Source organism: Caretta caretta, chromosome 6 (assembly GCF_965140235.1).
Source record: "Caretta caretta isolate rCarCar2 chromosome 6, rCarCar1.hap1, whole genome shotgun sequence".
Taxonomy (NCBI): domain Eukaryota; kingdom Metazoa; phylum Chordata; order Testudines; family Cheloniidae; genus Caretta; species Caretta caretta.
The window spans coordinates 47,272,867-47,344,955 of record NC_134211.1 but is presented as its reverse complement, the minus strand read 5'-3'; the positions used below and the strand labels follow the sequence as shown (position 1 = coordinate 47,344,955).

At 41.9% G+C, this 72,089-nt stretch overlaps 1 long non-coding RNA gene across 1 annotated transcript; it reads right to left on the bottom strand.

Moving 5' to 3' along the window:
* Positions 1-18,999: 18,999 nt before the first annotated feature.
* Positions 19,000-33,181, bottom strand: LOC142072339 (uncharacterized). Its single transcript, XR_012668733.1, has 3 exons — positions 33,110-33,181; positions 22,394-22,482; positions 19,000-19,940 (listed from the first exon to the last, which is right to left on the bottom strand). It is a non-coding gene; the product is annotated as an uncharacterized LOC142072339 (long non-coding RNA).
* Positions 33,182-72,089: the final 38,908 nt, after the last annotated feature.

Below are 72,089 nucleotides of genomic sequence, written 5' to 3'. Positions count from 1 at the left end.
AACAATAGCAATTTCTTCTGAATGAAACTTTCCTCAAAGCCAAAGAGTAAACACACAGTGTATGACCTGAGAGTTTGCTTTTAACTGCACAAGCAGCTAATTACATCACTAACCAAAATACATTGGAAAGGAATTCCTAAGAGAAGGCTGAAAATGAGATGGTGACTGATAAGCAGTTAAACGTGAGAGAGAGAGAGAGTGTGTGTGTGTGTGAAAGAGAGAGATTGCACTATGAAATTTGGGGACGTGTCATTGTTCTGGACAGCTATATGCAACATACAGGGAAATCTGTGTATCCTACCTGAGAATTTATTGCAGCTTTGACAGAGGGATCTTGATAAGTCACAGCCTCTACACCAAAAGCGATGTGGGGTGTGTGTGTGTGCTAATCATGTGATGTGCTAATCATGGAATGTGATTACAACATGCCCTAGATGTACTTCTCAACATCAAACAGTGAAATAGCTTGGGAGAGGAGAGGGTAGAAGCTTTTGTGGAATTTAAATTCTCCCTTGAAATTAATGGCAAAAATCTCCTTATTACCTGGGAAGCATTAAAGATCCAGACATTTGAATCAGGAAAAAATCTTGTATTTTACAGGGAAATGACATGTATTGAGGTATCAACTAGCTGTACATTTACACCAGCCTTGAGGCCTAAGTGCAAATTACTACTGGAAATTTGTTCAAAAGATGTAGAGTAACTTTTGAACTGATTTTTAAAGACCACTTATGATGAGAGTGGGGTTAGACTTTAAAAACCACATATTGATATCTATCCAGGTAGTCATACTGGGCTCAGAAAGGAAGGAAAACGTTTGAGTACAGACATCTGAATTCATTTACCAACCTACATTTGCATGTAGGTGTACCACAAAAACTTGTTTCAGAGTAACAGCCGTGTTAGTCTGTATTCGCAAAAAGAAAAGGAGTACTTGTGGCACCTTAGAGACTAACCAATTTATTTGAGCATGAGCTTTCGTGAGCTCATGCTCAAATAAATTGGTTAGTCTCTAAGGTGCCATAAGTACTCCTTTTCTTTTCACAAAAACTTGCAAAATTTGTTTAAATTTGTGAAAAAAATATATTTAGATGGATGTTTATAAGCCTCAATACTCATCTTTGTGCAAATTTGTGCAAATTGCACTCATAATTGTGGTAAATTCATTAAAAATGTAGCTGTGAAATGAAGTTGTGCAAGCAACTTACCTATGTGATGAATTCTCCATCCACTGAAGTCTTTAAATCAAGACTGGATGTCCTTCTACAAGATATGCTTTTGCTGAAACAGAAGTTATGAGCTTGATACAGAAATTATTAGGTGAAATTCTTTGCTGTGTGTTATACAGGAGGTCAGACTAGATGATCATAATAGGTCTTTCTGACTTATGTATCAAGTTATTCAAGAAAAATTCTGGAGGAAATTATGCCCATTAATTTGATCCAAGAAACCATCTGCTTACACACCATAGGTTTGAAGTAGACTAACATTTAGCTAAACCCACCTACTTTAAGTCAAACCACATCCTCTGGAGATGTGGCACTTTTGAAAGGTGACAAGTAGACCACCAAACACTTAAGTGTAGAGGCTGCTACAGCAACCCTTGTAACACAAAAGATATATGTAGGCCTGATTGCAAATTGAAAATAGCAATTTAAACAAATAACATTTCAATAAAAAGAGTAAAAATATTGTGAATATTTCATGCAAATCTGGCCAGCTATGATTCTCTGATCAAAAAATTTCTTTTGTTTAAATTTTAATGAAAAAAGCGGGCATTTCCATTAAAATTATTGAAAAATTTATCCCATTTTTGACCAGCTCTAGATTTTGCTGTACTTTAGAGATAAGCAATAGAGATTCAAAGGGTAGAATCAAGTCCTAAATTAAATAAATCCTTATCCAGGTATCAATGTGACTTTTTGTCTTTAGAAAAAATGATCACATGTTTTAATGCGTAATTAATGTAAAATAATGTATAAATCATGCCTCCACCAGATCAGTTTCCCTCTGTCTCAGCAAATATCTGATCATGTCGTTTTGCCAGAAAACTTACATGGCAGGTTTGTGAAAACTAAAGAAGGAAAACCTGGCGATGTACACTATAATTATGAAGAGAAATTTTCTAGTGCCCTCCAACATTATGTGCCAAAGTCAGTATTCTTAATGAACTTGATTTTCCCCTGTGCTTTTATATGAGGACAACATATGATTTTCCAAATATAAATCTCTTAGAATTGTCCTCCAAGTCAGCTGTGACAAAGTTTTTATTATATCTGCTATATATGTAAATCTCTGAACTCTAGGTTAATTGACACACAGGCCACATTCTCTGACATTATTTTGATTTTGGTATTGGCACTAATATCTCCTGCTAATAAAAATACCCATTTGGGAAATACATTTTTGCCAGGACAATTTCTGTATCAAAAATTGCAAAAGATTAGACTTTTTAAAGATCTTGGGATGCTTGTGGCACCTCCAAAAGGTTCTTCTTGAAGCTTGCTATGTACATTTGCAGTGATCAGTTTCCTGCTGTGTTTATGGCTTGGAATGGAAAGAATTCAAAGGTTGCTCCCAGTAATGCATACTCTTCCAGTGCTCACGTAGAAACTCCCTGCCTGCTTAGTAGAGATAGTTTTTCTCTTGTGAATAACGCACACTAAGGTCTAACCAAGTCTAAAAAGGTTGACTGACCAGCAAGCAGAGAAGACCCTGGGTGAAATTCTCGAAAGACTCCCACTGACGTCAATGGGGCCAGGATTTCATCATATTACTTTAGTTCCTAGTATGACACTCATTTAAGCCAACTAGCCATTTATTTTTAAGTGGGAGGAAGAGTTCAGAATATTTAGCTTAAAAGTAGGGCTGTCAATTAATCGCAGTTAACTCACATGATTAACTCAAAAAAATTAAATGCAATTAATAGCACGGTTAAATAATAGAATACCAATTGAAATTTATTAAATATTTTTGGATGTTTTTCTACATTTTCCAATATAGAGATTTCTATTACAACACAGAATACAAAGTATACAGTGCTCACTTTATAGTATTATTTTTATTACAAATATTTGCACTGTAAAAATGATAAACAAAAGAAACAGTATTTTTCAGTTAACCTCATATAAGTACTGTAGTGCAATCTCTTTATCCTGAAAGTGTAACTTACAAATGCAGATTTTTTTTGTTCCATAACTGCTCTCAAAAACAAAGAAACATGAAACTTTAGCACCTACAAGTCCACTCCGTCCTACTTCTTATTCAGCCAATCGCTAAGAAAAACAAGTTTGTTTACAGTTACAGGAGATGATGCTGCCTGCTTCTTATTTATGTCACCTAAAAGTGAGAATAGACGTTAGCATGGCACTTTTGTAGCCAGCGTTGCAAGGTATTTACATGCCAGATATGCTAATCATTTGTATGCCCCTTCATGCTTTGGCCACCATTCCAGAGAACATGCTTCCATACTGATGATGCTCATTAAAAAATAATGTGTTAATTAAATTTGTGACTGAACTCCTTGGGGGAGAACTGTATGTCTTTGGCTCTGTTTTACCCGCATGCTGCCATATATTTCATGCTATAGCAGTCTCGGATGATGACCCAGCACATGTTCATTTTAAGAACACTTTCTCAGCAGATTTGACAAAATGCAAAGAAGGTACCAATGTGAGATTTCTAAAAATAACTACAGCACACGACCCAAGGTTTAAGAATCTGAAGTTCCTTCCAAAATCTGAGAGGGGCGAGGTGGGGAGCATGCTTTCAGAAGTCTTAAAAGAGCAACACTCAGATGCAGAAACTATAGAACCCGAACCACCAAAAAAGGAAATCAACCTTCTGCTGGTGGCATCTGACTCAGTTGATAAAAATGAACATGCATCAGTCCACTCTGCTTTGGATCGTTATCGAGCAGAAACCATCATCAGCATGGGTCCTATGGAATGGTGGTTGAAGATGAAGGGAAATATGTACATAAATGGCACGTAAATATCTTGCAACACCGGCTACAACAGTGCCATGCGAACGCCTGTTCTCACTTTTAGGTGACATTGTAAACAAGAAGTGGGCAGCATTATCTCCCATAAACTGTAACTAAATTTGGTTGTCTGAGCGATTGGCTGAAGTAGGACCGAGTGGACTGGTAGGCTCTAAAGTTTTAAATTGTTTTATTTTTTAATGCAGTTATATTTTGTACATAATTCTACATTTGTAAGTTCAACTTTCATGATTGCACTACATACTTATATGAGGTGAATTGAAAAATACTATTTCTTTTGGTTTTTGCAGTGCAAATATTTGTAATAAAAATAAATATAAAGTGAGCACTATACACTTTGTATTCTGTATTGTAATTGAAATCAATATATTTGAAAATGTAGAAAACATCCAAAAATATTTAAATAAATGGTATTCCATTATTATTTAACAACGCGATTAATCGCAATTGATTTTTTTAATTGCTTGACAGCCCTACTTAAAAGGCTTGCTTCGTCAATTGATATTGTATTACATTGTGATAATAGTCTTCATGCATGTCTTCACTTTGGGAAATATATCCTCACAAGGATATGGGAGCTGGAAAAAATGAAGATGGGAATAGAGGAAAATTACAAGAATATAATGTCTGAAATGATGCATTTTATATATCTTCTTCTCACTAAGTAACCAGCCTTGTATTCTTTGCCATAACCCAATACCATTTTTGAATTATCTTCTTCCCTTAACTGATCTTAAGGGAGAGACTATATGATTAAAAGTGTCTGATTCAATTTCCCACTCAAACCCCTAAATATAGTGACCTGAGAGACACAGGCAATATCAAAATCTATGTTGTCCTTCCTCTCTTTTGAAAAGAGGAACATTGACTAACATGTATGTTATGTAGTAATGGGCCAAAGTAAATAGCAACCTTTTTAGTACTTCATTTCTTACTGACAAGTTATTTCAGCACCAGTGATTCCTTAGCATTAATTCTGCTGAAGCTGGAAAGGGAAGAAGAACCTAGAGGAGATTATAACCCCTTTTTCAACTCATGGAAGTGGAGAATCTGACTTGATAGAAGGAATGTATCAGTTGCTTTCTTCAACTTGATGTAGACTTAACATGGCAGCTGCCACTTGACAGTTGATTGTCCTTAGGTGACAGCCAGCCCAGCTCTGACAAATTTCAATATTTTTAGCCTAGCCATAACCATTCCACAGGAAAAGAGTAATTCTTCTGTTGAAAAGCCTTTGAAGAGTATCCAGGGGTTCACTTCAGGAAGATGCTGCAATGAAGTGGGATTGAGGAAATTCTGATTGTCTCTCTCCCCCCACCAACCCAGAAGTTTATTGTAGGCAAAGCTATTAGCAATGGCTTAAATTTGCCCAAAACTTTCTATCATGAGACCCTGCTGTCAGTTGCTTATAATTTTGCTAGTTTTTAAGCACTTGGGCTGAAATTTCCTATGCCAGAGTTCTGCCTCAAATGGAATTTTTGTGGAAATTTTCAGCTAAAATGGTGCAGAGGTAATCTTAAATGCGGAATTTCCTAACTTCTGAGTGCTTGATTTTTCAGCCTTAATATTTCTTTAACATAGGGTTTTTAATGTAATTTATGAAGCGTTCAATACATACTGCATGCTCTTCAATTCAGTTATGCATTTGCAGTTCAAAATTCTGACACATGCTGGGGAAATGTGGGTGTGGTGTAAAATTAAAGTTAATTTAAAATCAACATAAATAGCACCATGGAGGCTATGATAGCGATATTTATTTATTTGCATATTCACTCCACTTTCCTGGGTACCGGGATGCTTGGTGAAATTTCCTATTTGCAATATTGGCAGGGGCGTGGCAGCAGATTTTAGATCTAGGCTGAGATTTTCAAAGGAGCCTAAAGTTGGATAACTAACTTCCTTAGGCACCTCCAAAACCCCAGACCTAATGTACAAGTCCTAAGTCTTTGCTCAGATGTGAGGTAATTGTGTCCTTCACTGTATATAGGAATACATTATCTTTTGCTGAAAAAGTGTCCAAACATTTCATTCGGCATACACAGCATGCATCATAACATAGCCTTCCACTAATGCAAACCTTAAGAGACATCTTAACGTTGACTATGTATGAATAACGTACTTATTTCATTTTTCTTCAAATTTAATTTTTCATTATACTACATTTCATTCATCAAGTGCTACCCGACCAGAATTGTCCTTGTGCACTCACACAAACATTCTTAGGAAACTCCGTTTTTATGTCTAGTTCAAACCATATTCTGCCCATCTTTGTGAGATACAGATCTAGGTCCTGGACTCTTATGCCTGCATATACCAGACTGGCCTACTTAGAACTGCAGAGGGAAATTACAGAGATAATTGGGACAGGTTTGAGAACTCACCCTTATAATATGTGCCACAGGTTCTTTAATGATCACAGCTGCTCAGCACCTTGGTTTTACATATCACCCAAAAGACAGGCACTCTAGTGGCAGAGCAAACCCTAATTCCAGAATGGAACATCAGTACTAACTTGGAGGCAAAAGTGGCAACTGCTGAGTCATCACCATTACTTCCTGCAGTACCCACACGTTCGATGGAGATCACCTGCCCTACTAAACCAGATCAAAACACTAGGGGTACGGTTGCAGGTATAAAATATTTCCAAGATGTTACATGCCAATTATTGATTCATAAATAGTACCTTTGTCCTGGGGCCCCTGTAATTTATGTTCCAGTTTTTCATGTTTTTTCAAGGTTATTTGTAAAGAATGCTCATTTCTTCTGTGATTCCAGCAGTTCTGCCCTTGTGCCTTTAGATTCCTCTAGTTTCAGAGATGACTAAATAAAGGGCACTCTCTTTGCTGAGAGAGAGAGGGCCTGGATGAATAATGCTGTTGCTATCTTTACACATAAAGCATTCCATGCATTTTGCTAAAAATGTATATAGTTATTTCAATATACTGTTGTGATATGACTTTCTCTAATGAGCAGTGCATTATGAATGGAAGTAAAATGTAAAACCCATACAGAAGCCTTTATAACGCCAAGGCTAACAGGAAATGGTACACATAAATTCTTTTCTGAGACCGAATAGTTTTAGAGAAATCCCAGGATCCTAATTATATGTCATAGCAGACATCAAATTCTTCATGCCTAACAATGTATCTGATATGACAGTAATATCACAAGTAGGTCACTGTTACCTGTAATCAATAAACACTTCCACTTTGCTTTAATTCCAATAGTTTTTTTTAAAGCATAAGAAAAGGTATTGGACCTTACGTTAGTATTATAAACACTTTTCATCAGGTTTCCCACTGGCCAGCAGTGGCTATTTCACTGTATTTTGATTTTATCCTGGACACACAGGAAAATAGCTTATAATGGATAATATTGCACTGACAGTGGGTTTGGACCAGATGACCCTTTAGGTCTTTTCCATCTCTAATTTCCATGAATCTTCTTGTCTAACCATCAGCAACAAAAATATTTACCCAATATTTTTGAGAATTCTCTTTGGATTATTATTAAATGGCTGCAAATTTATTTTACAGAACAAAGAAGAGACACATAAAACCTTATTAGTATAGTCCAGGCAGGCACTGGGGGCAAAAGTAATTATCACAGGCCTGGAAGCCAGGAAAAAAGCAAGTATCTTATCACTGTATGGCATTGATCCACAGTCTGTGTCATTTAAGCTTTCTGCCTTAATTTCCCAATCTGTACAATGGGCAGAATAATATTGTTGAGAGACTGAGTAGTTACTGTTTGAAAGGTAAATAGTGTAAATGTAAATATAAATAAATGTAAATAAGTATAAAAAGTGTGCAATACTTGTGATAGGGATATTGAAGTACCTAGAGAGAGTAAGAGCTTTATTATTTCTTTACTTTTGTTGCAGAAGCACCCAAATTCTTCAATCAGACTAAAGCACCCCATTCTGTTCAGCACTGCACAGACAAGGTATTGTATCCCTAAGGTCTTACAATCTAAGACAAAAGCTTGCAAATCTTGAGCTCATTTTTCCGATCAACATATATTATTTTATATTTAATCATGCCTTGCTTAAAATTAATATAAAGGGAAAATTATACTGCGTAATATTTTAAAAATCAACCCTCTTCTACTAATAGCTTAGTGCCATGGAATTAGAGCCTTTTATAATGGGTATATCGCCCATCTACCGACAACCTCCACTGAACATTGCCCAGTTTGCCAGTTCCCAGGCCAATGGGAAGTCATTAATGGCTCTTTAGTGGCCTGTCAAACAAATCAATGGTCTCATTCCAGTTACTAATGGACAAGAGGCAATATTTTTTAAAAATCCATAGGAGGTATTAATTAGGATCCTAGTTGTCAGTTTTAGCAGTAAAAACCAATGATAGACTTAGTATTGAGTCTAAACCCCACTCTCACCCTCTGGATGTGGTGCACTCTAGGAAACAATTAGGGAATGTTGGCCAGGCAGTATGGGAGAAATTCTGAATTTCTTACTTGGGTCTTGTGCTGTCTCTGCTCAAGTCAATTAGATTTTTTTCCTGAGCAAGGGTTTCATGATTTGGCTCATCTATTTTACTGCCGAATCATTCTTCGAGTTACAGTCTAATCGGACAGGCAAAGCTTTCCTTCTGAAAAATCCTGTTCTTGCAAAAGGAAGTTGTGTGCCACAGTGCTTAGTTCAGTTAAAGTTGCAACAAAAATAGACGTTTATATAGTGGTGGTGGCCAAACTGTGGCTTGTAAGCCACGTGTGGCTCTTTTACAGTTAAAGTGTGGCTCGTGCAGTCCCCACACTCCCCTCCCCCATTCTACACCTCTCAGATTGGGGAAAGGGATCTCAGGACCTCTGCTTTGCAGCGGGGTGGTGCGGTAAGGGCTTCTGCCCAGCAGGAAGGAGGGTATCGGGGTTTCAGCCCCATGGGGTGTGCCAGCCGGCAGGCTTCAACAGGAGCAAGGCTGAAACCCTGAGCCCTAGCAGGTGTGCCCAGGCTCTCAAACTTCTGAAGATTGTCATATACAGCTTGGCAGGTCAGTAAATTTGGCCACCCCTGTTATATAGGCATGGACTTGCTTTAGGAACTAAACATTTACTATTAACTAAGGTGCATAATATAAATATCATAAAGTCAGAAGATCCATAGGAAACACAAGCGGAACAATTATCTTGACAAAGACAAGAAACTTTGTCTTCACTTAGTTAGATCTTAATCCTGATATGTCCAAGAAGTTCCTTTATGAACCAGGTAAAACTCCCAATCAAATATCCTGTGGGTTGTACATCTTTGTGGCTGGCACAATACTCTGTTTGCTTAAAGGCACTAGGTGTATCTGTGCACTGGTAAAGTTCACATTAAATATTTGTGCATGACTGGGTTTTAAACTGATATCTCAAGCTACATGAACATTAACCATCCATTCATAAGACTTTATTATTTGAAAAGGCAGGAGTGTGATTGGTAGATAATTCCAAGAAATAGAATGTTAATTCTAGTTTTATGAATTAAATGCCATGTCGTTTGATATTGCTGCCCAGGTGTTCAGGGTGTTAACCACAACAAACTTATTGTAGTCATTCCAAAGCTATAAAAGAAAGCAAACATGTGCAGTTTTAGTGGAGGAATGTAACCAAGAGCTACTGCTGGGTGACCTGAACCAAAAATAAAAATATGGATGACTCAAATCACTTGCCAAACAACTTTTAAAACTGGTTTTAAAGTCAAACAAAACACTGCAGAAGCTTTGAACTAGAGGAAGCAGATGCCTTTACTGCTGTGACATGCATTTCCACCCAGCAGGTAGAGGGGCTGAAATCCGGCCTGATCAGGTCACTAATGAGGATTCAGTGCTAACAGCAGATTGGAAGAAGCCAGTAATAACAACATTTTTACATATGATTTCCTGATACATGGAAGTTAGATATTTCCACTATTTCATCTTTTATTTTTCTTTAAACGAACTGCTGAAAGTTAAATTGCTAATGGAATGCATGCAAATACACCATCAGTTCTGATATGCAGCATTTAATAAACTGTACTACACAGGAAAAATTCTGCCCTCAGATACTCACATGTTATTTCCACTGAGTTAAATGGGTGTTATACATATGGATGGAAGGGCAGAATTTTACCTCATGTTTTCATTTGATATGACTTTTGCCTCCTTGGTTTTATTAAAATCTAAGTCTCTTCATTGTCCATTGAAAAATATCATTGTACTCAACTTAGTGTAGGTGCTTGATTTAATATTGCTATCCTGTATATTTTAAGAGGGCCAAACCTTTAGGGCCTTACCCAGTGTTTACTCAGTCCATATACACTGGATTTTGCTTGAGTAAGGCCTGAGTAATCTCTCTGAAAAGACCTGAATGTTTAGCCCATATAAATGAAATTGAACATTTCGTTCTAGGTCATCTATAATAAAGGCATTTGAGTTCTAGAAAGGAATGATATTTACTAGGAAACCTCTGCTTGGAGGGGGGGAAACACTCCATACTTTCTGTTATTTGTTTCTCCAAGAAACTGCTGATGCCACTCTCCATTTCCATTTCTCAGATTTTCCCCCAAAGGTCCCTGATGTCAACTGCAGGCTGGTCCTAGTCTGTTTCCCAAGGGAAAACTCTGTGTGGCATTGATGGCTGGAAAGGCATAGATTGGAAATAGTGTGAAAATATATTGAATACAGAGCTGTAGTGACAACAGAGGCATATTTAAAATTTACACAGTTCCCTAGGGTATTGCATCAGCATCTCAGCTGAGACACACTAAATGAACAAAAGCACTCTCTCATTATGGTAACTACTCATTATAAAACACTTTTTTTAAAAAAAGAAGACCTCTCATCAGCTAAGCAGTAAAACTGGCCATTCCAAGGAGTTTAATGGCGCATGATGCCTGTGTTCATAGGTTTCAGAATGGTCAGCTAGTCAAGAAATCAGGCTTACCTTTGCAAAGGGCTTTCTTATAGAAGAAATATAATAAGTAGTTCAAATGCTTCCTTCCCCAGAGTAGTGGGAACACAATCCTCTGACTATCCCTAACACTTCTGGCTATTATTTTTTATTTGCATGTAAACTGAATCCACAAAATATACAGGTTTCAGAGTAGCAGCAGTGTTAGTCTGTATTCGCAAAAAGAAAAGGAGGACTTGTGGCACCTTAGAGACTAACCAATTTATTTGAGCATAAGCTTTCGTGAGCTACAGCTCACTTCATTGGATACATTCAGTGAAGTGACTGAATGCATCCGATGAAGTGAGCTGTCGCCCACGAAACCTTATGCTCAAATAAATTTGTTCGTCTCTAAGGTTCCACAAGTCCTTTTCTTTTTACAAAATATACAGATACACATGTAATGACCAACCCATGTATGCATTTGGCCACCATGAATGGGTAGTTGAATAGAAATGTACAGATACCTGTTTTCACATGTAATTACACATTTGGGTTGGGCACAATGTCCTCTGGAGAAGTTCAGATCTGGAACAGAACTTTGTGGCTAGCATCCATCTCTAAAACCAACACACACCTAAGCAGTTAACGGCTGCTTATTTTTGCTCTTGCTCTTCTATTTGCCTCTTAGCTGCACATGCATCTCTTTCACTAGAGGCTCAACCACATTTGAACATATTGATTCACCGTGGATCTATGGGTCACTTTTCCTGCACACGGATAAGGCCTGATTCTCATAGGCAGTGAACACCCAGCTGAAGTCAATGGGACCTGCTCATTACTTCTAAAAAAATCAGAGCCTTATTGTTCTTCACAGAAATATTTTAGAAGTTAGGGAAATCCTCTTTTGGCTCCCAGATTCTAACAGTGACATAATCTCCTCTACTTTTAACGTCCTTACTTAGCTAATTAAGGGCCTGCAATTTTAAATCCAAAACTGGGTTTTGCTCTTTGTAAAATTCAACAACAAACTGTGGTCCTGCATTAATAAAATATTAAAGAGGAAATGAAAGATATATCCAATCAAGTTCAGCTTTCATTAATGCACACATATAAAACAGGGAGAATATACATACCACACATCGCTAGCCCTTATGATTTACTTTGCACATAAACAATGAGTTCATGAACAAGGACCACAGTAAGGGAAATTCACTACAGATCATTTTTATTTTTCTTCAGAATTGGCTGAATAAAGCTAGGAGACAAGATGTAATTAAGAATTGATAAAAGGCCTTAAATCTGAAGCAATAATAAACTGACCTGCCTGGATATAATCTCCCTAGAATTAATCTGCCTCAATCCAAACATCTTCAGCACTGGTCTTTATTTACCTTTTACAATACATCAGTGCTACTCAGATCACTTAAGTCTTAATTAATGAATAAGAAACCAAGTGTACTCCATGCTTTTGCTATGGGTCTATCACACAGGCAGGATGAAAGTAACTTGATCAGAAGTTAACAGACTGTCAAGTCACGATGGTACAGGGTCAAGGTTTAGGCCAATACAACGATGACCACAAAAATTCAAGTAATATGTTCTCATCGCAATTCATGGGAAGTTACATTTATTGCATCTCCACACAACATTCCTTACAGATCCCAAATGTGTCATTAAAGAAGCAATATGAATCACAGGCTTTGTGGGTACCAAGAATTTCTTACCCCCAGCAAAGATGGCTGGGACTTGGAAACCAAAGAAACAGCAGTTGCACCACAATGTAGAGCAGAGCACAGTCCACACTGCAATGCTGCACAGCTACTGCCCGGTACAATGATGTTTTCCAGTCTGACCTTTTAGAAGCACTTTGGGAGCATATATGTACTTGCACAATATATTTGGGGGAGGTGTGGCAATCTTCAGTGGATGTCCACTCATGATGCCTTTAATACTAAGAGCAGACAGATGCAGGCATTGGTGGGGAAAGCAGGCCTTTCGGTATGCAATTCACATACTGCTTTACCTCCACCAGAAAAACTTTCAGTGGATATTAAAAGCACCCGTGCTCCAAAGTGTAAAAAATTGAAAGTGTTTGATCTTACACAGCATTTGCTATGAAATTTTTGACAGCCAATTGAAACACATCAATGCAAAAAACAGCAGAAAAATGCCAGAAGATGCCATCATGTCCAGAACCATAAGCATTTCCTCGTGTTCAGTATCCCCATAGCTAGACAGGGAGATTCCTCCTCCCAGTGTGGCTGCAACTTCCCTTACAGAAATACCACGCACAAAGTAAAACAGCTGATACTGAATGTGGTTTGTAATGCTGATGATTCAGTTTAGAAATGATACAAATAGCTAGGTTCGTTGGTGCTTCAGTTTGCATTTGTAAGTAGCAGCCAGAAATTCAGGGAACTCCTTGCAATTGTTAAATGAATGGAATGATCCTCATTCATAAACTCCAGTCTTGAGCCATTACTCACATTTTTGCCTTCTCCCTCAAAGAGAGTCCCACTCAGATTCTGCAGATTCAGTTTGCAGCTCAATATGTGATTGTTTTGGCTACAGTGCACCCAGAATGTCAGTATTCTGGACCCCGACCCAGCTAGCTCATTCTTTCCATACTTGCATTCGACTACCACATTTTGGTTGATATTGAGTCCATTCTAGAAGCATGAACAAAATAAATATGTATAAACCCAGCCCTCTGAGGAAGTGTTTGACCAATGAGGACCAGATGGAGGGTTGGCATTCCTAGGGAAACTGCCCTGGGATCCATTGGCCCATGGAGATATGCAGGATTTTGCTAATTTCAAAGGGGTAAACTTTACTCTTCCCTACCAATGGGAACATTTGGAAGCACATCCCCACAGGGACCCTTCTGGAGTTTTCTTTTGTAGTGGCTGTTCCAGCCCAACCTTTCTGCAGTGAACGAAACACTAATAACAATGAGAAGCATGCTTTGATGAATCCCTGTAAATTTGGATGAAAAGTTTGGGGGGTTTCCTGTCCATGCCCATTTTACTAACTGAACAAAACTAATTGCCATGTGGCCCAAGTATTCTAAATACTTGAATGATCAAGGTTCACATTCCCATAGTTCACTGCAGTTGATACCTTTCATTGGCTTATCAATAATCAATGTGTTTTGTTTGCTTATTTCCCTTTGGTAACTTTGCGGTTTGAGTGGCTGTTTGTACAGCATTAGTAACTTAACAACACACACACATGCCACTAGGTTGTCATTGTGGACAATTATTTCATATTCCTGCACTTTTATTATCACAGTTTTACAGCCTGCTTGTCAGTTTTTAGGTGGGGAAACTTACTATGATTGAACTTGGCATAGCAAGGCTCTGATATTGTGAAATAGCTCTGAGAGGCTCAATGGCTCAGAATAGTTTATAGTGGCAGGTGTAGGAGATAAAAGAGGAGTGTCATATTTACTAGGATACGAGATACTAGGATATGCCATAAAATCTGAACCAGTGCAGGAGAACAGAAAGTAAATTATTATTTTATGATGACCTTTTTTTTAACTTGGTATGGAAAGCATTTCAATAGTTTGAAGTAAAAGGGCAGCGCAGAACTGAATGCTTTAAGTTCTCCTTGATATGGTCATAAAATTCTTTCCTTTGCAAATAAAAACAAAAGAAAATACTGTTTACCTGGGTAAAAAGGGCTACAAAAGTTTGGAGGGTATCTGTAAAACTTTTCAGTATTAACAATGAAAGAAGGGCTGGTAAAGCAATGTTTGGATCCAGATACAGCTCTAGATCAGACTTAGAGTGGAGTTTGGATTCAATGCTGGCTGAGGGTGAACCTTTGGGTTCAGATTGAGAATTAGGTGGTACTGCTGCCATCTTCTGAGTCAATCCTACAAGAGTGGTGGAAACCTCATGAGATCAGAGAAATCCTGTGTATCCAAATTCAAGCCAAAATGTGAAAGCCCCTACTTGGTTTAGACTGAAGCTAGAGCCAATACCGTAGTGGTGGGTTCTGTTTCCAAGTTTTGAATTAAATCCCCTTCCCAAGATTCAAAAGAGTTCATAATAGAGGGTCAGGGTTTGTTCCGTCTCCATTAAGAATAGTCTGTAGCAAGAGCCACTGTCATAGGATTTTTACTACTATCGGAAGTAGTTTGTCAGGCACATTTTAATTACCCTGGCACCTGGAGTTGTAAATGTTACAGCTGCTCAACATTTTTCAATGAAAAGTGGATTGTTTAAATTGAAAAATGGTATTTTTCTAAAAATTAAAACGTTGACTTTTTAAATCAAAATTTTTCTTAAATTGTTATAACAACTGTTACTGAAAAGGTTCGTTTGACAAACACCCATTTTTATAGACACAATCAGTGTCTTAATTTAGTGACTTTTAGACCCTTGTCTGTATGAGATGGAATAAATCTGAAATGTCTAGTCTGGTTGTTATTTCCTTGTCACACCAGGACCACACTGGCTCAAACCGGCCACTAAGTTTAAAAGGACATATAATAATCCGTTTAAACCATAATGCATTTATCACTTTGCTCAGATCAAAGGCATGCAGCTTCAAAGGCTGTAGTTACATTGGGATGACATAGTGGGCTGACTTTATCTATTGGTTAATGTAGAGTTTGAAATCTGTCTGTAAAAAAAAATTGAGTTCAAAATTATGAAACTCCTTTTAAGATATTTCTACCCTCATAGCTGGTAATTGTGCTACTGTAAATCCAAGTGTCCAAAGTTTCCCAGTGGATCCTTTCCCATGTGTCTAGATGGTACCATTCAAGACATAAATATTCATACTTTGTACTTAGTGCAACTTTTATTTCTCTTTTTTCTGTCCTCCTTGTCTTCTTCCCCATCTCCCTCTTTGACCTTTTACTTTCATGATAGCTAGCAGTGAATGCAGGAGTAGAGAATAGAAAGATGTGAGAGGGTATAGATGAGGACCTTTCAAGTGAGGCTTAAAACAGATTATGGGCTACATCAGTGAAAAGGGTCAAGATATAGGACAAGATAGGAAAGCCAGAAGGTGATGGAGGTTGAAGGCATGAAATATAGTGGAAAAGTCTATGTGCAAAATAGTGACTTAGTGCAACCCCACTGGCTTCAGAGGAATTGCATCCTCTTAGGGCATTTTTGAAAAAAAAATTAAATGGACAAATTTCTTGCAGCTATGTGTAGTGCAAACTCACATGCTAGAAATGATCTTGCACCACTCAATGGGAAATTCTAGAGAATGAGGTAAAGTATGGCACTATGACCATCCAGCTATTCATGTGGTGCCAGAGTGTTAGAACACAGAATGCCTACGTGCCAATGAAGGGATTTCCAGAAAATAAGAGTCAGCCCATATATTCTGGAGGCCAACAGGAACCTTAGCTGATAATAGATGAAATCTTATGTTTTCCATGGTCAGCAGCCTAGAAACCCTGGAAAGGACATCACCATTGTGGAACTCCCAGTTGCTGTAAGTAAATGGACCCATAATTTTTCTAAAAGTTTCAATATCTCTGAGTGTTTGCTGATTTCCAAAACAGGCAATGAGGCATCTGTCTCCCAAGTGTAAAAGGATGGGCTACTTGTCCTCATTATTTTTTTCCTGAAGGATGGGTAGGACCAAATATTGCACATTTTCTAGACCAATTAATCGCCATTTGCTTTACATTTTCAGGTACTTAGCTGAGCTTTGTATGGAAAAACTTAAGGCCCACTCCTGCAAACATACATAATCAACTACTCAAATGAGTAGTGTCATTGAACTCAGTGTGTCTGCAAGATTAGGAGTACAGATTAGCTGTTATTAATTACAGGATGTCCTATGTTTTGGCTAATAATAAAACAGTGAGTTTTTGAGATTCTTTAGGCAAAAATTCTGTATTATTTAGAAATCTGGAAAGCTGCTCCTATATGTATCATCACTTGCTATTTCAGAATTGTGAGAGGGAGCAGACTTATTTAAATCTTTCCCCCGAACATGTTTAAATTTGGTGTAAAAGCGAATAAGTGAGCCAGTTGCCTGCACAGAATTTTTTGCAGTCATTTCAGGTAATGTAGCTAAGGCTTCTCCAGTAATAAAGCTGCTGAATCAGTACATTTAAAAACTCACCAAATGTTTCTTATTTCTATACGGTTAACTGATAAGACCCTATTCAAGGGTTACACCCTTCCGTATTTACAATGTTAATGCAAATATAGTTACAAGAAGCAATTACTGTTAACATTTATGGAGTATATAATAGGATATCAGAGTTTTCTTTTAGCATGTTTAATTTAATTAAAGTTAATTTTGTGTGTGTGCATATCTAGTGCTTTTGAAAGGTGACAGCCCTGGAAACTGAAGATTGAAGTCCTCAATGTAGGTACAGGATAGCCAGCAGCAGTGCAAGCTTCCCCGTCAGAACTCCCTCTCCACCCTTGTATCTCTTCTTTCACCTGAACCTTGACTGCTTTCGGGAGTGAGAGAGTAATTCAGTCTCCATTTTCCACAAAGTTGCCATTTATAATGCTTCTTATGGTGGAGATATGAAATCACTTAGCCAGTACCACTTGGATATTTTCCATCTTTTGCTGTCTTGGACTCAAAAAAGAAAAGGCAGGGTGTGGCTTTCTTTATGGGAATTCATCATATTCTGATGACGTTATGGTGATGAGTGCTTTAAAATATACAAGCATGGAAAAGTCCTAGAGCAATAATAGGGATGAGCATCAATAAAATACCATAGAAATAACTGCACAAATCTCTGGAACTGAATGATCGATTTTATTTCTAGAATGTTTTAAACCTCCTGTAGAATGTAATACAGAGCTATAGCTCTGCTGTAGAACTCTATATGTTGGTTTAAAAATTCTATAGAAAGGTGACCATTCATTGGGCTTTTCTGGAATAAAATGATGAGCCAAACACTCAGTGGCATATAAAAGCATTTAAATTTTTATTTTGGAACATGTCTGAGATGAAATAATAAACGACATCTGATTTTGGTGTTTAGTTGTAAACAGTCATAGTACCAGTCCCCCATTTTGTCTCTTTTTCTTCTAGTCTCATAGATTGTTTTAAGCCAAAGCCAGAATAACTTCTTAACACCACTGTTTCCATGCTCCCTCTGCCTTGTATGTTCTCCTTTCAGCTTCTAAAGTAAGCTCTTCTTTACCTGTTTGATAACTTACATTTGAACATTTTTATTGCATGTCTTCTGAAAACCGTGCATAACTCAGCAGTGAGTAAATTTCTACTAATAGTAATTTGGACACATATTACAGCTCTTTGATCAGCAATAACAAAACTGAACATTCTGTGTTAATCAGCTCAGCATGGTCATTATTTAACCTGCAGACAATATGTGGCAGCAAAGTTTAAATTTTCAACCTTGAAAAGACAACTAGCTTTGCTAACCAACCCCACCGAAAGCAGGCAGAGATCATAGAATCACAGAATATCAGGGTTGGAAGAGACATCAGGAGGTCATCTAGTCCAACCCCCTGCTCAAAGCAGGACCAATTCCCAACTAAATCATCCCAGCCAGGGCTTTGTCAAGCCTGACCTTAAAAACCTCTAAGGAAGGAGATTCCACCACCTCCCTAGGTAACGCATTCCAGTGCTTCACCACCCTCCTAGTGAAAAAGTTTTTCCTAATATCCAACCTAAACCTCCCCCACTGCAATTTGTGACCATTACTCCTTGATCTGTCATCTGCTACCACTGAAAATAGTCTAGATCCATCCTCTTTGGAACCCCCTTTCAGGTAGTTGAAAGCAGCTATCAAATCCCCCCTCATTCTTCTCTTCTGCAGACTAAACAATCCCAGTTCCCTCAGCCTCTTCTCATAAGTCATGTGTTCCAGGCCCCTAATCATTTTTGTTGCCCTCTGCTGGATGCTTTCCAATTTTTCCACATCCTTCTTGTAGTGTGGGGCCCAAAACTGGACACAGTACTCCAGATTAGGTCTCACCAGTGTCAAATAGAGGGGAACGATCAAGTCCCTTGATCTGGTGGCAATGCTTCTACTTATACAGCCCAAAATGCCCTTAGCCTTCTTGGCAACAAGGGCACACTGTTGACTCATATCCAGCTTCTCGTCCACTGTAACCCCTAGGTCCTTTTCCACAGAACTGCTGCCGAGCCATTCGGTCCCTAGTCTGTAGCGGTGCATGGGATTCTTCCGTCCTAAGTGCAGAACTCTGCACTTGTCCTTGTTGAACCTCATCAGATTTCTTTTGGCCCAATCCTCTAATTTGTCTAGGGCCCTCTGTATCCTATCCCTACCCTCCAGCGTATCTACCACTCCTCCCAGTTTAGTGTCATTGGCAGACTTGCTGAGGGTGCAGTCCACGCCATCCTCCAGATCATTAATGAAGATATTGAACAAAACCGGCCCCAGGCCCAACCCTTGGGGCACTCCCCTTGATACTGGCTGCCAACTAAACATGGAGCCATTGATCACTACCCATTGAGACCGACAATCTAGCCAGCTTTCTTATCCACCTTATAGTCCATTCATCCAGCCCATACTACTTTAACTTGCTGGCAAGAATACTGTGGGAGACTGTATCAAAAGCTTTGCTAAAGTCAAGGAATAACATGTCCACTGCTTTCCCCTCATCCACAGAGCCAGTTATCTCATCATAAAAGGCAATTAGATTAGTCAGGCATGACTTGCCCTTGGTGAATCCATGCTGACTGTTCCTGATCACTTTCCTCTCCTCTCCTCTAAGTGTTTCAGAATTGATTCCTTGAGGACCTGCTCCATGATTTTTCCAGGGACTGAGGAGAGGCTGACTGGCCTGTAGTTCCCTGGATCCTCCTTCTTCCCTTTTTTAAAGATGGGCACTATGTTAGCCTTTTTCCAGTCGTCTGGGATCTCCCCCAATCGCCATGAGTTTTCAAAGATAATGGCCAACGGCTCTGCAATCACATCCACCAACTCCTTTAGCACTCTCGGATGCAGTGCATCCGGCCCCATGGACTTGTGCTCTTCCAGCTTTTCTAAATAGTCCTGAACCACTTCTTTCTCCACAGAGGGCTGGTCACCTCCTCCCCATGCTGTGCTGGCCAGTGCAATAATCTGGGAGCTGACCTTGTTCATGAAGACAGAGGCAAAAAAATCATTGAGTACATTAGCTTTTTCTACATCCTCTGTCACTAGGTTGCCTCCCTCATTCAGTAAGGGGCCCACACTTTCCTTGATTTTCTTCTTGTTGCTCACATACCTGAAGAAACCCTTCTTGTTACTCTTAACATCTCTTGCTAGCTGCAACTCCAAGTGTGATTTGACCTTCCTGATTTCACTCCTGCATGCCTGAGCAATATTTTTATACTCCTTCCTGGTCATTTGTCCAATCTTCCACTTCTTGTAAGCTTCTTTTTTGTGTTTAAGATCAGCAAGGATTTCACTGTTAAGCCAAGCTGGTCACCTGCCATATTTACTATTCTTTCTACACATCGGGATGGTTTGTTCCTGTAACCTCAATAAGGATTCTTTAAAATACAGCCAGCTCTCCTGAACTCTTTTCCAAGCTGTAGCTCACGAGAGCTTATGCGCTAATAAATTTGTTAGTCTCTAAGGTGCCACAAGTACTCCTTTTCTTTTCCCCCCTCATGTTATTCTCCCAGGGGATCCTGCCCATCAGTTTCCTGAGGGAGTCAAAGTCTGCTTTTCTGAAGTCCAGGGTCCGTATTCTGCTGCTCTCCTTTCTTTCTTGTGTCAGGATCCTGAACTGACCATCTCATGGTCACTGCCTCCCAGGTTCCTCTCCACTTTTGCTTCCCCTACTAATTCTTCCCAGTTTGTGAGCAGCAGGTCACAAAGAGCTCCGCCCCTAGTTGGTTCCTCCAGCACTTGCACCAGGAAATTGTCCACTACACTTTCCAAAAACTTCTTGGATTGTCTGTCCAATCCAAGAGGCTCTTTGAAGACTGGAAACAACCGACAAAGTTAATCTTTTAACAGGAAAAAATTCAATAAATCTGACCTTATTGTTGAAGCCACAAATAAGGAAAAAATCCAGGCTGCATCTTAAGTTATGGACAAGGACTGCGTAGTGTAAATCAGGAGGGAGGTTGCAAAGAAGGCTTTAAAATACCTTTAAACGCCCCCAGTAGTGGTCACCTGTGTGCCAGGCTGGAGACCAGTTGAGATAAAACAGGAGACTGACAGGGCAATAGAGCTCCAGCTATGCCTTTCTACACTCCAAGCTAGCTCGGGTACCAGAGCAGTGAAGCCACAGCATCATGCGCTTCAGCATGGGCTAGCCCTGTGGATAATTACCTGGGGTTAGAGAGGAAGTTCAGAGAAGGCTCTCTCTAAAGCACACAGTGCCGCAGTTTCACTGCTTCAGTACACAAGGTAGCTAGATTAAAGGTAGCTTCAATATGTCTACTAGCCATTCCTTTACACAGTATGGAGTATAGCAATACCTTAACACAGCTCTGTGCTTACTGGACATTCTCAAATGCACAAATGAAACTACGTGCCCAACTCACATTGACTTTGCCTTTGAAAATCTCCCCTACCAACATTTCCATCATACTCACTTCAGACAGTCACAAAGAGCTTCATGTGCAGAGATGTCATCATTCGGACACATTTTATTTGATCAAATCTGAATGATGACACCAAGCAAAACTATGAATTTGCCAGTATGATCCGAAAGACTGTAACATGTAACTGTATCCATGTGTTTGAATTCTAATTTCTATATGATGCCTACTTGAATTTCTAAATTTGTCCACTTCAGCCTCCATAAACTGTATTCTTCAAAAGCAACAAGAGGTTATTAGCTTGAATATTTGTAATTTACATATTAACTGAAACTGCTTCAAGAAAGCCATGACCTATACCTGTGCCACAAACCAAATGGAAGATTAATTGCATAATATGCAAATTATATTGTTTTGTTTCATTTCAAGGGTGGAGGTTTCCCCAAGTTCTCTGTAAACAGAGCAGATTGGACATGCTTCTTATAAACGCAGATATATCAACAGATTAGAGAAGGAAGCTTTGCTAATCAAATGTCAATATATGTTTTGCAACAGAAAAGGAAGCAGTTATCGTTATGCTCTGTCCTAGTTGCAAAAGAAAAGGATGTTTAATTAGTCTATTAATACACACTTTAACCCACTGCTAAATGAAGTGACACCTGGCTTTAACCTTTTTTTTTTTTTTTTTAATAGTATTAGGCCTTGATCCTGCAAACACTTGTGCAGCTGCTTGGCCTTAAGCACATGAGTTATCAACCTTGACAAGACTATTAGAAGAACAAGAAACACTGACACGTGAGGAACTAGGTATAACAGAGAGTTATTCTGAAACTTAAAGTTTACAGGGGCCTTTTGTAATATCGACATAAGGGTTGCGTGAACTAGCAATTCTTTTACTTTCTATTGTCTTTCTGTTCTGTAGATTGCCAGTAAATAGTACTTTTGACTAATCTCCATCATTGAACAGGACATTGGGTATTATATCTGGGAGGGTTATGTGCTGGTTCTTTCAAGGAAATCAAACTGTGCCCTCCCAAAGGAGATACATACCTTCATTGTTCTGTACCAGTCAAAGACATGACAATGGCTACAGGTCCTCCAAAGAAATGCTCCAGCACTGCAGGGCTGATAGGTGGCACCTGTGAACACAGCATAGCTGTATCAGCTGAGAGCACAAGACATATTTCGATTTAGAACAATGACAGTCATTAAAGTTCCCAAACAAAATGTGTACTTTTGGGTGGGGGGAGAAGAAAGGGGCTGTGCAGGAATGTGTTTTATGAGTAGATGTCATATCTTAAACGTAGTATGATTAGAGCACAGGACCAGGAATTCTTCATTCCTGGCTCTGTCAAACCCTTGGCAAGTCATTTCAACTTATTTGTGCCTCCTTTTACCCATATGTAAGAAGCTGGTATTAATAATACTTACAGGGTTGTTATGAGGATTAATTCAGTAATATTTGAAAAGCATCTCGTCATCCTCAGATGAGTACTGTTACAAATGTGCAAACTATTGCTATTATTAAAGGGTGCATAGATAAAAATGAAATAAAACTGTACTTAAAAATAATCCAAAACCAGGAACACCCTTGAATTTCCTGGGTTGAATAAACAAATGTCTGACACTAACAGCCAAATGGAGAGCTTTATTTGTGTTCATATCCCAAAGCAACTTCCTAATCTACACTATTGTGGCAAAAAAGAAATACACAAACAATACCATTAGAATATCATGATAATTCCTAAATATAGGATTAGATTTTAGGACCACCCGATTCATTCCTCCAGACTGTACTTTGTCACCAGAAACTTTGAGTAGTTTGCAGTGTTAGAAAGGGTGTTAATATCAGTTAATTCTCTCCCTCCTCCAGAACAAGCAAATTCAATCCTCTGTGCACTGAGACTTCCAGGACATTAAGGTAGTTATCAACATCCATTGCAAACCATTGTAAGTAATCAACACAACTATTGCAAATTACTGCTACTAATTAGCAGGTCATGTTCTCATTAGAAGAGCTAATTTATTTGGTCTGACTGCATACAAACCGGTACAGTAGCTTCAGTAATTCTACATTTATATCTGGAATGCAAACATGTACAATATATTGTAGCACCCAAATTACTTAAAACACATGCATGTCATTTTGTGTATGGTTAATCTTCATTCCCCTTGAAGTTACCTTACTGCTGGTAATGTAGGTAATGTAGTCAGAACCCAGAGAAACTTTAAGCACTTTGGATCAGCTTGTAAGAGAATGGGACATCTTTCTTTGTGAATAGGGGGTCAGATGGATTCCATGCATGAATATAGGATTTTCTTTTAAAGTCACAGAGCACTTTCAGCATTTACTGGCTGGTGCTGCTGGTCACATTCCATTTGTGACTAGTATCCTAATGTGCACAGCCCTCCATTTAGAAGCTTATTTTCACCCCACATTAGCATTCTGTCTACATAAAATCAATCTCTTTATTAAACAAACTCACTCTGCGTATACTTTCAGTTTCTTTGCACTAAGCTGGCTACAAAGTATAAATATGTTTAGGGCCTCAGAGCTGGCCTTGGAAGATTGTTCACAAAGACATGATTCATATCAGCTCCTGAACATTAACACTTTCCCTATGACTCATGCAGACGGCTAAACAATAAAACAGAGTGCTTATTGAGGTTTTGTTTAACGTGCATGAAGAACCTATTAATAATATTTTTCATTTTAATTGTTTAACAATCTCACTCCTATTATTAGCTGCAAAGAGGTGGTGTTTCCATTTCCATCCTGAAATGAATTCATGCTTCGATGACTGATATTAAGGTTACTTAATACCTAAAAAATAAAGAATGCACTATACTCTATATAAAGTACGGCACAAATATGGCTGATACACTGATGTGAATTCTCTGATAAAACAAGAGAGGCAAGACAATTGCCTTCTTTAGAACATCATGCAAGACTCACCTACAACAGAGCCAGCAACAAGAGGCCTGTTCTCATATAGTTATATTTTCCCCAAAGAGATTATCTGAAAGATGAAGCAGAGAATATGGCCTCTCTCATACAATGGAGTCTTTTAGCTCTTATATTTGGTCCCTAGATACTATGGTGTCCAGTACACTAAACATGGATAGAATGAGGGAAGGATAAAATAAGAGAGTTGTATCTTAGAACTTTCTATGCTGCCCACCACCACAGTATCAAAGCAGATAAATCCTTACTAGTGATCAGTAAATCTGAAATAGATGAGAGTTTAGGTTCAATCAGATAAGCGACCACAAGTTGGAGGCTTCTTATCTGAACTGTTTGAACTTTGAGCACTCACAACTCCTGACCATTAACTGTTTTAGAGGAGTCATCATTATCTACCTACCTAGACAATATTTCATTTACAACCTGGAAAACTATTAAGGGCCTTTGGGAGCATGACTGCCAAGGACATAGGTACCAGGTAATGCAACACACATTCAAATGCATGCTTTTTTACTGCACTTTTCACTATCATGGCACTATTTTTAAGGTAGCACCACAACCCAGAGGGCATCCCATTTATATCCCTGTCTTTAACGTTCCAGGTCACAGTCATCTTCTGGCTGTGAAGACCTGGATGCCTCTTTGTAGAGACCGTTCCCTTCCACATCACTATGTAATTGATCAGAGACCACTCAAGTTGTAACATGAGGCACTCCCCTATCTCAGGGCTGGCTCCACATCACTCCCAGACTCTCTTACCTCCAGGAGCCGGAATCATTATGATCCCTTTTATGTGGATCCCAGAAATACCCAGAAACTACAGTATGAAATATATCTACATGTATCCTCAGGTTCAGAGTAACTCACTGGCTAGTATTTTATTATTTTATAAGCAGCTAAATCATACTGTTAAAAGGCATCCTAGCAATAAAGATTCAGGCCTACAACAGCACCAGATAAGGGACCATAGCTGGAACTAAGGCAAGCACTCCTAAAACCTATTCATTCTTTTTAATGAACACAGACTTAAAAGGACACTAGAAAGAGTGAACTGGGAGAGAAAACATAAGAGCAGCTAAAATACTGAGTGGCTGAAGAAAAGAACAACATAGCAAGCAGTAGCAAATTACAAAATGGCCACTTCAGAATGGCAGCTTCTTGTCTCTGCCAAAATTAAAAGGCCAGACACCCCCCCCCCCCCAGTAGATTCTGGGAAAAAGTTACTATAAAAGGTTAACTGTATAGTACGGAGAGTTGGTAGAGCTCAGGTACTTACAAAGGAAGATGTTGCTTCAATCCAATATGTTTCACCACTTTATCACAGTAGGTGTTAGTGGGTCTTATCTTCAAAGAATTTAAGAAACCCTGCAGTCCACACTTAGTCTAAAATTCCACTTAGTCCTTTGGGAATTTGGCTTATCCTAATTAGTTTCAAGACTGAGCTTGATAAGTTTACGGACGGGATGGTATGATGAGACTGCCTACAATGGCATGTGGCCCATCTATGACTGCTAGCAGCAAATATCTCCAGCGGCCAGAGATAGGACATTAGATGGGAAGGGCTCTGAGTTACTACAGTGAATTCTTTCCCAAATGTCAGCTGGTGGGTCTTGCAGACAAGTTCAGAGTCTAACTGATTGCCGTATTTAGGGTCGGGAAGGAATTTTCCCTCAGGTCATATTGGTAGAGACCAGGGGAGAAGGGAGTTCACCTTCCTTGGCAGCATTGGCCCTGAGTCACTTGCTGGTTTTAATAAGAATAAATGATGGATTCTCTGTAACTTGAAGTCTTTAAATCATGATTTGAGGACTTCAGTATCTCAGCCAGAGGTTAGGGGTCTATTACCAGAGTGGGTGGGTGAGGTTCCGTGTCCTGCAATATGCAGGAAATCAGACTAGATGATCAGGATGGTCCCTTCTGGCCTTAAAGTCTATGAGTCTATGTTTTGGATAAGAATCTGAACCTTGAGCTTCTCCTACCCTCTGAGCAGGCACCCTCTTGAGAGGAAGCATGGTCTTGTGGTTAAAGCACTAGCTGAGTAATCAGACTAGCTGAGTTCAGTTCCTAACTCTGCAATAGATGTTCTGGAGGACCCTGGACAAGTCATTTAATCTCTCTTTGCCTTAGTTCCTCCTCTGTAAAACATGGATGATAATACTTCCTTTTTCCCCTCTGCCTTTTCTATTTAGGTTCTGGTCCTGCAAATGACAGTACACGGACAGACTGCTACCCCTATGCAAAACCCCACTGACTCCAAAGTAGAATATAAAGAAAAAGTATAATTATTTTTATTTCTGTAACACCTTGCAATCCTAACTGAGATCAGGCCCACATAATGCTAGGCACTGTGTACACACAGAATAACAGACAGTCTATGCTCCAAAGAACTTATCATTTAAGAACTTGTCTACACAAAACCAGCCTGGCTAATTAATTAAATTGATGCAAGATACTTGTGTGGACACTCTTACATCAGCTTAAGAAAGCACCTTATAGCAATTCAGCTTAAGTCAGTAAGGAACTGATTTAGGATAAATCTATATAAGGCAGCTGTAAACCTGTGTAAGAGTGATCTCAAAATAGAGTTGAGCCATTGAAACCAATTCAGTTAAATCAGTGCAATTTAATGCATAGACAAGAGCTGGTCATTTTGGGGGGTAGACCATATATTACTGTGTGTTTGTACAGTGGCCAGTACAATGTGGCCTGGACCTCACCTCAAGGTGCTCCTGTACTACAAATAATAATGAGTAATGAAGAAAAAGATTCTACTTTTCCTTGGTTTTTCAGATTGCCTGAAAAACATGAACCACCAGAATGTTTAATTCCGCAATTCTTATCTCAGCCACAGTTGACTAAAAAAGTGGAAGGGAAATATGAGGCGGGGAAGCATTTCTTCATGTTTTCATATGCCACTTGTTGCTAAGAAAAATATTTCCTTAGCATCTCTGTGAGCGCTGCACGTCAGCTTCACTGGAACTCCGCTTTGTCTGCCAGAGAGTATAAACCAAAGCAAATGTCAGAAAGATAGGAGGAGGAAGAAACAACACTTGAAAATTTGTCCCCATAGTGAATATTTGTACCCATGTGAATGCTTCTCTTTCATATATATTCATTTGTTGGTGGTTGGACACAAATGTACAGAATGGAACAGCACTCACTTATTTTCAGATCTATCTTTCTAGCGTGAATGGCATATTTCTGTTTGGGTCCTTTGTTGGGTTTGTTGTTTGTTTGTTTGTTTTTTGAAAAGTGGGTGTTGTTATTTGTAGTACAGCAGCACCTAGAGGCTGTAACTGGTATCAGGGCCCCATGTGCTAGGCACTGAACAAACACATCATAAAAGTCATTCCATGCCCATGCAAACTTGCAATTTAAACAGACAAAACAGAGAAAGGAGGGGAGGGTAAACTGGGGACAAAGAAATGAAGTGACTTGCCTAGGGTTACACATCAGGTCAGTGGAAGGGCCCATGTCTCCTAACTTATAGTCCCTTGTTCCTTCCATTACATTATGTGGCTCTGATTGCGAAAGATACTAGACTGATAACCAAGGGAGTGGGCTAAACAATATTCAGGTCTGAAAGTTCCCTACACTTCAGAGAGGATTAGCTCTGAGCTCTCAGGCTCATCTCAACTGCATACTGAAGTTCTTTATTTATCCACAGAACAGGTACCACATATTCACTGAGCTTCAGTCCTCCCTTCCAGGGCCCTCCAGATATAAAAGGGTTGTTCATTTTCCATGCCCATTTAATCTGCAGCCTGTCTGCTAAGGATGCCTGCAAAGGGGCAAGTGCCAATGGTAGAGAGTCTGGAGGTGCTTTATATAAATATCCCTACCCACTGGAAACTATTCTGCCATCACCAAAATCACTTCACACAAGCCACTGAACAACCATTGAATGGTATCAGCCTGGGCTGGATGTAAACTGACCCTCTTAGAGAGCCTAGGCTACTTTCCCCATTACTAATCCCCAAATCACCCAGTCTCTCCTAGCTGCTGACTGACTCAGGCTCTTGCCCAGTGGCAGTGCTCTATGAATTTTCAAACAATGCATAACAGCATTTCTCATAACAGACAAAGGTTTTTTAAGTGACTTTCCCCAATTTCTTTGTATTGTTTTATAAGCCATCTGTTTTTAGCCAGAGCTCTTTTTCTCATGGATAAAAAGAGAGACCAAGACTTTGTTTGAATGCAAATACTGTTTCCAGCAGCTTGCTGGTATTTGCATAGAGATCTGCTTTCAAGTTTTATATATTAGTTTTTATACTGCAGGGGAAAGTTTGGATTATTCCATCTGAACAGCCTTGAACAACTCTATATCAGAAAGAGCCTGAAAAACTGGAAATACTTCTACATGCAGGCAGGGGAAATGTCAGGTTTTGTTCTTTTCTTTTTTTAACCAGGGAACTTGAGTACTCATGAAAAGTGTATGACTGATAAGCAGTGGGTGAACCCAGGTGTAAAGTCAACAGGTGCAGTTGTGCAGGCTTCCCCACATAGCTGAACCATGCAAAGGCGCGACCTATGCTATTCCAGTACTCAGTCTTTCTAGGGCAGAGTCTGATAATCATGCCACAATGAGTGGCGCCTTTGCAGGGAGCACTAAGGCCCACTAGAGACTATATTCCCATCAACATATCAAGTTGTCACCCAATCAAGCCAGGTTTGCACTTCTGACAAAAAAGAATAGAGCATTAACCCACAACGCCATCTAGCTCCCATGAAAGGCATATGTTGTGAAATTATTAAACACACTATTATAACATTACATTACAAATGGTACCTAACTGTTTGCTTAGAAAACACAGAAAAGGACAATGATGGAAATGAATGAGAATCACCAACATGTTCATCTCTGTCCCCAGAAAAACGGATCATTGAAATTACCCCAGGCTGCTCTTAATGCATAGATCCTGCTCAGTGCTCCAGAGGAAAAGGGAAAAACACTCAAGGCTCCTGCCAATATGCCTGAGGGGAAATTCTTTCCCTACCCCAGAACTGGCAATCAGCTTCACACATGAGCAAGAAATACTACAGATAACCATGCCTCATGCTCCCACGAGTTTCTTGGTGCCTATTTTCATGCTATCCCTCAAATTTGGATCCCCTCCTTATTCTGCTCTCTGATACCACATAGGAATATAAGAATTGCCAGACTGGCTCAGATTCACTGTCCAACTAATTCAGTATCCTGCCATGGACAGTGGCCAGAACCAGCTTCTTGAGAGGAAGGTGCAAGGAACCTTGTAGAAGGCAGCTATGGGATAACCTGCCTCCAGGGAAAGTTATCTTTCTAACCCTCAAGAGTTAGAGGTTGGCTTAAGCCCCAAAGCCTGAGGGTTTATATTAGAGATAATCAAAAAATTGTATCCTTATTCCATTCCATCACCTTAGTTTCCCCACCAACTTCCTTCTTTGCCTGACTACTAGCTGGGTGGGCAAGTAACTCAAACTATCTCCAGCACCCTCAAGTCTTAAAAGAATGTGGTTTTATAACAGATCTGAGAAGTAGAAATGGACCAGAGACAGCAGGTTTGGTTCCTCATCCAGATCCAAATTTATACAGTGGCTACACGGTGTTTGGTGTTTTGGGCCTAGCCCATCTCCACTACAAAGACTTGGTTCCATTGAGAAACCTGAGCCTCAATAAGTACAGATTGGAAATGTCCTGAAATGAGCTCTTTTTCCCCTTATTTACTGCAGCTGAATTCTACCCTGGTATTTGTTAATGTTCAGACTCCACTGCTTATTAAAACAAAACAAAAAAAAAGCAAGAAGAAGAAAAAGATTCCTCCTGATTTCAGGATGTCAGTTATATATGTAGTAAAAAAAAACCATGGCCATTGCTGTGGAATACAGGAAATGTTGTGAGGTATTTTTCACTGCAGCCACTTGAAAGCAGAACTGTTGTGGAAATAAAATATTCTTCTTGCTGACTCCGTTGAGCCAATAGAAAAATTGCAAGTCAGCAATTCTCAGGCAGCAACAATACTAACTGGACCGTATCCGCAATCAGTGCTGGTGTAATGTGCATTGCAACATCATATTTCCCTGAATTCTGTGCTTAGAAGTTTGATAAGATACAGGAGGATCCTTTAGCTCAGGGATCGGAAACCTTTGGCCTGCGGCCCGCCAGAGTAAGCCCCCGGCGGGCCGAGCTGGTTTGTTTACCTGCTGCGTCTGCAGGTTCGGCCGATCGCAGCTCCCTCTGGCCGCGGTTCGCCGCTCTAGGCCAATGGGGGCTGCGGGAAGCAGTGGTGTGGGTCAAGGGATGTGCTGGCTGCTGCTTCCCGCAGCCCCCATTGGCCTGGAACGGTGAACCGCTGCCAATGGGAGCTGTGATCGGGTGAACCTGTGGACCCAGCACGTAAACAAACCGTCCCAGCCAATCACGGGGGCTTACCAGGGCAGGCCACGTGGCAAAGGTTGCTGATCCCTGCTTTAGCTGATGCTTTGGATTTATTGCAAATAACTATAACACATACATATATTGGGTTAGCTGTTTGGGTGCAGCCAAACTCTTCTAGGCGCAGGATCTGAGGAGAGGGTGCTTTATACCATGTTTCTACTCTCCCTATCCTGCGATACCAATCAAATGTAGGGAAAGCTAAAGATCGGGCCAATTCTCTTTATGTATCCAGAATTAGAACTGTGTACTAAATGTACTTGCAATAATTCATAATTTCCATGCACAGCACAGAATATATTTTGAGGTACACAGCAAGTTTATACAAATCATTTCACATAGTTCTATGCAAAATACTGAATCCTTGTAATATTGCTTTTATATTATGGTTCTGTTTGTAAAAGTTTAATAACAAATGAATAATAGATGCTATAAGGATGTTAGAGACATGAGTAGTGTGTGTGATAGATGGTTATGGCCCAAGGGCCACATCTGGGAATAGAAATTTTATGGCGGGCCATGAATCCTGCTTTGAGCAGGGGGTTGGACTAGATGACCTCCTGAGGTCCCTTCCAACCCTGATATTCTATGATTCTATGAATGCTCACAAAATTAGGGTTGAGGTACGGAAGGGGGTGAGGGCTCTGGTTGGGGTTGAAAGTTCTGGGGTGGGGCCAGAAATGAGGAGTTCAGGGTCAGGAGGGGGCTCCGGGCTGGGGCAGGGGGGTGGGGTGCGGGGTGGGGTGAGGGCTCCAGTTGCGGGTGAGGGCTCTGGGGCAGGGCTGGGGATGAGGAGTTTGGCATGTAAGAGGGTGCTCTGGGCGGGGATTGAGGGGTTTGGAGGGTGGGAGGGGGATGCGGGCTGGGGTAAGGGGTTGGGGCACGGGAAGTATCTCAGGGGTGCAGGCTCTGGGTGGTGCTTACCTCAAGCAGCTCCTGGAAGCAGCAGCATGTCCCTTCTCTGGTTCCTACTCAGAGGCGCGGCCAGGCGGCTCTGTGCGCTGCCCCATCTGCAGGAACCACCCCTCCAGCTCCCATTGGCTGTGGTTCCTGGCCAATGGGAGCTGCAGGGGCAGCACTTGGGGTGGGGACAGCATGCAGAACGGAGCCCCCTCACTGCCCCTACATGTAGGAGCCAGGGGCAGGTCATGCCACTGCTTCAGAGAGCCGTGTGGAGCGGCCCCTGACCCTGCTCCCTGGCTGCAGCGCCGGAGTGGGGCAAGCCCCAGACCCTGTTCCCCAGCAGGTGCTTGAGGGCTGGATTAAAATGGCTGGCAGGCTGGATCAGGCCCGCGGACCATAGTTTGCCCACCCCTGCTCTAGAAATTGGTGGAGATTATTATAAACTTGGATTATAAATAAACTATTGAACTATATAACAGTTGATTAGCCATTTCTTAAAACATCTACTAATCATTCATTAACCCCTTAAAACAGTTTATAAATGGAACTATAACTATAAAGTGTGACCATGAAAATTCTGCAAAGTGTTACAGGAAAGTTCTCACCATTTCATTTTATGTTATTTCATACTCCTTGATTTTCAAATTTATTTCACCATCATCAGATCAAAAATGATGGGCATGAATCATTTATTTAAAAATCATAGAGTTTCATCATGGGGATTTGGATTTCATAATCATGAATCAAAATTCTCTTATCAAACAATGTTACTTTGACAGGAAGCAGAAGTGTGGTATAGTGGAAATCTTTGAAATGAACCTTTAAGGTTAATGCCTCGTTTATGAAGGAAAAGAGGATAGATGTTGGAAGTGGAAGGACAGAGAAATATATTATACAAACTTTATACATGCATTTATGGGGTTAGAGAATGCAAGAGTGATAAACAAATAGAGTAGGAGGCATTAGCTGAAGTGGGGATGGACTAAATATAACCTAAAGGGATTTCTCCATTTCTAATTGCTATTAATCCATGAAAAACAGAAAACCATAAGTACATAGGAAGAAGCATTTAAAGATGTAATTCTTCAGTTGCAGGAATTGGGAACAAAAAGGGAGTTTAGACATAACTGTTTAACACAGAGGGTATTCAGCATGTGCAATAAGTTACTAAAAGGAACAATTGCAATAAAGAGCATCTGTGAGTTCAAGAGGGAATTAAAGGGAGTTTATATTATCTGAGAGGATGGGGAGGCACAGTTAATACAGAGACAAATGCAAACCAAATACAAATAAGTGACACATTAAGAAGCAAAGGCTTCAGTGTGGCTTTTCTTTCCTGCTCTTCAAGATCCTATATTCTTTGCAGAGAAACAAAAGGTCCATATTTGAAAATTCATAAAGTATATCTAAAAATAGCTGCTTTTGTCTTTGTCTATATATATATTTCTCCATTTCTCTCCCCCTCTTCTATTATTATTTAATTTACCTGTTTGTTTACTTCACGGGGATGTTGTGAGATGTATGACCTAAATCCTCTGGATCCTGGAAGGGGCATGGAAGGACAAGCTGTGAAATAAGAAAACATTTCTTGCTATTGCATTCCTACAAACCTGAAATTAACTCATTGGAGGTTGAATGATCAGGAAGTATGGTCTTATTGTTTCAGCAGCTTTATAGAACATATTTTTAAGAACTATATTAGTAGAACCTAATCTTACTTGAATTTGAAGTAAAATGAAAGCCATATGATTTGTCTTTTCCTTCTGCAAACCATATTTAAAAACTTTAGGATAAAATATAGAAACCTTCTGAGACAAACAAACTTTCTCTTTCTTTGGTCTATCTGATTAGTTTACACCTCTGAAATGTACTTTCTCCTCACAAGAATCGTGGCAGGGGACTCAATTCATTGCCACCAAAACCTCCTATTTAGTACAGTTTCATTAGCAGGAGCAACAGTGGAAGCTGTAGTTTAACCAGGGCTCAGACATTTTTTATCATTGTACCGACTAACCTACCTTGAGGTGTCTGAACTACAGCTTCCCCACTGCTATCACCATTGGCCTCTTTGGCCAGGATTTTCAAACGTGACTAATGATTTAAGGTATCTCAATTTTTGGATGCCCGCCTGGAGATACCTTTCAAGGACCTGATTTTCAGAAAGTGCTGAGCAGCTGCCTTTTGAAAAATTGAGCCTCTCTAACATGTCCCAAGATGGACATCCAGAAATGAAGAATCTCAAAATCACTAGCCACTTTTAAAATGCTGGCCTTTGCTTCTTGATGTCCCACTTGTTTGTATTTGGTTGGCATTTTCCTGATTTTTACCTGTGCCTTCCCATCTCTATTCACGTTATTGCCCATCAACTCACTGATGCTCTTTATTGCAGTAGTTTCTTCTGGTTACTTATGCCACATGTTGGATACCCTCTGTGTTAAACAGTTATGTCTACAGTCATTTTTGGCTCCCAGTTGCCCTAATTTTTCAGTCACAGCCCTAAATGCTCTTTCCTATAATACCGAGTTATCGCAAATCTACCAGTGTTACTGAGCACAGAGTCTGCTCATGCGAGTCTCAAGAAACATACAGAATCATCTGAGATTGAGTTGAGTGGATTCTTCATCCCATTGACAAGCCATATCCATTCTTTTCACAAGAGTAATTGTCCAACGCTTTCCAGAATCCAGACAGAATATCATCACACTGGAAGAGTATGACACTGCATGTTGCTAATGCTCCTTATGAACATATCCAGAAGTACTTGGCTACTTTGAACAACCTCAGAACACATGGAATTATGTCATTAGAACTGGACGAATGCTGGGAAAAAAGTCTGATTATAATTATTTTAATTGCTTTCATTATATTAGCACCTCTTGTCCTCACTTATCATGCATATCGTCATAAACAAGAAAATGGCAGGAATTTGCACTGAAGCCATGAACTTTAACTGACCTGACTCTTATTTATACTGAGGCCACTTTGCACCACTCTGGCTGTGTAAAGGAGCCATAAAGTAGATGTAATTCAGATTTAAACAGTAAATGGTCCTTATTGAAAATGAGAATTAGGCCTAAGTGAATATTGTGGAATATTTATGTAATCTACTTCAAATTAGTATTTGTGAACATTCTCACTGGATACTGGACTATAATAGTTATGCTTCTTCATTGAGGGCTCAGAAACCTCAGAAACATGAGAGCCATGTATCAAATCACAACAGGTGTTATATACTGAATTGTTGTAATATACCATTCCTGAACAATTTACATGCCAAGAATGATCTATTGAGGTTATTTTAGCCAGACCAAGATCTATAAAATAGATAAACCAAGAAAACTGTGAGCTGTTCAAAAGCAATACCCTAACAGAAAAATTAGATGGCAATCATTAATGGAATGAATTCATTACAAATGATTCATCCATCTCTAGTTATGATTCACCAGTTGTTTTAGTTACCTAGTTAGTTACACTTCCAATCACATGAAAGAATATTTCATTGACTGAGTGCCTCTACTTTATTAATTATTACTGTATTAAGTATTATTATTATGTCTTTTAAGCTTAGGAACAAGCAGATTAAAACTTGTTTCTGTTAAAACGTTGGAATAGCCCACACTCCTAATTCTTTGCATAGGCATGATCTTGTCGCAAAAGCCTGAAAGACCTGGGGCGGGAAGGCTGATACAGAAATATATCCTTTAAGTGACATCCAGACCAGTACAATCAGTATCAACAGAAGAATCTAATTTAATGGCCAAGTAGGCAAAAAACTTGAGTGGCAAATAACTTTAAGCTAACATTGTGAAAGTGATGAGAAAAATGATTGCAACACACCTTTGATTTCAAGATCACATACCCTTTCCTTTTTATTATTTCTTTACTGCACAATGGGTACCTTATTCTGGTGTTCATAGTGTAGCACAATTTTATCTAGGTTTTTGTCCCATTAAATAGGCCAGATGCAGTTATCTTTTGATAATAATGGGTTACGCGTATTTTACATAGGTCACAGCCTTAGGCTTACAAGCTCATTTTCATAGGCAAAATAAGAAACCTGTTCACTTGCATTTTGCTTTGTTTCTTCACACACTAATTTGCTTAGCTGGAGACACCGCTTCCACCCTGATGTGGTACCTGCATGAACAGAAAGAAAGTAATGAATTAATTTCTGTGGTCCGGATCAGTCAATAAAACAGTAAGTCCTTCTGGTGACTGTGGTTTACACACTTAACAATATGCAGTCTGTCCCTCACTAGTATTTACTTTATGTTAGCTGAGTCTTACATGTACTCAGTTCTATTTCTCAAAGGTGTATATAAATACGGTAGTTAATTTGGAAGGCTATCAAGAAGGTGGGATTCATAGACCATTTCATTTAACCAAAACATGGTGTACTGTGTCCAGAATATTTAGCCTCAATGTTATAAATGGACCATAATTTTGGAGTTGTCAGGCACAATTATTTCTGGAAATGCTTGTGCACAATACCCACATCTGCAACTTTCTTCAGTTCTTCTGTAATGAAACTTCCAGAAACTCCTCTGATCAGGTAATGTTGTTTAGGGCTCAGTAATCTCAGAAAACTAAACATGGATATGGAAATACCCAGAAAAGAGAGTTATACATATTTGCATTTCACATACCAGAAACAACTGTATTTGCATAATACAGCTGAGTTCTTATTCAAACATTCCGTGGTTTTCTTGTGTCCCTTTCACTGATTGTTTCAGAAGAATGATTGTCCAATTCATTTTTTCTGTCGTTATTTATTCCTGGTTCTTTTGAGTTTTACTCAAAATGATAGCTGAACACTTGTTTGCTGCTTCATATCTAGCAATGTCAGCCAATGATCAGACAAAAATGAGACCACAAAGCTATAAACATGTGAAACAAAAGAGTTTTAAACAAATTCACATCTTGTCACAATGGAGTAAATGCTCTTGTCTGGTCTTGTCAGCTCTCAGAGGCCTAGTGTTAAAATATTCTACCCATCTGGTCTCAGATAAAGCTTGGGCATGTAGGACCACTGTATTGAATTAAATCAATACAGAAGATAAATTTGCAAAGGCATATGTAAGTATCTATTAGAACTAAGTGACACTAGGAAAATTTTAAATATACCAGTAAAGGAAAAATACATGCAATGGGGTTTCTGGTGTAATATATGTCTCTGCCTTTAGGAACACTAGCAAATCCACTTGGACTCAAGAAGAAAACAGACAATTACTTAAACCCTATAATGTATCTACAGGTACAAATGGGATTTAGGCAATTTATTATGCAGTTTCTTGCACATATGCAAATATAAACTAATCATCACATATGGGATCAAGAAGAAATTTAGCACTAACATCGTTTTTGTTGGAGTTCTGCCCTCCTCTTACCACTGAGGAAGCACCATCATATTCTTCTGGGAGTGACTGATTTCAGCAGACTTGCCAGGAATGAAGAGTTGTCATAAATTTTTCATGTTTAAACCCAAAGAGATTAGGGATAGGTTTTGGTACAAATGCTTAAGGAGGATCATAAAGGTCAAGTGAACATACAGAGTAAAGGATGAAAGTATCAGACATGAGGAGGACACAAAAAGGTTAGAGAACAGAAACCACTAGTTAGTGGGCCTTAATGAAAGATCATCAAAGGGTAAGTGGGAGGTTCAGTGGAAAAGAGTCTGGAAATAAAGAGCAAGAAGGACTTTTTGGAAGTAGAGGAGAAACATCATATATTATGATCACTGGAAGATAGATGAAATCAGCATTGTGAGGAGGTGATGGAGCAGTATTCTAGAATGCAATGCAGTGATAATCAGTGGCAGCATATCCAACTATCTGCCACACAAGGGGTTACAGGCTTTCAAAGCTTCCAGAGCTTTAATGTACATAAAGGGCCAGACTTTGATATCCTTACTCATGAGGAATAATACCTTACTCCATGAGTAGTCCCACTGACTTTATTTTATCAGAACCAATACAATCAGAATTTGCTCAAAGAAATAAAGAACATTTTCAATCCTTGGTGTCTAAACTCAGGGCTTGGCTACATATGCAGTTGTTCCTAATCAACTGCATGTGAAGACATTCTTATTCTGAAATAAATCAGAAATAGCTATTGCACTTTAAATTCACTCTCTCCTTAATCAGAAACAACTAGCAAGTGTGGACAAACCATTAGTCTCCTAACTCCATCTTTAAGATCCTAAATAACAGTAGCTTAATCTCCAAAGGTGCTGAGCATGCACAGTTCCCATTGACTGCAGCTACTATTGATTTGTGCGTGCTCAGCAGTGCACGTCTTAAAATCGATTATATTTAGGTACTCACATATGGATTTAGGAGCCCAACTTCAAGCAGACAGGTTTGAAAATGTTGACAAAATTATTTTTCCGTTGAATTTGTGTTATTAGCCCCAACGTACAAACATATAAAGTCAAGATTCCATAGAGGTAAGGCTCATATTTCACTATCCCAGTCATCAAGTGCATCACTCCCCTCAGGGCTGGCTCTAGGCACCAGCAACGCAAGCACGTGCTTGGGGCGGCACATTTCCAGGGGCAGGGTTCCAGCCAACCCTTTTTGGCGGGGGCAGTTGGGCTCTCGGAGCTGCGCCACTTAGACAGGGCAAGGGTGCCACATCCCCGGCCTCAGTGGGAAGGGGAAGCCCCAGCCCCGGGATGCTGAGCTGCCAGGGCCCAGCCGCTACCTGGGGAGGAGAGGGCGAATCCTGCCGGGGCGCCAGGATTGCACCGCCTCATCTGCGCATTGGCTGCTGCACTGCCTTGTGCCACCCCTTATCTCAGGGCGTCTCTGCGCAGCCAGGCGGGGGAGGGAGTAAAGCCCCTGCAGGTGCTGGGAGAAGGTGACATCACTCCCTTGGCTTCCAGCACCGCCTGCGAGCCCCAGCCCCACCTGAGCATGGGGCAGCAAATTTTTTGCTTGGGGCGGCAAAAACCCTAGAGCCGGCCCTGACTCCCATTGAATTTATAGTTAACATGTTAAAGATAATCATTTGGTGAAAGCTTTATGAAAGATCGGCATTTTATTCTTTAGAAAAAGAGTGATGAGAAATTAAACTACCTTGCTTAGCACAGACAAGAAATCACGGAGACTACTCATATTCCCAAAGTAAAGATTGTTCTTCAATGTTTTCATAGATTAGGGCCTAGTGTACACAGTATGGGCCTTTAATGTCTGTAACTTCTTCTGGCCTCAGGCTTTGAAAAAGAGGAGATACAAAAGATTTCTCAAAGACAATATAATTTTACAGTCAATCCTTTACAATAGAGCATTCAAGAATCTGCATGAGGCTTTTATTCTACCACAGTAGTTCTTGGCCACTGGTACATGAACCAGCACTAGTCATTCGAATGTTTGTGATTGCTGCTCTAAGCTGTCCTTCCTGTTGTAAAGATGGGTGTCCTCATGCACCACTCCTGCCTGTCTGCCACTCACTACAGCACAATAGCCCTCAAAAAAGGATTGGTCTAGTTCAGTTCTGTAACTCCAGTGCATGCTACAGGGCATACAGCTGAACGGAAGGCAGCCTGCACGGGTAATACAGTTGAGGTCCCAGACGCAGATTCAGGAAAGCATTTAAGCATGTGCTTAACTTTAAGCATGTCAAGCACATCCTTAAGTGCTTTCTTAAACAGAAATGGATTCAAGCACGTGTTTAAGTTCTTTCCTGAGTAGAGGCCTATATCTGGTAAGTGGGTACAACTGACTTAAATGTTCTCAGATCTCTGGGTTTATTGTACCATCTTTTCTTTTTGTTATTTTTACTTTGAGGAAAGATTAGAAAAAACAAGATTACTTTTTCACACATGCTTGTAGAAAATGGTTTCTAATCACTGCTAGGCATGACTCATATAGGCGTTCCCCAGGATTGTTGTTAATAGTAAAGTGATAGGTGTTTGACTTTATGATTTCAACAGGAATGTAAATTCTATTGTTGCCCCTTTTCAAGTCTAGTGGCTAGTCAAATTTTGGAGCCCTGGGGATGTTCCAGCTGGAAGTAAAAATGGATGGAATCTGGTATTTTCTTTGATGCAGTCTTGTTTATTTACAAGGAATGTACAAAGTCCTGCTTCTCCAAAAAAGAACAAAAGAAGTGGTATCTTAGTTTACAGCCTCATGTCTCTTTTGCCAATACTACTCCCAAAAGCTCTCTCTTGATTTTTCCAGGGTCGCTCTGTGCTTATATACTGCTTGGCTTTCTTGCATTTTGCCTCTGCTGCAACGCAGTTCTGGTCGCAGTTTGTGTGTGTTGTTACACATAAACGTACATACCCTGGTCACCACATACCCAGTGGAACCACCCTACCATGATGCTAGTTTCGGGGCAGACTTTATTAGGCCTTGTTTTAGGTGTGGCCCCTTAACCGTCTCTTAGAGCTTTCTTGAATGAATGGCATTTTCAAGCATCAGTTTGAACAAGCTTTCACCCAGCTCATAACACTATATTAGTGATAAGCAAATCTCAAACATTCAGAATTCAGGGGCTGGCTTGGCTAAGCACTCAAAATTTGGATGCTGACCCAAACTTCTTCATAACAAATAATGCCAAATATCTCATTAATTTTTTTTACCCCACTTCATAAGGTCTAAAAAGATGACTCAGGTGATAGTGGTGAAGTGGCAGGTGAAAAAGGAAAAAAACATCACCTTTTGATCTATTCTAGCATGAGACAATATTATGAGTAGCTGTATGTCTCTATCATACAATACTTGCCTGGGCCTTGGTCCCTCAAGACCTTGAGTGACATGCAGCAGTGAGCCAAAGTCCGTTGCATTACAGCTCAGGTACGAGTGGAGGTAAAATGAAGGAACAAGATTTAACACTTGGCACTCCACATTGAGTGGTAAGAAAGCTCAAGCCCATTGCACATCTTCGCCCATATCCTCAATGGAGCAAGGTGAGAAGGAACAAGTCATGGAGGGAGAATGGGAATGCCTGAAGAGACATTGAGCTTAAGTGTGATTTTTATTGTGCTCATGAGATGCTTAACGGTGCATTTTCCTCTTATACCTTATTCCTGCTACTACCTATTGGCAGCTGGGCAGCAGCTCTCTCAGTAAGTCAAAATTGGGTTGACATGCATTTCCTGTCCTACTTATCACATTTGTCCTTGTGCTTATACACCTAACACTCTGCATGTGTCCTCTAGTGAATTCGTGCCGTCAGTGGAATGAGTTTGGTGTTCCCAGACAAGTTGACAGTGTCTATAGCACAAAAACGTTGCCAGAATTGGCAATAATGCCATGCAACCTTGTGGGCAGTTTCAAATAAGAGACTTAGGGTATGTCTACACTACGGAATAAGGTCGAATTTATAGAAGTCGTTTTTTTAGAAATCGGTTTTATATATTCGAGTGTGTGTGTCCCCACAGAAAATGCTCTAAGTGCATTAAGTGCATTAACTCAGCGGAGCGCTTCCACAGTACCGAGGCTAGAGTCGACTTCCGGAGCGTTGCACTGTGGGTAGCTATCCCACAGTTCCCGCAGTCTCCGCTGCCCATTGGAATTCTGGGTTGAGATCCCAATGCCTGATGGGGCTAAAACATTGTCGCGGGTGGTTCTGAGTACATATCGTCAGGCCCCCGTTCCCTCCCTCCCTCCGTGAAAGCAAGGGCAGACAATCATTTCGCGCCTTTTTTCCTGAGTTACCTGTGCAGACGCCATACCACGGCAAGCATGGAGCCCGCTCAGGTAACCGTCACCGTATGTCTCCTGGGTGCTGGCAGACGCAGTACGGCATTGCTACACAGTAGCAGCAACCCCTTGCCTTGTGGCAGCAGACGGTACAGTACGACTGGTAGCCGTCATCGTCATGTCCGAGGTGCTCCTGGCCACGTCGGCTGGGAGCGCCTGTGCAGACATGGGCGCAGGGACTAAATTTGGAGTGACTTGACCAGGTCATTCTCTTTAGTCCTGCAGTCAGTCCTATTGAACCATCTTATGTACTGTACCATCTTCTGCCAGGCAGGCAAGAGATGAGGATTGCTAGCAGTCGTATTGTACCATCTTCTGCCGGGCAGGCAAGAGATGAGGATGGCTAGCAGTCGTACTGTACCATCTTCTGCCGAGCAGCCATGAGATGTGGATGGCATGCAGTTCTTCTGCACCGTCTGCTGCCAGCCAAAGATGTAAAAGATAGATGGAGTGGGTCAAAACAAGAAATAGACCAGATTTGTTTTGTACTCATTTGCCTCCTCCCCTGTCTAGGGGACTCATTCCTCTAGGTCACACTGCAGTCACTCACAGAGAAGGTGCAGCGAGGTAAATCTAGCCATGTATCAATCAGAGGCCAGGCTAACCTCCTTGTTCCAATAAGAACGATAACTTAGGTGCACCATTTCTTATTGGAACCCTCCGTGAAGTCCTGCCTGAAATACTCCTTGATGTACAGGCACCCCCTTTGTTGATTTTAGCTCCCTGAAGCCAACCCTGTAAGCCGTGTCGTCAGTCACCCCTCCCTCCGTCAGAGCAACGGCAGACAATCATTCCGTGCCTTTTTTCTGTGCGGACGCCATACCAAGGCAAGCATGGAGGCCGCTCAGCTCACTTTGGCAATTAGGAGCACATTAAACACCACACGCATTATCCAGCAGTATATGCAGCACCAGAACCTGGCAAAGCGATACCGGGCGAGGAGGCGACGTCAGCAAGGTCACGTGAGTGATCAGGACATGGACACAGATTTCTCTGAAAGCATGGGCCCTGCCAATGCATGCATCATGGTGCTAATGGGGCAGGTTCATGCTGTGGAACGCCGATTCTGGGCTCGGGAAACAAGCACAGACTGGTGGGACCGCATAGTGTTGCAGGTCTGGGATGATTCCCAGTGGCTGCGAAACTTTCGCATGCGTAAGGGGACTTTCATGGAACTTTGTGACTTGCTTTCCCCTGCCCTGAGGCGCATGAATACCAAGATGAGAGCAGCCCTCACAGTTGAGAAGCGAGTGGCGATAGCCCAGTGGAAGCTTGCAACGCCAGACAGCTACCGGTCAGTTGGGAATCAATTTGGAGTGGGCAAATCTACTGTGGGGGCTGCTGTGATGCAAGTAGCCCACGCAATCAGAGATCTGCTGATATCAAGGGTAGTGACCCTGGGAAATGTGCAGGTCATAGTGGATGGCTTTGCTGCAATGGGATTCCCTAACTGTGGTGGGGCTATAGACGGAACCCATATCCCTATCTTGGCACCGGAGCACCAAGCCGCCGAGTACATAAACCGCAAGGGGTACTTTTCGATAGTGCTGCAAGCTCTGGTGGATCACAAGGGACGTTTCACCAACATCAACGTGGGATGGCCGGGAAAGGTGCATGATGCTCGCATCTTCAGGAACTCTGGTCTGTTTCAAAAGCTGCAGGAAGGGACTTTATTCCCAGACCAGAAAATAACTGTTGGGGATGTTGAAATGCCTATATGTATCCTTGGGGACCCAGCCTACCCCTTAATGCCATGGCTCATGAAGCCGTACACAGGCAGCCTGGACAGTAGTCAGGAGCTGTTCAACTACAGGCTGAGCAAGTGCAGAATGGTGGTAGAATGTGCATTTGGACGTTTAAAGGCGCGCTGGCGCAGTTTACTGACTCGCTTAGACCTCAGCAAAACCAATATTCCCACTGTTATTACTGCTTGCTGTGTGCTCCACAATATCTGTGAGAGTAAGGGGGAGACGTTTATGGCGGGGTGGGAGGTTGAGGCAAATCGCCTGGCTGCTGGTTACGCGCAGCCAGACACCAGGGCTGTTAGAAGAGCACAGGAGGGCGCGGTACGCATCAGAGAAGCTTTGAAAATCAGTTTCATGACTGGCCAGGCTACGGTGTGAAAGTTCTGTTTGTTTCTCCTTGATGAAACCCCCCGCCCCTTGGTTCACTCTACTTCCCTGTAAGCTAACCACCCGCCCCTCCTCCCTTCAATCACCACTTGCAGAGGCAATAAAGTCATTGTTGCTTCACATTCATGCATTTTTTATTCATTCATCACACAAATAGGGGGATGACTACCAAGGTAGCCCAGGAGGGGTGGTGGAGGAGGGAAGGAAAATGCCACACAGCACTTTAAGCACAGCACTTTAAAAGTTTACAACTTTAAAATTTATTGAATGACAGCCTTCTTTTTTTTGGGCAATCCTCTGTGGTGGAGTGGCTGGTTGGCCGGAGGCCCCCCCACCGCGTTCTTGGGCGTCTGGGTGTGGAGGCTATGGAACTTGGGGAGGAGGGTGGTTGGTTACAGAGGGGCTGCAGTGGCAGTCTGTGCTCCAGCTGCCTTTGCTGCAGCTCAACCATACACTGGAGCATACTGGTTTGGTCCTGCAGCAGCCTCAGCATTGAATCCTGCCTCCTCTCATCACGCTGCCGCCACATTTGAGCTTCAGCCCGCCACCTCTCCTCCCGGTCATTTTGTGCTTTCCTGCACTCTGACATTATTTGCCTCCACGCATTCGTCTGTGCTCTGTCAGTGTGGGAGGACAGCATGAGCTCGGAGAACATTTCATCGCGAGTGCGTTTTTTTTTCTTTCTAAGCTTCACTAGCCTCTGGGAAGGAGAAGATCATTGAAACACATGCAGCTGGTGGAGAAAAAAAAAGGGACAGCGGTATTTTAAAAGACACATTTTATAAAACAGTGGCTACACTCTTTCAGGGTAAACCTTGCTGTTAACATCACATACATAGCACATGTGCTTTCGTTACAAGGTCGCATTTTGCCTCCTCCCACCGCGTGACTACCCCCTCAACCTTCCCCCCTCCCTGTGGCTAACAGCGGGGAACATTTCTGTTTAGCCACAGGCAAACAGCCCAGCAGGAATGGGCTCCTCTGAGTGTCCCCTGAAGAAAAGCACTCTATTTCAACCAGGTGACCATGAATTAGATCTCACTCTCCTGAGGATAACACAGAGAGATAAAGAACGGATGTTGTTTGAATGCCAGCAAATATACACTGCAATGCTTTGTTCTACAATGATTCCCGAGTACGTGTTACTGGCCTGGAGTGGTAAAGTGTCCTACCATGAAGGACGCAATAAGGCTGCCCTCCCCAGAAACCTTTTGCAAAGGCTTTAGGACTACATCTAGGAGAACCGCAAATGCCAGGGCAAAGTAATCCTTTCACATGCTTGCTTTTAAACCATGTATAGTATTTTAAAAGGTACACTCACCAGAGGTCCCTTCTCCGCCTGCTGGGTCCAGGAGGCAGCCTTGGGTGGGTTCGGGGGGTACTGGCTCCAGGTCTAGGGTGAGAAACAGTTCCTGGCTGTCGGGAAAACCGGTTTCTCCGCTTGCTTGCTGTGAGCTATCTACAACCTCCTCATCATCATCATCTTCTTCGTCCCCAAAACCTGCTTCCGTATTGCCTCCATCTCCATTGAAGGAGTCAAACAACACGGCTGGGGTAGTGGTGGCTGAACCCCCCTAAAATGGCATGCAGCTCATCATAGAAGCAGCATGTTTGGGGCTCTGACCCAGAGCGGCTGTTCGCCTCTCTGGTTTTCTGGTAGGCTTGCCTCAGCTCCTTCAGTTTCACGCGGCACTGCTTCGGGTCCCTGTTATGGCCTCTGTCCTTCATGCCCTGGGAGATTTTCACAAAGGTTTTGGCATTTCGAAAACTGGAACGGAGTTCTGATAGCACGGATTCCTCTCCCCAAACAGCGATCAGATCCCGTACCTCCCGTTCGGTCCATGCTGGAGCTCTTTTGCGATTCTGGGACTCCATCATGGTCACCTGTGCTGATGAGCTCTGCATGGTCACCTGCAGCTTGCCACGCTGGCCAAACAGGAAATGAGATTCAAAAGTTCGCGGTTCTTTTCCTGTCTACCTGGCCAGTGCATCTGAGTTGAGAGTGCTGTCCAGAGCGGTCATAATGGAGCACTCTGGGATAGCTCCCGGAGGCCAATACCATCGAACTGTGTCCACAGTACCCCAAATTCGAGCCGGCAATGTTGATTTAAGCGCTAATCCACTTGTCAGGGGTGGAGTAAGGAAATCGATTTTAAGAGCCCTTTAAGTCGAAATAAAGGGCTTCATTGTGTGGACGGGTGCAGGTTTACATCGATTTAACGCTGCTAAATTCGACCTAAAGTCTTAGTGTAGACCAGGGCTTAGGATACAAAGGGTATGGAGACTGGACTATTCTTTAATGCAGAGAGGTGGTCCCTCCCTGCCAAGGTTAAGACACAGTAGCTAGGCAGTGTGGGAAAGCTTGCCGCACCTTGCCCTTGCTGTACTTGTTCTGTGGGTAGAGGATTTTATTCCCTTAGGGCTGTCAAGCTGGCCCTTTTCAGAAGTGTAAAACTCATAGGAAAAGGGAGAAAAATGTTTCTGAGACCTGCTCTACATTTAAAACTTTTACTAGCTGCATGGCAGTTAGGGGTGTGATTTTTTGCTGTTGTAGCTTTGCTGGTAAAAGCACTGAGTTGATGCAGTTCTACCAGCATAACAATGCTTTTGCTGGTATGTCTTACGTCGCACACCGAACTGGTATAAACTATACTGGCAAAAACACTTTTACACAGCTGCATGTACACTAGAAGGGTTTTCATGTTATCGCTATACTAGCAAAACTATTAAGTGTGACCTGACCTGAGGTAAAATCCATTTTTTCTGGTAAAAAAAACATGACATTCAGTTTTTCATGGGCCTGACAAAGGGAAAATTAGCTGCTTTTGTGTTTTAGACAGAGCTTTCTCTTCTTCCCCGCTCCCAGCTTTCTCTTGGAGTTCTGCTGCCTCACAAATCTGAAGCAAAGGCTCACACAAACTGTTTATTGTGGATCTCCCTTTGAAGCATTATACAACAATACCATCCTGCATTTCCTTAGGGTGGATTTCTTATCTCTATGATAGAGGAGAACAATCACATATGTGGTGAGTTCAAACAAGAGCGCACACAATTACAGGAAGTAGAATGTTTGTTAAATGAGGGCAGTTTATAGAAAATCATTTTTATAACTGTGCATATATTTAATGACAGATTTCAAGAGCAAAGTTCCATAATGCTGTGATATCTCTACTGTGGGTGACACATACAGTACTTTCTAGAGATAATTAGCCAAAGCAGTATGCTCTAAGGCAGGGGTGGCCAATCTGTGGCTACGGAGCCATATGCGGCTCTTCAGAAGTTAGTATGTGGCTCCTTTTATAGGCACCGACTCCAGGGCTGGAGCTATAGGTGCCAACTTTCCAATGTGCTGGGGGGTGCTCACTGCTCAACCCCTGTCTCTGCCACAGGCCCTGCCCCCACTCCATCCCTTCCCGCCCCCTCCCCTGAGTCTGCTATGCCCTCACTCCTCCCCCTGCCCCCCAGAGCCTCCTCTCTGCCACAAAACAGCTGATCGGGAAGTGCGGGGAGGCGCTGATTGGTGGGGCTGCCGATGGGCGGGAGGCACTGGGAGCAGCGTGGGGGAGCTGATGAGGGCTGCTGACATAGTACTGTGGCTCTTTGGCAATGTATATTGGTAAATTCTGGCTCCTTCTCAGGCTCAGGTTGGCCACCCCTGCTCTAAGGTGACATGGTCTGTACAAAGTGATCTCTACTATACCTTTGCTCATTGAGTTACACTTATCCACATTGGTGGAATAAGGTGAAAATTATCCCTTGCATCTGCACCTCCAAGAGTAACAGTGTGGGATACCAGATTCCACCAGAGAAGAATCACTTTAAGGCCCACTGGCAGAAGCTGAGTGGTCGATCCATTGAGTCAGTTTATCTCCCAAACAACCTGCTCTGCTGTTGGGCTCTGGTGGGTAGCTGTAGACCCCACCATAGAACAAGAGTTCTGGGCCGCTCACTGTGCTGTCCAGGCAAACTCTCGACTACACAGGACCTGGATTGCATGGCTATAGATATGCAATGGAGACTGTGGTCGTAGGTTTTTTTCTGCATGAAATCCATGAACTGAAATGTATGAATAAAGGGACTGCTCCCATTGTGCATGGCCAGAGATAATCTGTTCAGCAGAAAACTTCATATAGTGATTCAAAGATATGCAAGGGCTTTGAGATACTTTGGGATGAAAGGCCCCATATAGATGTAAGCCATTATTAGCAATACCACAACTACCGTAGGAATTACTCCCAGGAAGGTTTTGTTAATAAACACTCCTCCAAAGATACTGAAAGAACTCGCAAATATTTCAACTAAGGCCCCAATCCCGAAAGCACAAACAGCTTTACTTTAAACATCCCAGTAGTTCCATTTATGTTAACCAGATTACTTACATGTCTAAAGTTAAGCACATGCAAAAATGTTTGAAGAATTGAAGCGATTGAACTTACTGTATCAGTTAAATAGAACAGAAAACTGAGTTACCTCCCTCCTTGCCAGAAGGTCCAATGCTTCCGTGACCAATAACGTAATCATTTTGGTATGACCATCTCCCTTGTATAAGCATTATAGTGTATTAAATCATGGCAATTAGTCTAAGGACTCCCACTCCTAAAGCGCCTTACACGTGTATTTGAAAGTTAAGCATGTGTAGAAGTCTGCAGGATTGGGGCCATAAAGAACTAGTTAATAAATGAGCACTCCTTAAACTTTTTTCTCTTTGGTGTAATGCAAAAGTGGCTTGTGTGGAAATGTAGCTCTTGGGCTTAATCTTGCTCTGACTGAAGTTGATGGTGACACATTTTTTTTTACTTCTGTGGTGCAAGATCAGATCCCTTAACTCACAAGAAGATTTATAAAACAAAGATTTCTGTTTTGTTTTAATGGAAGAATATTAGTCTTTTTAAAGCCACACAAAAATTAATACCTGAAACAGAGACCTTTTGTTCTTTGCGAATGTATGCATGTAGCTGAGAAAATAGAAAGAAGAAATATAATTTTTCTTCCTATACATTTCTATTGACTTTTGTCCCTCTGTATGTATGGATCTAAATAGTATTTTCCTTTTCAAGTCTTTAAAGTTAAATATTTACTTTTGGTTTCCCATAAATATGAAAGGTGCAGTTGCTTTTCCCAGAAAGTATAAAGATTTCTCTTTTGTTATTCAGTGTGAGTCAGATCCTCCCATCCCCATGTTCAAGCAAAGCTAACATAGAATCCAATAAGGAATAATTACACAGAGATGGGAACCAGGCCCAAAACTTCTATCTCCCAGTCCAGTACTTTCACTTTGAGATCATATTTGCTCAAGTTTTTCCTTTGAAACTCACTCCTCACTCAGGCAAAGCTTCCATCAACAGAAAGTGTGGCACTCAGGAGGGTCCGCAGAAGGAATTCAGAAACAGCAAGTGTGATCTGATTAACACTTTAAGTAAAAGCGAAACCAGAATGGCAGGACATGAAAGAGATTATAATCACATCATAAACAGTGTAGGATATATGTAAAGTGCCTACAATTTTAGAGTAATATATGTTAATTACTTAGCAGATTGCTGATGGCATAAAAGTAATTGCTGAGATTTCTGGGTTTCTGATATACTATACCTATCAGGATTTTATTTTATCAGATTCTTAAAAGCAACTGACACTCATGACAGGATACCTCTGTGAAAGTAAATGCAAAGTTAGATAGAAAAGCTGGAACACTTCCCAGGGGTTTTAGGCTCTGTTCATGAAAAGAAAACAAATCTTGTGCCACTGAACTCAGTAGAGAGTTTAACTATAGACTTCGGTGGGAGCAGGATCTGGTCTATGTTCCACATCACTGAACTATAAAAGCTTGATGTATGCATAAGCTTGAGCCAGCGGCTATGCAGATTTTAGGTGACGTTAAGAAATGCATCTGCAACCTCCCATCTGATGGGGTACTGGTACAGCACCAAATGTGGGCATTGTTGTCTGCAGAGGGGCCATGCCCCAAACGTTCAGTGAATATGCTGAATCAGTGCTAAGCCTCAACAATGACCACTGCCAGGGCTCAAAGGCTGCCCCTCCCAGAACAGTAGTCAGGACCAGCTCTAGGCATCAGCAAAGCAAGCACGTGCTTGGGGCAGCAAAATTCCAGGGGCGGCATTCCGGCCACCCCTTTTTTTTGTTGTTGTTTGGGCAGTTGCGCTCCAGGAGCTTGGGGCAGCAAAAAACCTAGAGCCGGCCCTGATAGTAGCTATACCACCTTCAGCCCTTCCTCAGGCTATGCTGGGGCAGGGAGATATAATTTACAACAAGAGGCCAGAGTGAATCTGGCCCAATGCAAAAGAATTTTAATTTTTGCATAATATAAGGAATAGGGGAACAGCCAAGCATGTGAAAAAATAATACATCTTATCTCTTGCTTTTTTCCAAGCCCTAGAAAGATTATGTTCATGAATATCACTGCTATGCAAATAAAGAATGCAGGTATAATTTGCATACTTAATCAGTGAAAATGGAAGCACTGGCTAGCAAGGATAACTTGAAATAAAATGAGCAATTACTTTTAAATTAAAACGTCACGAACCGTTACGATGTATGAAGTTACCAAGCACAAAGCTGGATTTCTGGGGTAACAAACAATTGTCTCTTAGGCTATGTCTATAGTACGGACCTTACAGTGGCAGAGCTGTAAGGTCTCCTATGTAGCTGCTCTATGCCAGCAGGAGAGCTCTCTCCTGCCGGCATAATTAAGCCACCTTCAATGAGTGGTGGTAGCTATGTAGGTGGGAGATGCTCTCCCACTGAAATAGCGCTGTCCACACCAGCACTTTTGTCAATGAAACTTATGTTGGTCAAGGGTGTGTTTTTTTCATACCCCTGACTGACAAAAGTGCCAATGTAGACAAAGCCTTAGTTGCCACCACCACTGAGCAACTACTGCAGATATCTTTGGACATTTAGGCAAATTCACTATGACTATTTTCACGGTCCTTGTGTGTTTGTTTTCCATCCATATTCTAGCAAATCAATGTGCTAGCAAGAACATTCGCAGAAACAGCTTATTTTTAAAGACTTGGAGAAAGCAAATTATGAATATGTAACAATGAGTATTCATTCTAGAAATATGATTCCAAGAGTTTCTCTCATTTGATCAGGCAACAGAAATAGATTGTGAAATCTATATATGCAATCAGAATTACCCAATACAGCTCAAATTGTGAATATCAAATATTCCCAATGAACTGCTGAACAAACAATCTAGAGATTAAAAAAAATTACAAAAATTATTCTACAAATAATTTTGAATTACAAAGAATTCAAGAAAATCACATAAAAAAATCTGGGCAACTCCTGAACAGAAAAAGAGAAATTTATTTTAAATTAGTTTTTGGTAAGTTTTTACCTAGCCCTACTTATTTTTTCTATTAACTTTGTGTTATTTTTTAAAAATATATATTTACACAGAAAAAACAAACTATACATAAATGTCTCATAATATATTAACCATTTGCTACCTAACCTTAGCTATACTTGAAACAATTTATATATATGTATAAATGGATACATTATAAATCAATTATCTGTATTGCACAACTTACAAACAAAAATTTGTTTATAAAAATCTAGCTAGTTAAAGAAAAATTATTAAGTTAAGATAAAGAATAGAAGCAAAGTTCTGAGGAGGGGGCTGAAGATGGGAATGGAAGGAAGTGAATAGAGAAGAGGGGGAAGGCTCAGGCCTTTAGTAGGCTCATTCAGATACTTCCAGGAAAAGCATCCCACATCCTACAGCTCAGCTACTTCATCACTGAAAATTTTTCAGGGGTATTTCTGTTACTGTATACTATTCTTTCCATGGTGGCCAAGCTTACGACAGGAATGTTCCAGTCTTCAGTAATTGGTTCCTTTTTGGATTAATAGTACGAGTCTTTTAGCAACATTTAACATTCTGCTTAGCCAAAGGTTTTCAGATTTATTCAGCTTAAACATCAATTAGGTTTGAAATTACATATTTGGCTTGTAACAATTTTATTTGACAGGAAAAAATTAACTCTCCAATTAAGTTCTGCCTCCATATAGGGGCATTCATAGTACATCTGGGTTAAGTTAGAATCACAACACCAATATTTGTCTGATTTAGTGGCACCTGTTTTGAGCAATTACAGAGAGAGCCAATGCATCAATTCAGTATGATTTAATGCTGGATTAATCTTAAACAGAGGTTCAAGGGACAGTTCAGAACACTGACCTAGCCCTACTTATAATCAGAAGTATATCACAGGTGGAGATATTAGAACAGGAGAAATTTCTTGATGCATCTTTATCTATGTTGGGCTTATTGTTGTATCCCAATTAGCTCTGATCAAAAATGTTAATTTTCTGTTAAAATTTTGTTGCTATTTTTTGTTGAATGTTGAAAAATTCAAACCCGTTCTAATCACAGTACTGCCAGCAATAATAATGACCTACTCTGAGTTCAGCCTGTGAATAATGAGAATGCTCATAATGAACTCTTGAGAGCTTCAGGGGCTAATATCTCCCTACTGAAACCAGTCTAACACCAATGTAATTCCATTGACTTTAGTAATGTTACTTCTGGTTTACAGTGGCAGCAGTGGGATATCAGTCCCATAGACTAACTATAGAACCATCAGGTGTAGATGGTAAGTTGTTTATGGATAGTAAAATACCTGCTTCACCTCAGCCATAACCACAATGTATTGTGGTCCTCAGCGAAAATTTCAGCTCCTCCATATCTATCTATCACTCAAAGAAAAATAGAAATGTCAGTGCTTCTACTGTATACAAATACTTTATCTAGCCCAGTTGCATCTGTTAGTTCTTCTGGGACTTGCATTTCTGATCTTTGCCATTCTTCTTCATCTACTGAAGGAGAGGACAATATAATGTTTTCCATTTGCCAAGTACCATGTCAAGTACCATTTGCCAATCTACATGCTCTTATGATCCTGTACTTTTTTTAAGTGATTGGTAATAGTGTAAATCAGTCACTATGGGGTACTGCACACTCAAAATTCCTCAGAAAAGTATGAGTGATCACACCATACAGAGCTGAATGACTGGTTACTATGGCTAACTAATTTTACTCAGAAAAGTATGAGTCATTATACCATTGATCACAGGCAGAGTTGAATGGTTGTTTATTACTGCCATCTAGTTTTCATGAGGATTTTGTTTGTTTGTTTTTGTTCTTTTAAATGTGCTGGATTCTGATATTTCCGAAGAGTAAGAAGATACATAGTTCATTTTATCTTCATACCATATACATTCCATGATATGTATAAACAATGCAAGCATGTGCCATCACAAAGCCTTTTAAAAGAATAATGCTTGAAATCTGGATACATAACATTTAAAAGATATTGGAGATATCACCAGTTCCAGAACTAAACACTCTGGGAAAGTGCAGCTGAGCCCTTTTGTTATAATGGGCCAAACAAAATCCCAGATCTGGGCACCTCAGATATTTGGGAAAATTTAGATCCAGGTCAGAACTTCACAACTAGGGCACTATCTCTACCAGATATTTCAAAATTAAATTTTATTTCAAATAGTAATATGTACTTTTTCATTGAAATTGACAAATAGTCATTTGGTTTGGTCTGGAAAATGTTCCAGATGTTCTGATGTTTGTCCAAAACTGGGCTAGAAATCCTGCAAGAAAAGGCTTCTCGATAAGGTTTCCTGTACTCCTCATTTTGAGAAATGTAAGGAGAACCTTTACTGCAATAGTTCACCATTTCTGCTTCTGGTCTTTCAGTCAGAAGCAGGAGCTGCAGAGTTAGGATTAAAAAAGAATATAAACACGGAAACAAATTAGCAATTTAAAAAACACAACATTTGAAGAAGTATGTTAAGATTTTTCTTTTCCTGCGTAATTTTCATTTTTGTGCCATCTCTGCAGTTCCTGGTTCTGCAGTGGGAGCTGCAGTTTAGAAGCAGGTCCCATATTTCATCCTATAATATTGTCACAAGTATGTCCAAAGGCAAAGGCTAAATAGTCCACACCTGCAAATGTATTATTCATTATTTGTATGACAGTAGTGTACCTAGAGACCCTGACTGAGATTGGGGCCCCATTATGTGATGCACATACAAACACACAGTAAGGTATAGTTCCTACCCCCAAGTGGCTAAACAAGGTGGTCCTGTGAAATCTGATGGGAAAAGTGAGCTGCATTTCTCCTCATCTTTAATCATTGTCTCAGTGAACAGGGAAGAGACAATTAATGCATTTTGGTAAATTTACCAGGTGGTAATCTTGTTCAAATGTTACTGTGTTATCCCCATAATGGGCTTGATCCTGTCCCATAGAAGTGAAGGGACATTTTGCTGCTGACTTCCATGGGAGCAAGATGAAGCATGAATATATTAAGCTCTCTATTCTGAGGACCAGGACATCTGTAAAATTGGAAGCGACAGCTTCAATTAAAACAAGAATTTTGTAACTTTCAATCTAAAAACCCGAAGAATTCACAACCTGAAAGTGTCAATGGGTATGGTTGCCAACCCTCCGGGATTGGCCTGGAATCTCCAGGAATTAAAGATTAATATTTAATTTAAAATTATGTCATGTGATGAAACCTCCAGGAATACGTCCAACCAAAACTGGCAACCCTATCAATGGGGCATGATTCAGAGTTAGGTTTTTTAAGGTAAAAATGAGCCAGTTCACATTAACACAGGCCAAGAGGCCACAGATGGTCTCCAAACACTCACGCACTCTTTTTTTTAAATTGTCATTGAAAGAGAAGTTTCCATTTGAACTCAAATGCTAGGCCTCTGGTTTGAAAACCATATTGGGCACCCCCCACAGGGCTCAGGTTAAATTTATTCAATCTATTTTATGCAGCTACAGTAAGGATCAAACTCAGTTTTTCTTTTTTCCTAACAGGTTTGTTTCTGGTCATAAATTCTCAATCAGTGGGCAAGATAGGTTGCACAATTTAGTAAATAGTGTATTTAAAACATGTTTAAAGTCAAAAGAGAAAAGATCTGACAATGGGACATTGTCCTCATTTGCAGAATTGAAGAGCACCTTTTTTGATTCAGTAACCTTGCTGCACTTTGGTATGAAATTGCCCCTTTTTTTGTCCATAAAACTTGCATTTAAAGTGCTTCATTAGCATCTCTCACCAGATCAATAACGTTTCTGCAATCTTAACACTCGTTTCAGTGAAGCCACCGTGTTTTTTCTATCTATTTAACATCTAAAACTCCTTGACAAAGTTCCTTTTAAAATTTACTCCTTTTGTTTCTCCTTGTTTTTTCTGTAAAGATCTTCAAACTTCGATGTACTCCGAGATGACTTCTGAACAAAAATCACGTCTAACCCAGCTAGTAAATCTAGCCTCCATTCAATGGGATTAAATAAATGCTTCACGGCTATTGTAGGAGGCTCTAAAAAGGATCCTGCATCTTTAAGAGTTTCCTACAATAAATTAAACACATCTCACCCATTGTAAAAGAAAAAAAAAGTGACTTAATCCAGCACAGGAGAGCCAGTGTAGATCCACAGTGATGCTATGCTTTAATTCCAAAACACACCCACAGATAAGAGAGCCTAAACTAACAACAACATTCAGTGGGAGCAGAAGTTTATTTCCTTTGGAATTCAGCCTTGGACTTCATGTCAACAAAATATAACAAGCCAAAAAAAAAAAAAAGAAAGAAAGAAAAAGCCAACTCAGGACCTCAAAAATCTAAGCACATGCTCAGACTTTTGAGGAAAGTGGTGCAATTTTAATTCAGATCCTTATATATTCCAGTGAAAAATATCTTTCTAAATATCTAACATCCCAAGGTTTTAGACTCTCAGACCCTAGGCCACAATTCAGCAGGGTACTTGAGCACATGCCTAAATTTAAGCATGTGAGTAGCCCTATTGAAGTCAGTGGGGTTACTCCTGTGCTTAAAGTGAGGCACGTGTTTAGGCACCTTGCTTATATAAGTGCCAAGTAAGAAAGCCCTTTGACCTCATGCATTCTTCTGAGTTAGAATGGAAATAAAGCTCTTCAGCTGATTTCCATTCAATTTTAATGCAAAAACCAGTAAATACAGAGAAATGCATGCAGACAGCTATCCCTAAAAAGAGTATCTAAAGTTAATATTGATATGGTTCCGGAGACTGGTAATGGGGTTTGAACAACTAAATCAATTAGAATCTAGCCCAACCTAGTAGTGACTGAAGGTCATTGTCATTTGACAACTGTTGAGTAGCCTACTTGAAATCAAACTCCTAATACACAAGTATTCACATCACAAAAACACCTCCATAGTTGATCCCATTTTTAGTAATCTCAGCAGAGGGAACACACATTAAATAGGTTTGGTGATTACTTTCACACTCCTGCTGAGGGTTGAGAGACATCAAAGGCCTGCAGTGCATTAGTTACTGTAGCTTGCAGTGTTACTCTCTGTACTGCACCTGTTCTACAGCTACACAATTTTTGTCTCTTGGATGCTAGGATGCAACTGAACTTCTCCAAAGTCTTGGACATATTTGGACCTGGGATTTTGGGATAGCGTGCTGGAGATATACAGACCAGTTCTATGATCTAGATCCAGATCAAACTTTTCTAGAGTCCAGGGGATTTCAGGTGGAGGATTTAAAAAAAAAAAAAAAAACATCATCTGGTTTGTTTTGTTTCTTTCTCAGAGCCTCAGAGAGGCTGCATGGATTGTATGAGGATCCACAATATTTCCTGGATAGTTTGGAACTTTGCCAAAAAGATCATCTGAAAAAAGCACCTAGTTTAACCGCAACTTGTGTGAGAAGGATCATTTAAAAGTAACAACACATCTTTGGAAGATATAATACCTGCAATGCTTGAAGAATGTTTACTGCCAAGGCAATGAATTTTAAGCTGTGCCAGTGGTAAGTCAGCTCCAGATTTATTGGCAGAAGCATCTCAACAGAAGGGCAACTGAGGTAGGATCATTCTTATTAGGAGCACTTGTTGAAAAATGCAGACATTTTTCATGAACATTTGAATTTTTGAAAAATGTCAGGACCGCTATAACTTGGTGGGAAAAAAAAAGAGTACAATTTTTTGGTGAAAAATACCAAAAAAAATTCATGAAACAATTTCACACAAAAATTAATGGAAATTTAAAAATGTTTGAGCTGATTGAAAATATTTCAATTACTACTATGGACACAGTAATAAAATAATAATAAATATTACATTAATTATTATTATGAATGCAATATTTGTAGCTTCAACCCTAATGTGCAATTGCTAGCTTTACAAATATAAATTTAGTCTCACAACACAGATGGTGCAGAAAATTAGACCATCCAGCTTCTGTTTTGCTGCTGGCTCTAAAATATCTTAGTAATTTGGGCAATGATGAAAATGTGAAGTACTGGAGGTCCAGCATTTGCTGCTGTTCAGTTTCTATGGTCAACAAGATCAGCAAGTAAAATTGCACCTTCTTGTTCAGCATACTCAGTCCATGTGTGTACTGGCGTCACATCTGCTGACTTTACTGACTTACTCCGCTTAGCGACGCTAGATAATACTGCTGTGGAAGAGCAATCTGGATATTCTGGCTCATGCAATGTACGTGCAGTACTTTAAGTGATAAGGGTATTGCTGCTCTGCAATGCAAGCCTAGGCTCAGACTCTGGTTTGACCTCAACACCCCTCTGTGTACCTGCAATTCTGTCTGACTCGGACCTAGGTCTGGGGTTTCAAGTCTGGGTCCCGCTGGGACTTGGGCCCAACTCCATCATTTTATAGCGTGAATGCAATTCGAGTTCAGGCCTTTTCGACTAGGGCCCTAAGAGTCCACCAACACTATCCCACAATCCTGTGGGCCAGTGTTCTTTATCCTCTATATCCCAAGATTAACCAATCAACTTCCAAGAAACTGAAGCAAACTCTTTTGTTCAAGTACAGCAGCTTGGAGTCAGCCTTTAACCCTTCCATTTTATTTTGACTGCTGAGCTGTAAACACAGTGAACCTTCTCCTGGATTTGCAATGGCCACCAACAGGAAGTAGCCCTTTGCCAAGGTTGTAGGAGCACAGCCAGATTTTGCTGATGCTCCAGTGCAAGGCAAGAAAAAGTTCCATTTTAATAAAAGCTCCAGGACTGACTACATGTACCAGGAGATCGCAAAGAAGCTGGCAGTTTTGGGGAATCATTGGACTGGTGACAAGTGCAGACAGCAGATTAAGCAACTCAACACCAATTACCAGAAATCCAGGGATGAGAACCACACCTCTGAGAACTCAGTCATGCCCCTTTTACAAGGAGGTTGACTGGCTGTTGGGTACTGCACTGAGCATGGAGACAACAGTGCTTCATGATGCCTGGTCAACTGGGATGGTGACCTTCTTACCCCCAAAGTCCAGTGTATGACTTAAAGAGGAGTGAGCAGGTGCTGGATCAGGCCAGCAAAGTGATGCTGGTGCTGAAACCAGTCCCTGAGGTGGCTTTGCTGCTGGAGCAGCTACAGCACATCCTGGATCCTTACTCAGAAGAGCGTTTGGATGCTCCTCCAGTTAGCAGCCCACTGCAGAACCAGCAGCAGAAACAGAATTCAACCCAGAGCCTGGTAAGTTTCTGGCTCCATGAATGTTTTTTAAAAGGATTGGGAAGGACTTCTGGTTTATGGACCAATGAAAAAGTTATTAGAAGCTGCGAGAATGGCAGATTGCACACCAGCACCTTGGCATTCTCACCAGCACCACATGGAATTCAAAATGGACACTGGGAAGTGCAAACAGTAAAACAAACTTTGGAAACTTTTACTTCAGAAATTTTACCAGAAACTTGCTAAGATGTGCTGGGATGTCAAAAATAAGAACCTTCCCTGTTAGTACTCCACTGCATACCCACCCAACTGTGTGACAAGTCGCCTGTCAACAGTAAACTAGACAGGAGGTGGGGATGTTGAAACATAGTTCATTTACAAATGTAGTCCATGGGTGGTGAATCATTTGTCCAAACTAAGGCTGGGGGTGGGGGTTGTATGTAGTTCAGAAATGTGCCAGAATAGGGGTGGCTATGGAGCTCTTTCAAGTCCATATTATCATATGTGTTTTCATGCAGTCATAAAAGGCTGTATCAGAAGCCGTGCAGAGGCAGTAATCCATGAAGATGCTAATGCAGCATCCTGTAGATTCGCCCATGAATTTGGCCCCACTCCCATGTGCTAATATAGTGGTCACTAAGCCGTCAATTCCAATAGACTGGTCGATCCTGGAGACTCTCCCAGTCGATCTCAATCTCCAGCTGCGGCGGTGCAGTGGGGCTGCCTGCTGCTAAGGCAAGCTCCCTGCCTGCAGTAGCCCCAAGCCACTCTTGGAAGCAGCCAGCATGCCCTCACAGCCCCACAGTGGGTGGGGAGTAGGGGTCTCCACCCACTGCTCCTGCCTGCAAGGACCACCCCCACAGCTCCCATTGGCCAGGAATGGGAAGCTGTGGCCAATGGGAGCTGCAGAGGCGGTGCCTGCAGAGAGGGGCAGCACGCGGAGCCACTTGCCTCCCCCAGGGCCACAGAGGCACGTTGACCCCTTCCGGGAGCAGCATGGCCATGTGGTGTGCTACTGGCTGGTAGGGTGGGTGGGGGGTGGCCCGGCTTGTGATGGGGAGGAGGTGCTAATTTGCCTGAGTAGAACCAAGCCCCACTGCACTGCCGACTGGGAGCCGCCCAAGGTAAGTGCCCCCCTCCCAGAGCCAGCACCCTATATCCCAGCACTGAGCCCTCTCCTGGAGCCAGCACTTCATACCCCCTCCTGCACCCTGAACCCCCTCCTACACCCCAAGCCCCTACCCCAGCCCTGAGCCCCCTCCCAGAGCCAGCACCCCATACGCCCTACTGCACCCCAACACTCTGCCCCAACCCGGAGCCCCCTCCTGCACGCATATTCCCTCCTAGAGCTTGCACCCCTCACCCTCTCCTGCACCCCAACCCCCTGCCCCAGCCCAGTGAAAGTGAATGAGGGTGGGGGGATGGAGTGAGCGGGGCGGGGCCTCGGGGAAGGGACAGGGTAGATCCTGGGTTGCCCTTAAATTCAAAAAGTGAACTTGGGCCTCAAAAGGTTGGAGACCACTGTGCTAATAGCTGCAAACTTTTCCCATAGCAAGAACTCCAGATAGATTGTCACATTTCAGGGAATGGCGTATTTTCCACGCCCTCCATGGTAGCTGGCTAGCCCACTCTACTCATAGACGTACTGTTCAGCCACCATAAGTTTCAGTACTTTGGTGGCAGACATGACAGCCTCGACACCAGAAGCTTGGAATAAAATCTCTTTGCTATTCAGAAACCACAAGAACTGTTCTTTCCTCCAAAATGTGGCATGCCTGAAATGCCAGAGAAGGCTTATGTAATACATTGCGGTCACCCTCCCTACCCCCAAAACAGTCTGCAATTTTTCAACAAAATTGTGATTTTTAACTTACCATTCTCTGTGAACTCTTTTCACTGTGGTTAATCTGGTTGTGTCCATAGAGCCGCTGGAATCTGAAGCATTCCTCTCACTATACATTGTTTTTAAAAGTATCATTTTTTGTCCTTGACATTCCACAAGGATTTTTCCTGAGCTCATGCACTGAACCGTTTGCGAATCACTGAGACAATAATTTTCTACTTTATATCTGCTTGCAGACACCTCTACCTCAACTGGCCATTGTACCTCAACAGCTAATGCACACTCCAGAAGAAGCCGGAGTCTCCATACCATCACAAACTGGTCCAAGAGGAAGCACTTCCTTGTGAACTTTATGGTTGGCTTTGGGGACAGGGCCAACAATCAGATGCAATACCAAAGAGAGAAGGATTCACAGCAAGTGGAAAGGCAAGTCAAGAGGCAAGCCAAAAGGCACAGGCAGGCTGCAAAGCTTTAAGACAGAATTGAGGCACAGGAGCAGACGGTTGCATCACGGTTCTCAGAATAGGAATGTCTTTTAAGGGAGGAAGACTTAGCAGAGCAGAAAGACCTGTTTGAGCGGCTGCTTTCACTAATGGTCACAAGTGTCCAGGCTCCTTCTATACCTACACCGTGGCCTGAGTCCCCTCCATGGTACCATGGATACCATGCATATCAGGAACAACTTAGACAATTCCATGGTTGGGTGGCCAAGACAACTGGGACTTAGCATCTGAACAGGGCAAGTGTCCTCCCAGAATACTTCCACCTCCATGCTGACTCCCTCCCCACTGAAAGCATCCACCCCTGTGCAGATCCCCTGCCCCTTGCAGTCCACCAATTCCTGCAGACTTCCCTACCCAAGCGGCAGCGGCACGTGAGCACTAAATGCACCAAAAAGGGCAAGGAGAACATGCAGGGGACATGCAACACTCAGGGATTTTTTTGATAGCTCTGTTTGTACTGTTCAGTGTTTGGTGTAGGCACTTTGTCTTACTACCGGTTGTGGTGGTGCTTTTCTTACCGTTTTAGCAGTGTTCAATTGGCAGCTGGCCTGCCAGGCAAGGCTTTAGCATTGTTATTTATGTCATAGAAATAAAAGCTTTTATTTTATGAAGAAAGTTTATTGCTATCACTACTTATAATATGTATTTCAAGTACTACAAATAAACACATGGTAAGGCACAACAGGCAAGTAGTATCCAAACACAATTTCTCAATAAAATTGTGTACACCAATCCATAATGCAAATGCACAATTCTCCCCCGGACATTAAGTCATGTCATCAATAATATAAATGCCGAATAATCGTTCAACCTCCCTTCACTGCACACATTGGCAGCACCGCGCCCCCCCCCCCATTTCATCACATGATGTGACAATACCTCATTTACTATAAACATTATTGTACAGACAGATTCATAACTGTACTACTCTCCCGTTCCACCGGCTCATGTCAGTCCATAATTTGGGAGCACAGTGCATCCCTGATTTCTGTTGCCTGTTGCATTCTGCTCCAGCTGGATGGCTGCACTTTCTGGCTGAGTTTACTAGTTCAGCAGTCCATTATTGTCATAGCTCCAACCAGGACAAATGGCTCACCTTTGCCTTCCCAAAGACTGTGAAGCGCACAGCAAGCCACAATAAAGCAGACAGCACTGATGACACGGGAATCCAAACATGTCTGTAGAGAGCACCCACAGGATTTCAATCGGCCAAGCACATATTTAACTACCATCCTACACCTGTAATTAAACCTCCTTTTTCCAGGACCTCTGAGACAATAAGCCAAGGCAAAAGGGGGTACACAAGGTCCCCCAGTATAACAGTGGGGACAATAATTCCATTTATGACAAAGTCATTTGGTGGGACTAGTGTCCAGCCTGTCCATGAAGGCAGATTCCCAATAGGCAGAAAACTCTGGCATCATGAACCTTTCCAGTGCAGTCCACATTGGCATCCACAAGTCAGCTTCTGTCATCAGCCTGTATAATAATGGAGTAGTAACCTTTGGGGTTTATGGGCTCATTTACGAAGGGAGGAGGGCAAACTATGGGCATAAGGCCCATCAATGGTCCCAGCACAGTTTGGAAACCCTATTCTCCCAAAACCAGTAATTACTTCAGGAATATTGTTTATGCCCACCACCTTTGGGTAAATCACATGCCTGATCTCACCAGAAACCTCCACCGCCACTCTCAGGGCCGGATTAACTCTCCTGTGGGCCCGGTGCTATTAGATTTTGTGAGGCCTCCGGGGGTTTGGAGTGGGGGGAGTGGGCTCAGGGGCAGGGGATTGGGATGCGGGAGGGGGTACAGCTCCAGCTGGGGTCGGGGGGTGGGCTCTGGGGTGGGGCCAGGGATGGGACAGGGATGGGGGTTGGGTTGCAGCAGGAGTGTGGGCTCTGGATGGGAGGTGATGGGCTTGGGGTGCGGGCTCTGGGAGGGAGTTTGGGTGTAGGAGGGGGCTCAGGGCTGGGACAGGAGGTTGAGGTGCAGAAGGGGGCTCAGGGCTGGGACAGGGGGTTGAGGTGCAGGAGGAGGTGCGGGGTACAGGGTCCGGCTGGGAGGTGCTTACCTCAGGCAGCTCCTGGTCAGTAGCACAGCAGGGCTAAAGTAGGATCTCTGCCTGCCCTGGCTCTGCGCTGCTCCCCGCCCCGAGGTGGCATGTCCGGCCCCTAGGCAGAGGTGCCAGACTGCTCTGTATGTTACCCCGCCAATGGGCGCTGCCGAGCTGGCACTGGAGGCGGGGGCAGTGCACAGAGATTCCCTAAACGCCTCTCACGTAGGGGCTGCAGGGGCACATTGGTGAGCTGGTGCTTGTGGGGAGGCACTGAGGCTCAGGGACCGGTGTCCAGCCCATGGCGTGGAGACTTGCCGTGGGTCAGATAAAAAGGAGCAGTGGGCCGCATCTCACATGCGGGGTCCCCCTTATCCCGAAGCCCTGGGCTGCAGCCCCTAAAGCTCCTGCATTAATCTGGACCTGGCCACTGTACCCAGAGTTGACTTCCCAACACCCATCTGGTTAGCAACACACCAGTAGCAGTGTGGGGTAACCAGATTCCAGACATTTACAGCAACCCAATTCCAGACTGATATGACCACCCTCATATATGTCTCATGACTCTGGTGGGTTGCGGCAAGCTGCTCATAAAGATCCAGAAATGTAGCTTTTTTCGTAAGAACGTTCTGGACCCACAACTGGTCATGCCAGGTCTCCATGATGATGTGAATCCACAAATCTGTGCTTGTGGTCCTGCTCCAAAAGCAGCTGTCTGAATAGGGGGCAACACTGGCCATACTGAGAGTGATGTGCAGCATCAGCCAGTTTGTGTCTTGCATGTCTGTATCATCCTCCTCCTCATCCTCCTCCTGTGCCATCATTAGCTCCATCTGGTGCCTGGGGTGGGTCAGAAAATGCTGCTGAAATGTCCACCAGAACCTCATGGAAGCTCTGTCTGTTTCCTGTAACAGGAATGAAAGCCCAAGTAAGAGAAGTTCTTGAAATGGTGAATCCTCCATGTTGCTGGCTTTGGTTGTGGGCAGCATGCACACCAAAATGATGGCTTGGCAAGATGTGTTTGCAGGCTGTGACACCTTCCTGTGATGTGAGGGGTGGACAGTCAAGTTTTCCCAAACTGCACCACAAACAAAACGAATGCGCTACTAATTTCAGGACAGCGCTAAGAAGTCTGGGATATGGTTGGTTGGACTCGGGCCTGTGTACTGTATGAGGATGTTGGAGCCCCAGTGTGAAGTCCTCAAAATTTTTTAACCTAGGGATTGATTGTGCTTCTTTGTAAGGATAAAGGTGATGCAAATAATTAAAACACCTACCAGGGCATCACCTTGTTAAGTCAGCCTCTTAAAGTCCTTAGAAAGTTCTGGAGGCAAGGTTGAGGTGCAAGTGGGGGTGGGGACATAGGACAGGAATAACATGGCTTTTGGAAGGGAAGGAGTACTATAGATGCAGTTTTTACAATGAGACAGATGTTTGAAAGAATGATAAATGGAGGAAGTAACTGCTGTGTAGCAGTTATTGATTTTGAGAAAGCATGTGATGTGGTTCCATAGGAACTGCTATTTGGAATACTGAGATGGATGAGAGGGGAATTTCAAGAAGTGGAGATGATAGAGGAACTGTATGAAAGGTCAAGACCTAAAGTGGTAACAATACATAGAATTTCAGAGAGTTTTGTGGTGATGGTTTGATTGAGACTAGGGAGTATGCTAAATCAGCTTCTCTTCATCTTTGTTATAGAGTTAATTAGCAGGAGAACCAAGCCTCTGTGCAGACTCAGAGAAGACTAATGTATGCAAACAATTTGGCCCTTTTGGTTGACAGCCTAGAGGAATTGGTAAACACGGTATCAGAGTGGGCATCTGTGTTGGAAGACCATGGTTTGAAGGTAAACACAAAGAAAACTGAAGTTATGCAAGTAGGGACGGTGGATAAAAGAGCTGTTGATTGATGTTCCAGGAGAGAAGCTGAATCAGAAGAACGAACTTGTGTACTCGGGAGGAGCACTTAGCGCCATTGGAGAGAGACCTGGAGAACTGGAAAGAAGAGCCTACTGTGCATGAGCAGTCGTGAAGTAGGTGGCAAGACTACTGTGGGACCATCGACTAAGGAACAAACTGAAAGAATAAGCATATGGTTGTGTTCCTGCTCTATGGTTTGGAAACAGTGGGTTTCACAAAGATGAAAGACAAAAAAGGTACAAGTAGTAGAAAATAATATACTGCGAAAAATGACAGGCAAGCAGAGGACAGACAGAGTTCAAGTGGAAGAAAACTTGGGACTCTCGGTGACAGATAGCCCGGAGAGCGCACTTTGGGGTGTGGTGGACATGTGATAAGAATAGGAAAAGAACAACAGCAAAGAAAGCATGGGATGAAGAGGACAGCAAGAAAGGACATGGAAGACCAAGGATAAGATGTAAAGACTCCATCAACAGAAGTTTGAAGAGAAAAGGACTGGAACACCAAGACCCACGAACCCATGCCATGAACATGAAGGAGTGGCAAAGAATCGTGGGCATCTCATGTAAATGGGAAAAGGAGTCAAGAAGTAAAGTATTTGGTTTTGTTTAAGGTTTCCAAGGGTTCTTATATTATAATGAACCAAACTAAAAGGAAAAAACTAGGACTGGTCAAAAATTTTGATTGGAACATTTTCCTATCAGAAAATAGGTTTCCATCAAAATCAAAATTTTCCAGAAGAAAAGGCAAATTTTGGTGGCATTTCCACCAGGAAAACTCAGTTGTATTTCCAGTCAACCCAAAACTAAATGTTTTGGTCTGATTATCTGAAATTAAATATTTAGTTTCAGGTCAATGTTAATATCTGTGTCCACCTGAGTCACTGCAGTGCCTCATGGGCTCCCTGATGCCTCTGACTCCCTGATTCCCCCATTGTACCCTACGGGCCTTAGTCCTCAAGTACACAATATTGACCTTGATGCGCCAGGGATTATCCCAGTGGTTGAGCTGCCTCAGTGCATCATGGAGCCCCAGCATGGGTCAACAAACTAAAAGGGTATGTTTTGATATGGGAAAGTCAAATGTTTTATTTTAACCAAAAATGTCCAAATGAAACATTTCTAAATTTCCAAATCATTTTCCCCTGAGTTTTTTCCCAATTTAAGATGAAAACAAATGCCAAAACAGTGGAATTTCCTAAGGGTGAGAAATTCCATTTCTTTTTAAACCACACACCATCTAGAAACAGCATATTTTAAGAGTAAAGCCACTGTGGGCCTCTGCTCCAATCAGTGCAATTAATTTGTTGCCTCCATAAATTACTTATCTATACCAAAAAACACATTGCAACAATGGCAGAATGGAATTCATTTTAGGGTAGTGAGAAACCACCACTACAAAACTACTTTGTCTTGGGGTGTTGTTACAAATTGCAAGCTCAAAAGAGATTCATTGAAAAGTTTGTGAGATTTTGAATTTTTCAATCAAAACCATGTGAATGTGGACCAATTTATGACTGATGGTCTCAAGTAGGCTGACCAGATGTCCCAATTTTATAGGGACAGTCCTGATATTTGGGGCTTTTTCTTATATAGGCACCTATTACCCCACCCCTACCCCCTGTTCTGATTTTTCACACTTGCTATCTGGTCACCCTAGTCTCAAGACTCAGTTAAACTTGACAGTGTTGTTGAACGTCACTTTGACTCTTTATTTCAGATCTCAGGAGGCCTATTACTATGAAAATCAAAAGAAATATTTGTATGTTTTCCTGAACTGAAATTTTCAAGATTTGCAGAGCTCTAGTTAATTTAAAGGAAGCTTCAGTTGCACTTGAATGAGAATCATTTTGAAACTAATACTAAATGAAAGTATGTATAACATAGTAACCCTGCTTTTGACCAGTTTGATCTTTTAAATGATCCTCCACCATAGCAGCAACTGAGCAATCTATCAATATAAGGACAGAATAGAGGAGGAAGTAGAAGCCATTATTCCAGATTTTGTGGTTAAATTACCCTCTCTGTTTAACAGACAGGCTATCTCCATAGTATTAGTCACCTACAAATCTTATTGTGTGAGTGAAGCATGTGAAAGAAGATTGTTATGACTGGTGGAGGATCTTAATGCACTGATACATACTGCTCTCGCCGGAAGCAGGGTAGGGGTAAACATGCTCGGATAAGCGACCAATTCTAGGAATTTCAAACTGCCTGGGAGAATAGCTTTCTGGTTATAAGGAGTCCCCATGGAAAATGCTGTGCTTTCGGCTTTGCCCAGAATAGGCATCAGCAAACATTTTTTCCAATCTTTGAGGGCTTTAAAATGTCACTGTCACAGGACAGCTGGCCCCTGTGAGTAGAATTGGGCCAGCTTCCCTGTGTCAAAGCAGGTGAGCCCCGAATCCAGCCAGGAGGCTGGGCTACCCACGAGCCTGTAAAGGGTTCCCAGAGGGTGGGAAATAGGAGGTAGAAAGGAGTGACTGGAACAGGCTGTGGCTGGGGAAAGAAAGCTATGCTGGAGTAGATGAATTCCTGGGAAAGGGGCCAAGTGCTCAGGGAAGCATCCTCAGGGCTATGGGTCCAGGTAGGGTGACCAGACAGCAAATGTGAAAAATTGGGACGGGGGGAGGGGGGAGGGTAACAGGAGCCTATATAAGAAAAAGACCCAAAAATTGGGACTGTCCCTATAAAATCAGGACATCTGGTCACCCTAGCTCCAGGTAGGGAGCAGAGCTGACTAGAAATGGGAAGCTGTCAGCAGCAGGAGTGCCAGAGACCCCTGGGAGAGAGTCACATCTGGGACATGGGAAGACTGACCTAGTTGTCAAAGCAGGAGTTGGCAGCCAGGCCAATTGAGATACTAAGAGAGAGCAGAGTCTGAGCTATGCCAGAGGGCAGAATGAGGGTCAGTATCCCAAGGCAGTTAAGGTCAGGTTACCAAGAGCTCAGAATCAGGCCGTAAGAGCAGGTACCACAAGGGAAGTAGTCCTAAGCAGGGGAAAACCAACTGCATAGACAATATCAACTTCCTGTTCCTGTGCTTGGTTTAAATAGAAGCAGAGAACCAACCAGGACCCCCCAAATGCCACCAATCAGATCCCAGAACTGGAACTGAGCTTCTAGTTCTCATTTTGGAGCAGATGGATCCTGGAGCTAACAGAGCCCTTGAGAAGCTTGACATATAGTGTTAAAGATCTGTTGGTGTTCATGCGAAAGTTGACCAACATTTTATTTATATATAGTATAGTTGTTGTGACCCCATGTTGTTTAAACACCCTCCTAATTAAAAAAAAAAATCCCACAATAACATACAAATACCTTACTGTTAAATTTGGAAATACCTCTTTTCTCAGCTTTTTCTGATGCTTCAATTTTTTTTTAAATTGCTAGCATCACTTATTCTAAAATAATGAACAACAACAGTGTTTATAGAAGAATAAGCCAAGGCCTTACTGAATGGATCTTTCAAATTAAAGTGATGACTAGCATGAATGCCTCAGAAATTTCCTGAACGACACCCCAACTAGGGTGACCAGATGTCCCGATTTTAAAGGGACAGTTCCGATTTTTGGGTCTTTTTCTTATATAGGTTCTTACTACCCCCCACCCTGTCCCGATTTTTCACACTTACTGTCTGGTCACCCTAATTCCAACTCTGCTAAAGATCTCATCCATCCTGCAACTGAAGTATAAAAGCACTGAAATGTAAAACACCCAAACCAAAAAGCAACTGGCTTTTAAGGTCCCCTGAAGACTAAGAACAAGGTGGACCTTTTATAAACATGGCTTCTATGAAGTCATTCTTTAATTCCACAGTCCTTTGTTTTTTCATTCAAAGGGGTAAAGAGACTAGATCAAGTTTGTACCATGCAGGACAAACTCAGGAAGTGCATTTCAGTCCCTCACTGATCAGCTTTGGAACAGTTACAGCATATGTCTTAGATTAGTAAATCTAACCCACTCTGACCAAATTATGTCCCCTTCTGTGGGTGCACTGGGAAGAGAGAGAATCCAGGGTGCTCCCTCTCCATAGCTATAGCCAAGCCAGCTGGTATGTGTGCTCCCACCTCCCTAGAACATGTGGCAGAATTAGGTTTTCAGGACCACAGTCACACAATGACCCTCTTTTTCCTCATCCCAGCACAGTTCAGGCTCTCTGGGCCTAGGGTGACCAGGTGTCCAGTTTTTGACCGGAACACCTGGTTGAAAAGGGATCCTGGCAGCTCCAGTCAGACCCGCTGACTGGGCTGTTAACTGTCCAGTTGGCAATACTACGCAGCGGGGCTGGCAGGCACCCTGCTAGCCTCCACACTGCACGGCTCCTGGGAAGCAGCCAGTACATCCCTCCTTCTGGCTCCTACACGTAGGGCAGCCAGGGGGCTCCGCACGCTGCCGCTGCCCCTGCCCCAAGCGCCGCCCCTGGAGCTCCCATTGACTGGGAACCATGGGCAATGGGAGCTGATGGAGCAATGCCTGCAGACGGGGCAGCGCGGAGAGCCGCCTGGCCGTGCCTCTGGTAGGAGCCGGAGACAGGATGCTGCTTCTGGAAGCTGCTTGAGGTAACCGTCACTCAGAGCCTGCATCCCTGACCCCCTCCCAGGCCCCAAACTCCTGCCCCAGCCCTGATCCCTCTCCCACCCTCCGAACCCCTCGATTCCAGCCCAGAGCACACTCCTGCACCCAAAACCCCTCATCCCCAGCCCCACCCAAGAGTCTTCACCCCCAGCCAGAGTCCTCACATACCCCTGCACCCCAACCCCAGACCAGAGCCCCCTCCCGCACTCCAAACCCCTCAGTCCCAGCTGGGAGCCCCTCCTGCACCCCAAATACCCATCCCCGGCCCCACACCAGAGCCCTCACCCCCAGCCAGAGCCTCACCCCCTCTTGCATCCCAACCCTCTGCCTCAGCCTGGAGCCCCCTCCCACACTCTGAACTCCTCATTTCTGGCCCCACCCTGGAGCCCACACCCCCAGCTGGAGCCCTCACCCCAGCTCCCTGAGCCATCCCAGTGAAAATGAGCAAGTGAGGTTGGCAGGAGGGATAGCTCAGTGGTTTGAGCATTAGCCTGCTAAACCCAGGGTTGTAAGCTCAATCCTTGAGGGGGCCATTTAGGGATCTGGGGCAAAAATTGGGGATTCATCCTGCTTTGAGCAGGGGGTTGGACTAGATGGCCTCCTGAGGTCCCTTCCAACCCTGATATTCTATGATTCAAGGAGGGTGAGAAAAGCAAGCGGGATAGGGAGAGGGGGATGGCGTGAGCGGCAGGGCCTCAGAGAAGGGGCATGGAATGCGTGGGGTCTCAGAGGAGGGGGCAGGGCAAGGGTGTTCAGTTTTGTGCTAGTTGAAAGTTGGCAACCCTATCTGGGCCTTATTTCTACTGCCCTACAATTTATATCTTTTTTTATGTGTGCACAAAGAGTGTGTGGTGTGGGCATAAAATGTTGGTCTGAGTGTGCAGCTCAAACAGAGCTAGCACATATCTGTCTACCTGTATTGGGAAGAATACTCCCAGCTGCAGTGTAGACATAACCCAGGTGTACCGATCACATGTTCAGTGTTCTCATACTAATGGTAAAATGATTGCACAGGATAACTCAGCTTTCAGTGTGATAACATAATTAGTATTAAAAAATCATGGTCATCCTTTGGACATACACAGTATGGTGCTTTTCACACACTGATGGCAGAGCACCTTACAAGGAGGTAAGTACCAATTATTCCCCACAGAGCAATTTCTCCTGCACAGAGCAACGAAGTGACTCACCCAAAATCACTCTGAACCAGTGGCAGAGCCCGGAATAGAATCCAGTTCCCTGCTGTAGGCCCCCGTGCTTCTTTTAAAGACTATTTTCAGTTCTCCATCCCCCTCGGTTCTCTCAGCTGCAGCACTCACCCTCTTTCGACGCAGAACTTAAATATTCTTTTGCAGCTAATCCTCTTCATGAGGTTCACTGTCATGTTCTTTCTACTTAATTCCTCAGGAAGTAACAATCATTTTCTTAAATATTTTACAATGCTGAGCTGTGCACAGCCACTGCTCCTTTTGGCAACCATTTTCAGCAACTACCAACAGAACAAAGTCAGAGGAAATTGTTTTCTTCTCCCCCCCTTCCTACCCCCACTGGGTTTGTTAAGGACAAACTTTCATGCTCTTGCCTTTTTATAGCTGATAAATGTACTGGCTATAGATCCCACAATGGGAGAAGGAAATGCAAACAAGTTTGCCAAGAGAAAGCATGTATGGGGGGTAGGGGGGAATGTTAAAGGAACAAAATGAAAGGGAACTAAATGGGATGCAAGAAAATAGGACGGCAAGTTGATGGCACTGGAAAATCCACATGCTTTCCACAGTTCCCCTTCTTCTTATTCTGGACGTTAGAGACCAAATCCTGCCCACTTTAGAAAATAAAATTGTTCTGAGACTAATTACTGGAATTTAGAAATAGGCCAAGGAAGCTGGCTTGCAAAAGCTTGGTTCATTTGGTTTTGCAAGCCCAAATCAGACCTTGGTTCCAATTCTTCTAAACCACCAAACCTCCTGATTTTATCTAATCTCTCCCAGAAAATACTACCTGTTGCCAGCCCTCATTGACTTCAAGGAGGCGCTTGCTTCAAAAATTATACCAACCATTTGGAGAAGTCAGTCATAAGAAAAGCTCAGCTTTCATGGTCATTTGTTGCCTCTTCAAGGGGCCAAAATAAAGCACAAAATAAAAAGGAATAGCCCATTGTTTAACAACCTTCTGAGTTTCTCCCCTTCCTTCCTATACCCAGGAAGGAATGACAATGAATTGTAGTAGCTTACATCTGTCTATAGCCTTTCATTTCATGCACAGAGACCTAAATTCAGCAAGATTCTAAGCAGGTACCTAACTTTTGCAAGAGCTGGAATGCCAAGAGTCAATGCGACTATTCATGTACCAGAAGATAGGCACAAGCTTAAATAACTTGCTGAATTCATGCCAGACTGCCCCTCCAATTCTGGTCTAGCAAGCCACTACTTTCTTCTCATTCTAATCAATCCTTAAGACTCTCTTTTTCTACAATGTTCATAAGAAATAAGTCAGCAAAATTAATTATTTTAAGAAAACTTTTTAGTTGAACCACCAAGTTGTGTATGCCTGAATTAAGCAGTCGTGTGATATTATTGCCATAAAGACTCTCTTTTACTTCATCTCTTCCCTACTATTTGTTACTCCCACTTGTAGCATCATGTTTAAAATTAGATTGTAAAATCTTTGGAGCAGGAATCTTTGCCTTTATATTAGCTCTGCAAAGCACAAATACATATATGAGCACTTTAAAAAGTAATAATAATTCCATGTGTCCCAAAACACCTTTGCAAACAATACACAGAACTAAAATACACTCACTGTTGAGATGCAGCCATCTCTGGGGTGGAACACAGCAGCTGTTAATGGAGAACAAATAGTCTGGGACAAAAAGCAAAGAAGAAACCCTTTATTTGAATGAAGCTACAGAAAGAATTTTTGGTAATCACAATTTATTTACTGAAGCTGAAATTTGGCTGGGACACCCAAACTCTTGCCGCCACCGCCCCCTCCCCCTCCAAAAGGGTCATGGGGTCTTTAATGCATACCAATGGTCAGGTCTTAATTTTATGACTCTTAAAATAAAAACCACCATTCTGAAAGTGAAATCAAAATGAAAAACAAACAGATAAGAATGACCGTTCCTACCTTCTCATGGGTAACGTAATTAATCAGTTAATAAACAAACTAGCATGTGGAACTGTGTGTAACAAAATATTCATTTTG